The sequence below is a fragment of the Arachis hypogaea genome, chromosome 5 (genome assembly GCF_003086295.3).
Source record: "Arachis hypogaea cultivar Tifrunner chromosome 5, arahy.Tifrunner.gnm2.J5K5, whole genome shotgun sequence".
NCBI classification, from domain to species: domain Eukaryota; kingdom Viridiplantae; phylum Streptophyta; class Magnoliopsida; order Fabales; family Fabaceae; genus Arachis; species Arachis hypogaea.
In genome coordinates, this window is record NC_092040.1 from 30231974 (window position 1) to 30304062 (window position 72089).

The 72089-nt window shown below is 36.5% G+C and overlaps 3 protein-coding genes and 2 long non-coding RNA genes across 8 annotated transcripts; 1 reads left to right on the forward strand and 4 right to left on the reverse strand.

Annotated features, from left to right (window-relative positions):
- Positions 1–1367: 1367 nt before the first annotated feature.
- LOC112801078 (xyloglucan O-acetyltransferase 2) lies at positions 1368–3429 on the reverse strand. The gene is made up of 2 exons (XM_025843613.3): positions 2968–3429; positions 1368–2528 (listed from the first exon to the last, which is right to left on the reverse strand). The coding sequence occupies exons 1-2, from the start codon at positions 3242–3244 to the stop codon at positions 1402–1404; spliced, it is 1404 nt and encodes a 467-aa protein (XP_025699398.1). The 5' UTR covers positions 3245–3429; the 3' UTR covers positions 1368–1401.
- Positions 3430–11229: 7800 nt separating this feature from the next.
- On the forward strand, positions 11230–15708 carry LOC112801080 (uncharacterized). Its single transcript, XR_003201732.3, has 3 exons — positions 11230–11556; positions 13980–14054; positions 15453–15708. It is a non-coding gene; the product is annotated as an uncharacterized lncRNA (long non-coding RNA).
- Positions 15709–29930: 14222 nt separating this feature from the next.
- LOC112803373 (uncharacterized) lies at positions 29931–32209 on the reverse strand. Its single transcript, XM_025846874.1, has 6 exons — positions 32046–32209; positions 31712–31826; positions 31314–31633; positions 30710–30884; positions 30569–30613; positions 29931–30410 (listed from the first exon to the last, which is right to left on the reverse strand). The coding sequence occupies exons 1-6, from the start codon at positions 32207–32209 to the stop codon at positions 29931–29933; spliced, it is 1299 nt and encodes a 432-aa protein (XP_025702659.1).
- Positions 32210–33040: 831 nt separating this feature from the next.
- Positions 33041–34609, reverse strand: LOC112803374 (uncharacterized). Its single transcript, XM_025846876.1, has one exon. It carries the CDS (start codon positions 34607–34609, stop codon positions 33041–33043), a length of 1569 nt encoding a protein of 522 aa, XP_025702661.1.
- A 14412-nt stretch (positions 34610–49021) lies between these two features.
- On the reverse strand, positions 49022–55175 carry LOC112799638 (uncharacterized). 4 transcript variants are annotated; one of them, XR_011881965.1, is made up of 3 exons: positions 54426–55170; positions 51808–54339; positions 49022–49665 (listed from the first exon to the last, which is right to left on the reverse strand). It is a non-coding gene; the product is annotated as an uncharacterized lncRNA (long non-coding RNA). The 4 variants fall into 4 exon arrangements; XR_011881964.1 differs by lacking the exon at positions 49022–49665 and adding an exon at positions 50256–50329 and having other exon boundaries at positions 54426–55169; XR_011881966.1 differs by lacking the exon at positions 49022–49665 and having other exon boundaries at positions 51531–52778; positions 54106–54339; positions 54426–55166.
- Positions 55176–72089: the final 16914 nt, after the last annotated feature.

Here is a 72089-nt window from a genome sequence, read left to right on the forward strand (position 1 = left end):
CATGCACATGCTCGCGCAGGATGTTCATTTTATTATGTATGCAGATTGTTCTTTTCACTAAGATGTAGATGTTTATTTGGATCATACCATTTGGATAAACGAAACAAAGCGGCACGCGATGGAAGTGGCGAAGACACGACGCAGCAGCGTGGAAGCAAGGGCAGAGGTGCAGGGAGCGCGATGTAGGGAAGAAGAAGGTGCAGCGGCAGCGTCGATTGCAGGAAGTACAGGGACAACGTGATGCATGGGAGAAGAAGGTGCAGCAGCGGTGCGGCGTGTTGCTTCTTCAGACGATGGCGGCGCCAATGAGGTGCGTTGGTAACGGGGTGACAGAAAATGGAGAGTGAAGCAATTGCGATAAAAAGAGAGAAAGGTGGATGGTAAGAGGTTAGGGTTGTAATGAATAAATGGGATGTAATATTTTTTGTTTTAGTGGATCTGAAGTGCAGCCCATTGTTCACATTGTTCGTACCCCGAATAAAGTTAAAAAAAACTTTTGGTTAAAAACCCAGTTGCACCGGTAACTAAAATGATCTTTTCCTTGAAATACTCCTCAACACTATTACTTGTGAACTCTGCCATAGCTAATTGAAATAACAAATAGCTGTAGTAACTAACAAATAGCTGTAGTAACTAACGGTATATGAAAATGTGTACTAAATCTTATATAGTTGTTTGGCTCTGTTAATAAATGCCACAAAATGTTCTTCACGGCAGCATTTGCACAAGCTGCAGAGAAATAGCGGCGCGCAGTCAGGATGCAGCGGTATCGGCATAGGGGTGTGGCAACGTCAGCACGGGCTGTGGGGGAACAGCGGTGTTTCGACCACATCTGCATTAGCAGTGAGACTGCGGCGTCGGAATGGCTGTCTCAATGATGGGTTTTGGACGTGGACCGGAGATTGACAACAACAAGTTTTGGACGTGAAAAGAAGGACTGTCGAGATGAACGATGATGTCAGTGGAGGAGGAGAGAAAGGTTGACATAGAATAAAAACGTAATGTCACGATATATTAAAAGGAGGTTATGTTATCTAATTTTAATAATTTAAATTCAAAAATTAATTATTCTAATAAATTAAAAATTTGATTTTAATAATTAAATTTAACTTTCTTTTTATAAACCGATATCCACGTTATTCAATATTTTACATTGTTTATCTATACTTTTTCAATTGTTATCATCAATAATTCAATATACAGCATTAATAAATATTTTCCCTCACACAACCACAGAAATTAACAAGTACAATGCTAGATTAATGCACAGATTCGCTTTATAACCACAAAAACAATGTATAAACAAAAAAATCACCTCCCTAATGCAATAGTCACCACCACCTATATATGTTTAAATAGTACATTAATTACATCAATAATATTTCATTATTCCCTTGGTTGTTATTTCCACTTCTTGATCATTTCAAGAAAAATTTCATTCCATGTATCTATAGGCCCTGGCAAACACCAATGAACACAATCATTTTGAACATGTTCTGGAACCCCTTCAGAAAATGGAAAAGGATACATATAAGGACCAGGATGACCATCAGGTCTTAAGAGTGCTAATTTTGTTACATCCAATGCCTCAAATCTAATAAACCCTAATAATCCACTTTCATTATTGCCTTTTTCCTTCGCGATTGTAACTTCTTCCATCTCAATCTTCCTAATCTCAGGATCCATTCCTTCAAGCTTTTTCTCTTCTTCCTTATAAGGCCTAGTCATTGAACATGTACCTGCCTTATCCCAATCACCTTCAAAATGAGCAGGTGAAAATGTCTTCACAATTACATCAACACCATTATTATTGGAATTTCCATTTCTACCCCCTGTTAGTTTCCTCTCAATTATGCTATTAAGGGTAGTCCTTAATGCCTTCCTTAATGGATCATAAAAATCAATTTGAGTGTGATTAAATTCAGCAACATTCAAGCTTCCCAAAATTTTCCCACCCTCATAGTAAATTGAAGGAAGCAAAAACCAATGGCCAAATGAAATTACAATCATATCCCAATTACCAATATCCCTAGCCCACCTCTCATTAACATGATCCAAATACATAGTATTATAATATTGCCCATTATTTGATCTCTCTACACCTTGAACAAGAAATGGGGACCAATACAATGAGAAACTTGAATTATGAGAAGGGAAGTGCCACCTACGGAATTTATTGTCCTCACCATTTCTATACACAAGATTTGGTGTTGAAATTGTGGACAACATGCATAGTAGTGACTCTAATTGATTCCTAGCAAGAGAGTCACCAAGAAAAGCAATGTGCTTGTTCCTAACAAGTTGGAGAAAAATGTTGGGGTCAAACCTTGGAAGATTGCATTGACTTGGCTTCCATCTCCAATATAGGTACCCTGAGTCAGGTCTTCCATTTGGGGTGCATTTCTCAGTCTCTTTGACCGTTCCACATGTGGTTGCATTGTACAAAGGGCTTATGTTGTCACTCACCCATTCTCCATTGGAGTAGTCACATTGGTTCTCTTCATCGTCATAATAAGCCTTTTCCTTTTCTGCCACACCGAGAAAAATTAATGATAAATTACAATGCATTTATGTGAAGCATTCTAGTAATAAACCAACAAACTTAATAAAGCCCCATGTCACATGTTGTTATATTATGTGTGATTTGTGAAAATAAAAATTTTGGAAAATGGGTTTTTTTTTTCAAATTAACCAAATACAAAAAAAAAATAAGTAAAAGAGAGCTTATTGTGGAATTTAAGACCAACAAATAAGTAATAATCAATCACTTTCTCTGCTTCAAAATAATTGTGAATCTAGATAATAAAGTGGTGCATGGAAAATGTATTTGAATAATTCAGACACGTTGAGTTTCCAATGCACTATTTTGTTTAAACTCACAGTTATGTTTTGAAACAGATGTAGTATATATTTTTAAGCAAGATAGAAGAAAGTACACCATGCATAAACATTGCACAATGCATATACCTGTAGAAGAAGAATTTGTTGTTGATGACCGCGACGAAGAAGGAGAAGAAGAAGAAGAAGAAAGAGAAGAGTGGTAGGTGATGGTGATGGAGTTTGAATGAGGAAGATGATGAGTTTGTGGAGAAGAAGAAGGAGGAAAGGAAAGAGGGTAAAAGTGTAAGCAAAGCAAAGCAGTGGGAAGGAGAGCAATAGGAAGCAAAGCATAGAGTGTTAATGGAAGAATTCTCTTAATGAGACATAATGATTGATCCTTGAATGGGTTTGTAGCAATTCCCATCTTCTCTGCTTTTGTGTTTGTTTATGTTAATGTGGAAGTTGAAGAGGTAGATAGAGATGTTTGCTAAGCACAATATTGGATCTTCCACAATCTCTGAAATACAATGATTGTATTCATTCCGGATTTGTTGCAGAGCGAGAAAAGACACCAATGATTAGATATACCTTATCAATTATGCACAGTAACTAGAGCAATTTACTCCTCTTCCTTTCTTGACTTGTCATACCTTAATTAATAATTAGATATAGGTATCTTGTTCTTGTCTCGTAAGGGCATATTTTGAGAGGATAACAATACAAAATTTTAAAATTCTTAATGAATTCAATATATTAGAAATATAAAAAATGTTTATCTTTTCAATAATTTTTGATAAAATATTTCTTCTTTTAGTATCTTATATTTTTAGGACATAGATTAGCAAAACTCTTAATAATAATTATAAGTAAATAAATACAAAGAGTAAAGGAAAAACGATAAGTTTTATTATTGTGCAATTTATCGTTTATATATAGTTATTGCTGTGTGCTCTCCTCTTTAATCTTGTTCCCTACCCTCCAGTTTCTGGTTCATCCGTTCTGTTTTGCTCTTTTAGTAGGAGCAGATTTTTGTTTTCATATTAGAATTAGTATTTCTGCTATTATCTTGTACATTAAAAATGGATATTAAATATCAAGAATAGACACCACATTAAGCGGGGGACAAGCATTTAATAATTAATAGTGGTAAAATATAAATAAAAATATAAAAAAATGATCATTTCACTCTAGATGCGATTTTTTTATGTTGTATATTCAGGGACAGAGCTAGAGTTTTTTAATGGAGGGGGTCAACATGTAATATATAACTTGACAAGAGAGAAGAAATAAAAATAAGAAGGTTAAATTGTAAAATAATCAATTTTTTATATAAAAATGATCAAGTTTGGGGGGACCATTGCCCCCGTTTCTTAATACCAAATTCCATCCCTTTGTATATTATATGAAATATGAATATGAATTTATAAAAAAATATCATTATCAAACTAAAATTGACAATATTCATTTCTAAATATAAAACCACAGTTTTGTAGGTTTTTTTCCCCTTTAAAATCGCATTAGTACTCTTACCCTTAGTTTGGTTATAAGCTATAACTTAATTTCTTTCCATTTCAACTTCATTGATTCCCGAACTCCCAATCACTCCAATAATAAATTAAGTCGTTCTCTAATTTCTAATGTTGGTCAGTACTTTACAATTATTTTCTGGTTCTTTTGGGAAAATGTCTTCTTATAGAGGCAAAGTCGAAAGACCAAAATACCCCGTTAATAATCTTTCAATTTAGAATGTTTTTAGTTGCAAGCTGAACACAGGTGCTACATTTGCAAGGACATAATTGTCTTAATACTTTACACTTTACAGTAGCCATAGCCCATAAGAGCCATGGAGGCATGGACATGGTTCCCCATTCATCGGTACCCTTTTCAACGACAAATTCAAAAATCAAAAGTGAGTTTTGGCCTTCAAAGGTCTTTTTTTTTCCTTTTAATTTGCTTTTTGAATTGCGATTTTCCCGTACGAAATAAGTTTTTATTGATATATTCTTTAATAATAAAAAAAATTGATATCTTCTTATTGCATAATACATTTTATAACCTCGATATAATGAATTATGTAATAATGACTTTATATGTATTTTTTATTTAATTAGTTTAGTAATTAACAAATTATAGTATTAAAATATCTCTTAATGATACAGGTGAGAAGTGTCGGTGACTTTCAAATGGTAGAATTTAGAAAATAAAGGGAGAAAGAGAGATGAGAAGTGTTGCATTAAAAATAAATAAATGAATTGAATGAATAATATGTATACATGAGTTTAGTTTTTTTATATTTTATTTTAACTAATAATTGTTATATATGTTGTATTATTATAATTTTATTATTTAAAAAAAATATGTTTAATATTAGGATTAAGTATGATTTTGGTCTTTAAGGTATAGACCGAAAAAATTTTTTGTATCCAATCTTTTTTTGCATACAAAATCGTCTCTAAAGTTTAACTTAATTTTAAAACCATCATTCGGACCAAAATACCCTTCTCCTTTTTCACCAAAATATCTAGTTTCTATTCTTCTTTTTCTTCTTCTGCATCACAACATCATCTCTTCTTCCTTTTCTTCTTCTTCATCACAGTGCTAACAACAACAACAATAAAATCAGAAGTACAACTAATTAATAAATATAAAAAATAGAATTAGAAATACAAAGTTGAGGAAATTGATTTTATTTTCTCAAATATACAAAGCTCAGAAAAATGTGGTACTGTGCATTGCAGCTTGTTTTCTCTATTGGTAAAGCACCAGAAGATAAAAAAATTAGAACACAAGAATCAGAAGAACAAAACACAAAGAGATCAAAGATCAAATCAGAAGTAGAAAAAATTAGAAGCAGAAGAAATAATGAACAATAAAATCAGAATCAAAAGCAGAAAAAATTAGAAGCAGAAGCAAAATGAATCAGAAATAGAATCGGAACCCTAGGGAGGACCAGCGGCAAGGACCAACGGCGAGTACGCGAAGCGGCGGCAAGGAACAAAAGCATCGGCGGCAGTGGTGGAGCGTGACATTGACGAGGCACCCCTCTTCCTCTCCCTGGCCGTGCGTTCATTCTCTCTCTCTCTCTCTCTCTCTCTCTCTCTCTCTCTCTCTCTCTCTCTCTCTCTCTCTCTCTCTCTTTATCTATCTATCTTCACGAGCTCTTCGATGGCGACAAGGCGTGGCGGCAAGGCTCGCGTCTCCTCTCTCCTTCGCGAGATGAGGAGCAGCAGCGAGCGGCAATGAGTAGTGGCAATAGGAGAGAGGAGGATGAGCAGAACGACAACGCAGCGAATTCCCTTCTCCCCTCGCGTGATTCCCTTCTCCCCACCTTCCCTTCCCCCTTCTTCCCTCTCCCTCCTAGCGTGATTCCCTTTCCCTTCCCCTTCTCATCAGTTTTCTTTGTTTATTTTATAATCTTTTTAGTTAAGGTAATTTTGTAATAAAACTTAAAAATTTGGTAAAAAGAACGATTTTAAACCTAAGTTAAACCTTAGAGACGATTCTATATGCAAAAAAAAGTTGGGGACGAAAAAAATTTTTGGCCTATACCTTAGGGACAAAAACATTTTGCGCATATTTGCGGTGTTTATCCGAATTCAATCCAAAAATTACGAATATGGATCCAATTCGCACACTAATAGGATCGGATTGCGGATTTTAAGTAGGTATCCGCGGATCCATAAAAATAATAAATAAAGAAGTAAATATTCTTTTTATGCTTTATTTCAACTAATAATTATCATATATGTTGTAGTATTATAATTTTATTATTTGAGAATAGTATGTTTAATATTATTTTAAGATTAAACATGTTTAAAAGAGTAGAAAAAAGGATTTTATTGATATTTTTAATAAAAATAAGCTTTTCAAAATATTTTTTTAGTTTTGCGGATATATCCGATCCGATCTTCAAATGTGTTTATCGGATTGGATCAGATCCAAGCTTAAAAACTGTAGATATTGGATCTGATATGATGATTTTAGTGCGGATCGGATTGAGATTTCGGTCATATTCGATCCGCGTTCACCCCTACTATACTCAGCCTCGAAGTTGGACTTCAAAACACATTGTTGCTTTTTTGCCCTATATAAATGCAATACCCTGTTATAAACTTCCTATCCTCTATGATCGAAGCCCAATCAGAATTAGAATAACCTGTGACAGCTAAAGATGAGCACTTTTGCATGTGTAGTCTAACTATTCTTATTCCTTGTAACTATATTAGGATTCTCTTCACTTCCTTCTACTGAGGAGACCCTGGAGCTTGCATGAATTGACTCACTCTGTTCACCAAAAATGCTATCTCTAGCCTTGTAATAGTAGAATACCTACAACAGACGGATACAAACTTGGATTATTGAACACCTCACCATCTGTGAAAGTCAGTTTTAGATTTCATGTCATTGGAGTTGGAGCAACTTTGTAGTCTTGCATTGATGCCTTTTGAAGAACATCCTTGATATACTTGGTCTATGATAGCACCATGCCTCCATCACATGTCTTTGTTACTCCTATACCAAGAAAGTAGTGAAGGGAGCCCATGTCTTTAAGTGCAAAAGTCTTGTTTAGCTGCTGAATAATACTAATAATTGCGTTTGATGAGGAACCTATGATGACAATGTCATCCACGTACACAAGCATAAAAGTGATTGAATCTTTTGTTTTTCTCACGAAAAGACTAACATTAGACCTTGTTTGGGTGAAGTCTAAGCCTTTTAATGCTGTTGAGAGCTTGGTAAATCAGGTGCGTGGGACTTGTTAAGACCATATAGAGAGTGGGTTAACTTGTAAACCACTTGTGAACCACCGATTCAAAACCTCTTAGTTGAGTCAAGTAAATTTTTTCATGAAAATCTCCGTGTAAAAAATCATTATTAACATCTATTTGTCTTATGTCCCAGCCTCTAGAGAGAGAATTAAAATAATTCTTACACTTGTTGGTTTGATGACTGGGCTGAAAGTCTCTTTAAAATCAATGTGTGCCCTTTGATTGAACCATTAAGCTATCAACCTTGCCTTGTACTTGCTCCTTGTGCCATGAGGATTTCGTTTTACTCTAAACACCTATTTGCTTCCGACTGAAGATCTACCTTTTGGTAATTCTATTAGCACCCCTGTTTGATTTTGCATAAATGTTGCATATTCCTCATTCATTGATTGCCTTCGATGAGGAATGGTGTAAGCTTGATTGTTGAATCTGTTGACTCACATCTGATTGTTAATTCACTTCATCTTGAAAAACTCTAAGTTTACTAATGCACTCTTGGATCATGTTATCATAGCATGTTTGTTTGCTGTTTACGAGGGAGGTTGTGACTGAATATCAGAAGTTTGATGTTGATCTGTAGTTGACATGGCCTGTTCTTGAGTATCATGAGATTCGAAACTAGAAACTCTTGCCAATTCTGGTGTATGAGGCATGTGAGGTAGTTGGTTTGTGTGGTTTTTGACACTGAAGGAGTGGATTGATTATCCAAACTTGGTTGGGGCTGAGATATCCGAAGAATTAACTGGTGTAAGTGCATTAAGTGGTGCAGCTACTAACTTTAGCATTGAAATATAAGGTATTGACAAGGAAGGAACACTGGCTAGTGGAGTTGAACTAGAAATAAAACCAAAACTACCTTCTTTGTAGAAAAACACATCTTCTTGAAAATGCACATATCTAGTAACGATGATCTTACCTCTACTTGTGAGACACCTAAAACCTTTATACTCTCGAGCTGGTCCAAGATATACACATAGTTATGACCGGAACAGAAACTTATGCTTGTTGTATGGCGTTGTATGAGGGTAACACAAACAACCAAATATTCTTAGTATATCAAAAGGTGGAGATTGTTGCATTAGCTTCTCATAGGGTGATTGATAATTCAATACTGGAGTAGGTAACAGATTGATGAGTTGGGTTGTAGTAGTAAATGTTTTCCCCCAAAATTTCATAGGCAAATGAGCTTCAGCTAATAGAGTTAACCCTAGAGTTGTAATATTCTTATATTTCTGTTCTATGGCACCGTATTGTTAGTGCACATGCGGACAAGCTAAGAAAAGCAAGGGATAATTTCTTCTATTCTAAAAAAATTAGCTAAAGTAGTATATTCTTTTGCATTGTCAGATTGAATATACTTAATCTTTGTATTAAATTGCAGTTCTACCATTTTCTTAAATTAAACAAAGATTGAATGCAGATGAGACCGATTATGTAACAAGAAAATTCAAGTATATATATTTTGAGAAAGCATAAATAAAATGTAGATATATAGTATCTTGATTCATTTATTGAAGGAATGGGTGCAGGGCCCAGATCTCAGTGTACAACAACTCTAAAGGTGAACTTATTACAGTGTGATAAAATGTGAAAATAAGAGTTGTCTAGAATTTCCTAAACAACAAGAATTACATAGAGAGTTTGAAATAGTAAAAAAAATTTCTATCTTTAAGGACCTTTAACAATATATTAGAGGACGGATGTCCAAGTCTCAGATGCTATAGTCTAAAAATAAAATTATTGTCCAATTGAATAGAATATGCAACAACATCTACATTACTGATTGATTCCTTTAAGCAAGCTGGACCAAATGAATATAAATCATTTCTAACCATTATTCCTTGGAGAAGAATCTCCTTAAAATCCTGCCATTTAACCAAACATTTGTTAGGATGAAATTCAATCCATGTATTATTACCACAAACAAATTTATGAACACTACGTAAATTCTTTCTAATTTCAGGTATAAGCAGTAGTCTTTGCAATTTAAAAATATGTTGAGAAAAAAATTATTTTAATAGTGAATAGCCAACTTTTAAAATACGTAAAGAATTTTCATTATCTATAACTACTTATTTTTTACCATTGTAATTATTATATTCTATCATGTTTGAACCTTCTGAAGTCATGTGATGAGTAGCGCCCAAAACTAAATACTAATTTGGGTCATAAATGGTTGAAGATGTGACAGCTAAATTAGTCATAGTTATAATTATTTGAGGTCTATTTTGACAGCTCCCAAATATTTGATCGAAACTATACCAGCTGTTCTTGCCTACTTAATCCGAGGTATAGCTCATCCTCCGACCAAGATCAGCAAACTTCTCGGCTGGATCACGATATACGTCGGCAATGGATGAACAATAGGGTTGGGAACCTGCAAAGGCACTCCAATGCTCAAGTTAGTGTAAAGTAGATAATGGATCCTATCTTAGAAGAAAATGACATACCTTTCCTAGCTTTGTTGTCCGCCTTATATTTTAGTGGAAAGGTCGGCTGTTATCCTTGGGTTGTAACGTTCAGGGAGAGGATTAATTGTGTATCTGACGTTATTGGTTTAAGGTTGTTTATAGCTCATTATGAAATGATCGGTTACGATTATGAATTAGGCGTTACCGAGCTATAACTTATAACCAATGATTACTGGTCATATCACTGCCCCCAAGCTTGACCTGACTTTAAGGAGATAGGTTGAGCTTTATAATAGTCGAGTTATAGCTCGGTATACTGTGCCCTCAGGTCAGCGTATCTCACTTAAGGTTACTTAGAGGTAACTGAAAAGGCTTGACACTGCAATTATAGTGTTTCCCCTCGTTTGAGACGTGTACAGCTTTATTTATTATTATTTTTCCTAGATGGGTACAACTTCCAAGACTTTCTTATAACCGTTCAAAGTGGGCTTCATTTAATGGCATTGATTTTCATCATGGATTCAAAGAGTTAAGTAAATGAATGGTTTGGGGTCTAGCTCTTTGTTTCCTGCAATAAACTTCAAGTGGTTATCCAGAAGCTTCTAAACACAATGAGTACCAGAGGTTAGTCTCATTCTTCCCCCTACTCTATTTTGTTTTCGTTGCCATTTTCCTGGGTTTATCTAAAACAATAAGTGAGAAGAAAGGAAAATTTTTACCCAAGATTGAAGACGACGAGTCTTATGATTGGGTCGATGATGATGTCAAAATAAGGGCTTCCCTATTTTCTGATAAGGATAGTGTAAATGAAGTTAAGTTAGCTAGCATAGTTAAACCTGGATTCCATTTGGAATTACTGCCATGCAACCGTTCTGATCGGGTTTTTCATAGAAAAAGGGACTTCGAAAGCTTTTTTATGTACAATTGCGTATTGGAGGAACTACGTGTTCGACTCCCGTTTACTCAATTCGAATGTGATATTCTGAAACAGATGAACTGCGCTCCGTCACAAGTTCATCCTAACGGCTGGGCATTTATAAAGTGTTTCCAAGTGTTGATGCAATTTCTGAAAATTGAACCGGAATTGGAGCTTTTCTTTTCACTGTTCCAAGCCAAAGGGGTGTGGACACTACAAAAAAAAGAGTTTAAAATGGCATTGACATTACGGCAGTTTTAAAGAACCGCCGTAATACCCGGTTATAATGGCATCTTTGGTTGCCGCCATAATTAACTTTGTGTTTTCTGGCGGTTCTGGTGATTATGGCGGTTTCGAACCGCTGTTTTCACACATATATAAAACAAAAGAATTGCAACCCTAGCCTCATTAAATGAAACACAGTAACGGCGCTCTCGATCTCGCTTCTCTCTCCTTCGGCTCCTCCATGCTCCGACAGCGCCGTTCTTCCCTCTCGGCTTCTCCTCTCTCCATCAGTTACGATTTCTCTAGGTACTTCTCCCTTTCCGCCAGTTTTGAACGAACGCAGGGAAGAAGAAGAAGAGAGTGACTCTTTCGTGCATCACGGAGAAGAACCGTAATTGAAGCATTTTCATCTCAGGTAGCCTCTTTTACAAGTCTTCCAATCTCTTCATCTTTGTTTCGTTATGTGTTTGTGCGTTGAAGTTTGAACCGCCGCTGTCCTTCCCAATTCTCGGTCTACTTGAATTTAGGGTTTTCCAGCCATAGTTTGTACTTTTTGGACCATGATACACTCGAATCTACATCTCTTGCATTGTTGTTTGAATAATAATGTTGCCACTTGAGCTTCAAGATTTATGTAATTAAAGAGAATCGAAGGTTTTTTTTAGCATCGCACAAATCGGTTGCTAAATGTGTAGGTAATGTTATATGCAAAGTCCTCCTTGAAGCAATTGTGATGATAAATGTTTCAGACTTTCTGCATTGATAGGTCTTCGTTGGGTGCTATGTTATTATTTCCGTAATTTGAACAATTTGTCATTGACAATCTTTTCCTAGCATTTATGTAACCGGATCATTCCCTTGTTTTTCATGGTTAAATTTTGTTTCTCTGTAGAGCATGGTAGTGTTCTCCATAATTCGGACAAGTTCTCATTGACAATCGTTGATGCTGCTGATTTTCTGATGATTTCAACTTACATAGCAAAACTAGAATTTGCTTAGTATTTTTAGGAAATTAATATCAAGAAATGCTGTTGTCTTTTGTTTTTTCTTGTTTGCTGGTTCAATTTTTAAGGCGCAGTTTCTGGATTAAAATAGTTCTCAAAGCACTCCATTTTTAAATGTTCTCAATGACCAGTCAGATTTTTAGTATATTCTATTCCTTATTCACATGTTAGGCCTCCTTTTAATTCACATAGCTTGTTTTTGCTGACCCCTTTTTATATTTTAACTTTCAGTTTCAATTTTACATGTCTTCAGATACCCTATATTGACTATTAAACTCACTTGTCTTACTTGTGTTTGAGACTTTCAACTGGTTTTTAATCAATTATTCAAATAGGCACCACCAGATTTTGCATTTAACCAAGAAATGAAGAAATAAGAATTAATTGAAAACAGATAGTGTGTCTTTGTGTTTTTATGTAAACCAGTTTTTTGATTATTTAGATAACTAACTAACTTGCTTTAACTAACATGAATTTGTTGGTGATAATTTTTCATGTGAAACAGGTTTTTTGCTGTATCTGATTTTTGCTGCTGTTCTCTAGCAACTGTCGTTAGTTTGCTTCTTCAAGTGTTTGAATTGAATGTTTACTTCAGTGTTGCAACAATCTATTCTTTATTTTTAGTATTTATCTTGCATTTAGCTTGATTTTGGAAATTAAGATAGTAATCTTGTTTCCTTAAGTGCTCTTACAAATACTAGAAATGAGATCTTTTCATGAAAGTTTTTTACCTTGTTGCGTTGGTTTGTTTCTCTTTCAGTTTATGTATCATGGTCTATTCCATTACATGAGCTTGTCAAATGTTCTTTATTTTTGTAGTAAGGGAAGTTTTGTCAACATGGATTTTGTGATTTGATCATGTCACTTGATTATTATTCAAGAGCGTACTATCCAATTGTGTTAACTATGTGCTACACAAGTCATATTTTAGACACCCATCACAATGATAAAGATAGTGCTTTCAGTTATCGTGGCAGTCATTTAATGTGGCACCAAGCACCCACATGGCACATGGATGAATCTCTCTCAGCTGACCTGTGCTACCTAAAGTTAGGCTAAGAATACTGAATTATCTGCGGATTTCAGTGTCAAATACATGAGATGCATTCATGATGGCTGAATTTATCTTTGTTGCAGTTTTTGAGCTTATTAACTAGTTAAAATTTGACATTGATTATTGTTGTTGCTGTTGCACTAAATTAGTGAAGTATTTGAAATTCGATAGTGAGAAAAGAGTTTAAGTGTACTCCAATGCTTGCTAAGTATAAACGATGAAATGAAAAGGCTTAGAAAGGAAGTTTAAATTTCTTAAGTAAATAAAATCACACGTTGTTATTGCCACTAGCTAATGCACAAAGTTGATGGTCCTCACTGCTGCTTGTGGTTGGTTAATCATATATATATTTTGCTCTGATAAGTAATCTTGGTAATTAATTTTAATTTGTAGTCTTTTATTTTCAACTATACCTTCCTTTCTTTAATTTTTTTTAACTAACTATATCTCTTTTTGGCTTCGGTGTATAAGATAACTCCAAGTCAGTATCAGATATTTGCTAGACTTGGTTCTGGAAATTTTAGTGTTTTCTTTGTGTGTCTTGCTCATTAATCATTAAGTTTTAGTGTTTTCTTTGTGTTTTCTAGATTTGTTTCCTGCTTTAAATTTGACCCCCCTCTAAATCTTACGCTTAATTTAGCAGTGACTATATGTACCTCCTCACAATCCTTTATCATTCGATGCTTTGTGTATTTGTTTGATGTTAATTCTGTCATTCTTAAATTAGGTCTTATATTTGTTTCTCCTTTGTTCTAGCTGATTGGATTTGTTATTGATCAGGGCCTAGCTGCCTTAATTGGATTTGTGTTCTTGTGGTTTAATTGGCAACCTATAAAGTGAAAGATTCTTAATAAGGTAATAGCTTCGTGTTCTTTCTTATCAAGTTACTAACCATTTTAATTTGTTATTGCCTTAATTAGCATTAGCTGGTTCCCTTTTTCCAGTACAAAATATTTAGTTCAGAAACCGTGACCAATTTAATGGAGTCTTCATGGATTAGTTGCATAAGGTTTACTAGTCCAATCCCTTTTGTTAACCGATATTACATCAATCTTATTTTCTTAGAAATATTAATTATGTTAGTAGCTAGATTGGCATATCGTACATAATTTGGTGGCCTGGTGGGGGAAGAGATTTGGGAGGGAAAATAACTAAATCAAATTGAACATATATTTAGAGGCTTAAATACATTAGTAGATATTTGTTATCTATTTCTTCATCTTACCAAATACAACATTAATGTAATAATGTTGTTCCCTTCAAGTCTTCAACTAAGCCATAGCAATGAATGATACCTTTCTAGAATTAAAAGTACATGAATGTAGGGAGGGGGAAAAAATTAGAAAGAAAGAAAAGAAAAGAAGCAAATTTTCATATATTTTTGTGTAAACACACAACATCATTTCCAATTTTTAGTAGCTTGTTTTCATTAGTTTCCTTCTTAATTACCTTTAACTGTTCCATTACTTGAGGCAGGGGCATTGACTTTATACATAGCTTAATAATTAAGAACATCTCAGATTGTACATAGAAATTCTATGAATACAGATTCATGTCTTAGATAATGTACATATTTATATCTATATTTAGATCAAAATCATCTTCATCAGCAGTCATCATTATTAGCTGCCTCAGAGGGAAAATTCGCATTCGAAAAGATCACTGAAAGTTCCTGGATAGTTTAATAAGTTTATTTTCATGCTAAGTTATATAAGTTACTTTGCAGTTTGCACATCTCTCTTTATATTATTAATTTTATCATCATGGACAATATGGTCACTTTGTTTTTAATTTGATCACTTCTGATTAATTTTAAAATATATGATGTCAGTTAGGCTAATATGTTATATACATGAACATGCTTGCGTGAACCACCTAGCTAGCTTCTTTGAAATTTCGTGTACATTAATTAGTTATATATTTAATTTAATTTATTAGGTATATTTATTTATTATACTAAATTATTAGGTATATTTATTTATTATACTAAATAAAAAGTTAGGACTCTATATATAATGAATTATATTTTATAAATGTTGTATTAATTAATTTTTATTGTTCAAATCCGTTAATAATATAATTTGATATTAATCCTAAATTAGTGTGAGTTTCCTTTTCCTAATTCCCAGAAAACAGAGGATTTATTGTGCAAAAGTGCAGTTTTCTTTTTTGATTGAATAAATTTATATTAATAGTTTCAGATTCAATTTTATATCTTTTTTTATTGTACTCATAATTATATTTTTGTTGTAGGGATTGGATCAAGAGAGTGAGATTCCATCACCAAGAGAGTTAGGAAGTAGGTCTTCTGGAGCGAGCAACAAAGAAGCATGATCTTGTATGATAAAGATTTTATGTATTAAGTATTATAGATATATGTTAAGACAAATTATTGAAAAATGTTATCTTTGATACTTTGTTTTTGGATTATGATTTTTTATTTTCGGAGATTGTATATGAATGAAAAATCTTGTTATGATGTTTGATTTAAGGTTATGCTTTTTGGTTATTATGAGATTTTAAAGTTTGAGTTCTAAAAATGTCACTTTAAATATATAGTTTCAATCTCATTTTAAAAAGTATAAAATTGTAATTAGGTAAAAACGACAGCTAAAAATGCCATTTTAAACAAAAATGGTGCCATTATATCCTGGTAAAAACGGCAGTTAAAAAATGCCATTTTAATCGAAAAGGATGCCATTATATCCTGGTAAAAACGACAGTTAAAAAATGCCATTTTAATCGAAAAGGATGCCATTAAACCCTGGTAAAAACGGCGGTTATAAACGCCATTTTAAACGAAAAGGATGCCATTAAATACAGGTAAAAACGGCGGTTATAAATGCCATTTTAAACGAGGAGAATGCCATTAAACCCAGGTGAAACGGCGGTTATAAACGCCATTTTAAACGAGGAAGATGCCATTAAACCCAGGTAAAAACGGCGGTTACAAACCGCCATTTTAAACAACAACAAAACCGCCGTTTTATCTGGTTAAAATGGCGGTTAAAAACCGCCATTTTAACCGCCAAAAAATCGCCGTATTATCCACTGGTTATTATGGCGATTTTCAAAAAATCGCCGTAATAACCAGAATGGCGCCCAGAATTCCGGCATTTCTTGGAAGCGCCGTTTTCGGTAATAATGGCGGTTGTAACCGCCGTAATTACCTTAAAAAACCGCCATTTTAACCCTTTTTTTGTAGTGGGAAGGGAGTGTGGGTTAATTTAAACAGCACACCTGGCTTTTCTGTATTCAAACTATATAGATCCTCCTTCAAGGATTTCAAGGAAATGTTCTTGAAGGTGAAGTCAGTGGACGAGGATTTTCCTTTTTACCTAGATGAGCACTTGGGGGAAAAATTCCCCCTATATTGGTGTTGCCAACCGCAACACATACTAGGTCCTGAACTGATAACTAGTCGAAATGAGTGTATAATTCAGAGATGGCAAGGTATTACGACCTCTAAAATAAAAATTTAGTACGTATAGTAGTATGTATGATTGATTATAACTAGGAGCCTCTATAGAAAAAGGGGTAAACAAAAATCGCAACTCGAAAGCGCAACACTCCGATCGATAACGTAACGAACAAGGATAACCAACGCAAGATTATATATATACAAATGAGTGTCAAAAACAGGAATACCAAGACTCAAAATCCGGCTACGAAGATAACCGGTCCGAGCGTAGCAATAGATACATATGATAAAATAAGGAAACCCCAAAGGAAACCCAAAGGGACACAAATACATAAAACCTATTCTCCAAAATTCTCCCATAAGAGGAGTCATCACAGTTTGTATCATTTAATGGAGATAAAAGTATCTAAGCAAAACATATAAACCAAAACATAGCCCCGAGAACAAAGGATCTTCGCAAATCTAGAAGTCTCCAGCATGCCTCAGCGGGAAACCTCACGTCCTACATCTGAAAACCACAAAATCCACATGGGTGAGAACCAGAGGTCCCCATCATGGTAACAGCTTCCACATATATAATACATAATAATAGAGGAAAGCCGAAGGCAATCCTAGAACTTCCACCAGATAATTCAAAGCTTATAAACAAGCTAAACCATATAAGGGCATCTGACTAAAGATTCTTCAGTCTAACTAATACTTCCCTTTCCAAGTCCTTCAAACCTCCCAACCACCAGCAGGACTATAATGTAGCAAACACAGTTATATCAAACAAGGAATATACAAATAGGAACAATTAAGGCATTTAGACAATTAGCAAGTAATATGCAGTCAAATAGGCAATCTCAAACAATTCATATAGTATGCATATGATGAATGCCTGTCCCTAGTGGCTGATGATATCATCTGTCGGTTATAGAGCCAACCCGACAAGTCCTGGCAGTTAACCATTGGACTGTCCCTCTGTCGTGTCTCCCCAACTCGAGTTATACTCAATATAAACTTGATCATAATCATGATCCATATCCATCACCCTCACTGGTGAATATTTATGGGGGGTGAGCTCATCCGGGGCTTTCACAGTGCCCGGCCACCCTGACGACATAGAGTCAAAAGAGCTTCAAGTCTCAACCTGGAGCACGTGGTGGCTAGTCACTGCTTTATCCCAGGGAAACTCTCATCTCCGATAATGGAAGTGCAACATTCACAATTCATTCAACAGCATATATGCATTTATACTAGCCATAATCATGGCTCCACCATAACACAGCAATAATCTAGCCATCCGGCTCATGGTTAAATCCATAACCAACCCGACTCACGGTTAAATCCATAACCAGCCGTTTCATTAACAATTACGACCTTTCGGCCCATGGCATAACAAGCACTTCCACCACCATCCTCCGCCTCTCACGTAATCATCTTTGATCATCATTGATCATTCATTTTTCCTTGCTTCACTCGCAAGTTACCACATCCCCTAGCTCCTTTTCTAATAGCTAGGCATATCAACATGATTTAAGACATAAGTGGTGAGATCGGAGGCTTAGAAGTATGAGATTTGTCTTTTAAAACTCAAAAATCAACTTTGGGATGAAAACAGGGCCACGCGTACGCGCACTCCACGCGCACGCGCGGATGGCCACAATAACTCATCGGCGCGTAGGGCGCCCTTCATGCGAAGGCGCACATTCAAAAATTAGTCAACGGCGCACACGCGTCAACCACGCGTACGCGTGGGTACTCTTGTGCCCCAGGCACAAAACTGGCACAACTCTGGCACAACTCTCTGGAAAATAGCTGGGCATTGGGTGCAGCCCATTAGCGCGCCCGCGCACATCACGTACACGCGTGGATGGCGCTTTCTGGAAGAACGGCGCGTACGCGCCATGTGCGCCTACGCGCGGGGGGTTACTCTGCTAAAATTTTTCTAAGTTAAAAACTGCAGAATTTACAGATTCAACCCCCAATCTTCCGACGGACATAACTTCCTCATTTTAAATCGTTTTTCACCCGTTCTTCGAACGGCATGGACATCCCAGATCCAATTTCATTTCTAAATAGATTTGACACAAAACAGAGATCCGTAGTCCAAGTTATGTCCCACCAAAGTATGCCCAAAAACCATGTTTTTCATAAAAACCACAAAGTGCCATTTTCAAAACAAGCCATTTCTAACTCTTTTCAAAATCAATCAAAACATGCCATTTTCATCCCTTTTCTTTGAAATCAATCAAAATATATCAATTTCAACATCAAGTCTCCTCAACTCACACATTGACACTTTACGACAAATTATCAAAATCACTATCTCATCATTTTAACCCACTTTACCCAAGTGGCTCAAACTCAAATATATTGACATATCATATACTCTTCTTCATGCCAATTCTCAACAACATCAATTCCACTAAATCATCATTGTACACAATCAATATCATACTCACCATCAACATAGTTCAACCCACAATTCAACCATAACCAATCATCAAGCATATATCACAACATGCATATTTCTCATACATCATACCATCAAGGCATCATTAATCATCATCACATATATGACCACATCATATATATCAACAATTCAACAACATCAACAATTCAATGCCTATCTTAGGGCCTCTAGCCTAAGTATTTCCTACCACATTACATATTAGATATGGGAAACTGAAACCATACCTTAGCCGATTTTCCAAGCTCAATCGGAGCACTTCCAAATCACTTATCCACAAGCTCTCAAGGCCTCAACACCTCCAAGAACAGATTTTTCACCACCAAATCCCTTCTTCAAGCTTTTCAAAATCACCACTCAAGCTCCAACATTCACATATACACAACCTAAGCCACAATCATCATACCCATACACAACATCTCAATACCCAAACATCATAGAACAACAAATTATACTAGGGTTGAGAATCTTACCATACCCAAGGTCCAAGGAGACAAGATTAACCTTCTCCTTCAAGAGAGTTGGGTCCTATAACATCAAAGAGCCCAAAATCTCAACATTTTTGCTCATAAAACTCGAAAACAAGGCTGGAATTTCGAAGAGTAAAACGTGGCTTACCTCAAGATTAATTGTATGGGTTTTGTAGAGCTCTCCGCAGTGAACGCGTGGCCGTAAACGGAGCGGCAATCGGAGCTCTAGATCAAAAGTTATGGTGGTTTGAAGATCAAGTGAGAGAAAGAACTTGAGAGAGTGTTCTTCCCTCCATGGCCTCCATTTTCAGCATGTGAGTGTGTTTAGTGAGGAGAGAGAATGCTGAAAACTAGGGTTTTGGTTTAGTTATGTTGGGCCAAGGGCCCACTTTGGGTCTGGTTGATCCGGTTTGGCCCGTTCAGTCCAATCTTGGCCCGAATTCTATAAAATTGGTACCGAAATTCTCGTCTCAATCTCCTCTATCATATTTAGCCACAAAAATTACATTTTGGGCTTTCTAGAATAAATTCTCATTTATGGGTTAATTAGCCGTTAAACCGGGTTTTATATTCTATCCACCTAATTGGGAATTTTTCCCACAAATTCAAATGCAATTACCTGAGAATAAATGCGGATAATCTATTCGCATCTCTAACTCAAGTTCCTAAGTGTGTTTCTCAACACCGTCTCGACTCCAAGCCACTTTGACTAATGAAACCTCTTTTCCACGCAACCGTTTAATACCAGTGTCATCAATTCTGACCGGAGCCACTGGAAGCGTCAAATCTTCTCTTAACTGAACCGATTCAGGTTCCAACACATGGCTAGCATCAGGAGTGTACTTCCGAAGCTGCGACACGTGAAACACGTCGTGCAGGTTCGAAAGATGAGGTGGTAGAGCCATTCGATACGCCACCGGTCCAACCCTCTCCAGGATCTGAAATGGACCAATGTAACGAGGATTCAACTTCTTTGCTTTAATTGCCCTACCTACTCCCGTGTTTGGAGTAACCTTAAGGAAAACATGGTCTCCTTCCTCAAATTCTAAGGGCTTTCGCCTCTGATCGGCGTAACTCTTTTGACGACTCTGCGCCGTAAGCATCCTATCACGGATTTTCTTGACTTGTTCAGTAGTCTCAGCTATCATTTTCGGCCCTAACAAGCTTTTCTCTCCAACTTCATACCAACATAGCGGAGATTGACATTTCCTCCCATACAAGGCCTCATACGGAGCCATTCCAATACTCGCATGATAACTATTATTGTATGCAAACTCCACTAATGGCATATACCGATCCCAACTCACCGGTTGGTCCAAAACACAAGCTCTCAACATATCTTCTAGTGTTTGGATCGTCCTCTCAGATTGACCATCTGTTTGAGGATGGTAAGCCGTGCTCAAGCTTAATCGGGTTCCAAAAGCTTTCTGAAATGCACCCCAAAACCTTGAAGTGAAACGAGAATCTCTATCAGAGATTATAGTAGCAGGTACACTATGAAGTCTCACAATCTCCTTTATGTATAACCGTGCTAGCTCCTCAAGGGTGTAAGTCATACGAATGGGTAAAAAGTGGGCTAACTTCGTCAGTCGGTCCACAATCACCCAGATATCATCAAAACCAGCCCTAGTCCTTGGCAATCCCGACACAAAGTCCATTGCAATACTTTCCCACTTCCATTGTGGAATCTCTAAAGGTTGCAACATCCCGGAAGGTCTTTGATGTTCAATCTTTACCTTTTGACAAGTTAAGCACTTTGAAACATATTCCGCCACATCATTCTTCATACCCGGCCACCAAAACATCGCCTTTAAATCATGGTACATCTTAGTACTTTCCGGGTGAATGGAGAATCCGCTTTTGTGTGCCTCCTTTAAGATATCTTGCCTCAAAGTGCCAACATCCGGCACAATGATCCTACCCTTGAATCTCCATAACCCATCTTTTTCTTCCGACACTCTCCACTGTTTTCCTTGCTCAATAGCCGGTAACACCTTCCATAACGCTTCATCATTTTGATGAGCCTTTAGGAGTTCGGACTTAAAGTCACTTGAGATTTCTAATCGGCTCAAACACAAAGTTCCGGATACTCCTCGAGCACCAATTTTCAGACTCTCGAATCCCTTGAGCAACTTCTCCTCTTGAAGCATCATCCAAGCCTCATATAACGACTTTCAACTTAACGCATCCGCCACTACGTTTGCCTTTCCCGGATGGTAATGCAATTCAAAGTCGTAGTCCTTCAACAATTCCATCCACCTTCTCTGCCTCATATTAAGCTCTTTCTGATCAAAGAGGTACTTCAAGCTCTTATGATCAGAGAAAACTTAGAACTTAACCCCATAGAGGTAATGCCTCCACACCTTCAAGGCAAACACAACCGCAGCGAGTTCCAAATCGTGCGTAGGGTAACTAACTTTATGAGGTCTCAACTGTCGTGAGGCATACGCCACCACATTATGATGCTGCATCAGCATGCACCCTAGACCCTTCAATGAGGCATCACAATACACCTCAAATGGCTCATTCGGCTCGGGTAACACTAACACAGGTGCAGTGGTCAACTTTTTCTTCAATGTCTGAAAGCTCTCCTCGCACTCAGGAGTCCAAACAAACGGAGTGTCTTTGCGGGTTAACTTTGTCATTGGCAAAGCTATCTGTGAAAAGCCCTTGATAAACCTTCGGTAATAGCCAGCTAAACCCAGAAAACTCCTTATCTCTGTTACGGTGGTTGGTTGCTTCCAATCCATCACAGCCTTTACCTTAGTTGGATCTACAACTATTCCCTTCTTACTCACCACATGGCCCAAAAATTTCACCTCACTCTTCCAAAACTCACACTTAGACAGTTTTGCATAGAGTTTCTTCTCCTTTAGAATCTGCAACACGGTCCTCAAGTGTTCCGCATGCTCTTCTTCAGTCTTGGAATAAATCAGTATGTCATCAATGAAGATAACAATGAATTTATCCAGAAACGGACGAAAAACTCTATTCATGTAATCCATGAATACCGCAGGAGCGTTCGTCAACCCAAAAGACATTACAGTGTACTCGTAATGACCATAACGAGTCCTGAAAGCGGTCTTAGGGATATCCTCACCCCTCACCCTTATCTGGTGATAACCGGATCGCAAATCGATCTTGGAGAAAACTCCAGCTCCTTGTAACTGATCCATGAGATCATCAATTCTCGGCAATGGGTACTTATTCTTTATTGTAACCTTGTTCAGCTACCTGTAATCCACACAGAGCCGCATACTCCCATCCTTCTTCTTCACCAGTAACACTGGAGCACCCCACGGAAAGACACTTGGTCGTATAAAATTATTTCCCAACAAATCCTCTAACTGAGACTTTAGCTCGTTCATCTCTAACGGTGACATCCTATAAGGAGCACTTGAGATTGGTCCCGCCCCGGGCACCAATTCAATAGCAAACTCAACCTCTCGGTTAGGTGGAAACTCATCAATATCATCGGGAAACACTTCCGGAAACTCACACACAACCGGAATATGTTCCAACCTTTGATCATCACCCGAAACGCCCACGGTTAACAACATGAAACCCTGACATTCGGTTCCGGAACAGTTCACCATCATCGAATTCAAGTAATAATTATTCACCACGACCGGCTCTTCAGTATCTTCCGGCATAAAGTACACCGACTTTGTAGAACAATCTAGCAGAACATGGTTCTTAGATAACCAGTCCAATCCCAAGATAAGATCAAGACCGATCATCGGCAAGCAGACTAAATTATGAATAAAATCACGCTGCTTGAACCTAAAGGAAACTTCCGGGCATCCTAGCCTAGTTACCGTGGCATCATGGGTAGCATTGTACACTCTTAGATCATAACCTAAAGTTACAATCTTCAGTCCTAACTCATGGGCTTTCTCAAATGCAATGAATGAATGTGATGCTCCCGAATCAAATAAAGCATTTAAAGTTTGACCCGCCATTTCACAGTTACCTCGAATAAGTGTCTCGGATCCCTCGGCACCTATAGCTGAGGTGGTGAACACCCGACCAGTCTGTTGTGCCTTTCCAGCACCTTGTTTCTGCTTCTCCGAACAATTTGCAGCTTTATGCCCCGCCTTTCCACAATTGTAGCACAAACCCCATCCGGCCTTGCATGGTGCTCCCAGATGGTGACTTCCACACCTAGTAAAAGCTTGATCATTCTGAGGCTGCTTCCCAAACTTCTTTCCTTGGGAGTTGTTGTTGTTGGGCCTCCTGAAAGAGCTTCCTCTCTTGAAAGGCGGACCTCTAGGCGTAAAGCTCTTCCCTCGGTTCTGTAGGAATGATCCTTTGTGACTCCCTTTCTCAGCGGTTGCCCTTTTCACACACTCATCAGCAACCCTGCACTTGTTTACCAACTCGGAGAAGGTCCTAATCTCCATTGGTCCCACTGAACTGAAAATATCGCTCCGGAGTCCTCCTTCATATTTAACACACTTCCATTCCGAATATTCCACCGGAGTCCCTTGGCACATACGAGAGAACCTGAACAGCTCCTCAAACTTGTCAGTATACTCTGATATGGACATAGTACCCTGTTTCAGCTGTAGTAACTCAAGTTCCTTAGCCGTCCTGGCAGAAGTCGGAAAGTACTTCTTATAGAACTCTTCTTGGAAAACATTCCAGGTGATATAGTCATCACCCTGCTACAGAAGACGTCAGATACCTTGCCACCAATGCGACGCTTCACCTGTGAGCATATAGGTAGCAAACTCGACACGCTGTCCTTCAGGTACCACTTGTGCTTGCAGTGCTCGCTCTATAGCCTGAAACCATGTATCAGCCTCAGTCGGACTAGTAGTTCCCTTGAACTTAGGCGGATTAACCTTCAAAAAGTTTGCTAGTGTCATCGGGCCCTGAACTCCACCTCCATCATTACCATGGTTGTTCATCTGTTGACCAAGAGCCTCAGCAGTGACTTGCATAGCAGCAGCCATGTTCTCCAACGCAGTCATAAAGTTCACCGGGTCATTAGGGTTATTCTCCGGTGTACGAGCATTCGTATGACCTCTCGCACTACCTCTACCGCGTCCACGAGGAGCCATCGGGTTCTTATACATACCAAACAATTGATATTAAGTTGATCAGTCTCAATATCGGAAGTCTAGTACTTCAAAGTCCCAAATGCATGCTCATGAACGTTTATGCCAATTATATCAAGCAGATATACTAATAGCACATAACACACACACAGAGAATGCACAGAAGCATAGTCAGTCCATCCCTCAGGCTCTACAGGAACGAACTGCTCTGATACCATAATGTAACACCCTACCATATAGAGTCTTATGCTTAAGTCATAATTCAGATATGGCAAGGTATTCCGACCTCTAAAATAAAAATTTAGTACGTATAGTAGTATGTATGATTGATTATAACTAGGAGCCTCTATAGAAAAAGGGGTAAACAAAAATCGCAACTCGAAAGCGCAACACTCCGATCAATAACGTAACGAACAAGGATAACCAACGCGAGATTATATATATACAAAGGAGTGTCAAAAACAGGAATACCAAGACTCAAAATCCGGCTGCGAAGATAACCGGTCCGAGCGTAGCAATAGATACATATGATAAAATAAGGAAACCCCAAAGGAAACCCAAAGGGACACAAATACATAAAACCTATTCTCCAAAATTCTCCCATAAGATGAGCCATCACAGTTTGTATCATTTAATGGAGATAAAAGTATCTAAGCAAAATATATAAACCAAAACATAGCCCCGAGAACAAAGGATCTTCGCAAATCTAGAAGTCTCCAGCATGCCTCAGCGGGAAACCTCACGTCCTGCATCTGAAAACCACAAAATCCGCATGGGTGAGAACCAGAGGTCCCCAGCATGGTAACAGCTTCCACATATATAATACATAATAATAGAGGAAAGCCGAAGGCAATCCTAGAACTTTCACCAGATAATTCAAAGCTTATAAACAAGCTAAACCATATAAGGGCATCTGACTAAAGATTCTTCAGTCTAACTAATACTTCCCTTTCCAAGTCCTTCAAACCTCCCAACCACCAGCAGGACTATAATGTAGCAAACACAGTTATATCAAACAAGGAATATACAAATAGGAACAATTAACGCATTTAGACAATTAGCAAGTAATATGCAGTCAAATAGGCAATCTCAAACAATTCATATAGTATGCATATGATGAATGCCTATCCCTAGTGGCTGATGATATCATCTGTCGGTTATAGAGCCAACCCGACAAGTCCTGGCAGTTAACCATTGGACTGTCCCTCTGTCGTGTCTCCCCAACTCGAGTTATACTCAATATAAACTTGATCATAATCATGATCCATATCCATCACCCTCACTGGTGAATATTTATGGGGGTGAGCTCATCCGGGGCTTTCACAGTGCCCGGCCACCCTGACGACATAGGGTCAAAAGAGCTTCAAGTCTCAACTTGGAGCACATGGTGGCTAGTCACTGCTTTATCCCAGGGAAACTCTGATCTCCGATAATGGAAGTGCAACATTCACAATTCATTCAACAGCATATATGCATTTATACTAGCCATAGTCATGGCTCCACCATAACACAGCAATAATCTAGCCATCCGGCTCACGGTTAAATCCATAACCAGCCACCCGACTCACGGTTAAATCCATAACCAACCGTTTCATTAACAATTACGACCTTTCGGCCCATGGCATAACAAGCACTTCCACCACCATCCTCCGCCTCTCACGTAATCATCTTTGATCCTCATTGATCATTCATTTTTCCTTGCTTCACTCGCAAGTTACCACATCCCCTAGCTCCTTTTCTAATAGCTAGGCATATCAACATGATTTAAGACATAAGTGGTGAGATCGGAGGCTTAGAAGTATGAGATTTGGCTTTTAAAACTCAAAAATCAACTTTGGGATGAAAACAGGGCCACGCGTACGCGCACTCCACGCGCACGCGCGGATGGCCACAATAACTCATCGGCGCGTAGGCGCCCTTCACGCGGACGCACACATTCAAAAATTAGTCAACGGCGCGCACGCGTCAACCACGCGTACGCGTGGGTACTCTTGTGCCCCAGGCACAAAACTGGCACAACTCTGGCACAACTCTCTGGAAAATAGCTGGGCATTCGGTGCAACCCATCGGCGCGCCCGCGCACATCACGCACACGCGTGGATGGCGCTTTCTGGAAGAACGGCGCGTACGCGCCATGTGCGCCTACGCGCGGGGGGTTACTCTGCTAAAATTTTTCTAAGTTAAAAACTGCAGAATTTACAAATTCAACCCCCAATCTTCCGACGGACATAACTTCGTCATTTTAAATCGTTTTTCACCCGTTCTTCGAACGGCATGGACATCCCGGATCCAATTTCATTTCTAAATAGATTTGGCACAAAACAGAGATCTGTAGTCCAAGTTATGTCCCACCAAAGTATGCCCAAAAACCATGTTTTTCATAAAAACCACAAAGTGCCATTTTCAAAACAAGCCATTTCCAACTCTTTTCAAAATCAATCAAAACATGCCATTTTCATCCCTTTTCTTTGAAATCAATCAAAATATATCAATTTCAACATCAAGTCTCCTCAACTCACACATTGACACTTTACCACAAATTATCAAAATCACTATCTCATCATTTTAACCCACTTTACCCAAGTGGCTCAAACTCAAATATATTGACATATTATATACTCTTCTTCATGCCAATTCTCAACAACATCAATTCCACTAAATCATCATTGTACACAATCAATATCATACTCACCATCAACATGGTTCAACCCACAATTCAACCATAACCAATCATCAAGCATATATCACAACATGCATATTTCTCATACATCATACCATCAAGGCATCATTAATCATCATCACATATATGACCACATCATATATATCAATAATTCAACAACATCAACAATTCAATGCCTATCTTAGGGCCTCTAGCCTAAGTATTTCCTACCACATTACATATTAGATACGGAAAACCGAAACCATACCTTAGCCGGTTTCCCAAGCTCAACCGGAGCACTTCCAAATCACTTATCCACAAGCTCTCAAGGCCTCAACACCTCCAAGAACAGATTTTTCACCACCAAATCCCTTCTTCAAGCTTTTCAAAATCACCACTCAAGCTCCAACATTCACATATACACAACCTAAGCCACAATCATCATACCCATACACAACATCTCAATACTCAAACATCATAGAACAACAAATTACACTAGGGTTGAGAATCTTACCATACCCAAGGTCCAAGGAGACAAGATTAACCTTCTCCTTCAAGAGAGTTGGGTCCTATAACATCAAAGAGCCCAAAATCTCAACATTTTTGCTCATAAAACTCGAAAACAAGGCTGGAATTTCGAAGAGCAAAACGTGGCTTACCTCAAGATTAATTGTATGGGTTTTTTAGAGCTCTCCACGGTGAGTGCGTGGCCGCAAATGGAGTGGCAATCGGAGCTCTAGATCAAAAGTTATGGTGGTTTGAAGATCAAGTGAGAGAAAGAACTTGAGAGAGTGTTCTTCCCTCCATGGCCTCCATTTTCAGCATGTGAGTGTGTTTAGTGAGGAGAGAGAATGTTGAAAACTAGGGTTTTGGTTTAGTTATGTTGGGCCAAGGGCCCACTTTGGGTTCGGTTGGTCCGTTTTGGCCCGTTCGGTCCAATCTTGGCCCGAATTCTATAAAATTGGTACCGAAATTCTCGTCTCAATCTCCTCTATCATATTTAGCCACAAAAATTATATTTTGGGCTTTCTAGAATAAATTCTCATTTATGGGTTAATTAGCCGTTAATTAACCGGGTTTTACATTTTGTAATGGAATGTCTGTTTTTCTGACATAACGTGTTTTTTCGTTACAGCTGGAAAGTTCCCTGGAGTATCAGCCTCTACACTAAGAGCCCGGTTTAAATCAAAGAATTTTGAAGGCTCAACTTCAAACCCAGAAAAGATGGACGTCGGGGGTGAGGTTAACCAGCCCCCACCCAAGAAAAAGGGAATTGTTTTTAAGAAAATGAAATCGGACATGGTTGTTACTAATGTGGAACAGGGGAAAGGTGGGGTTGTTCAGCTCGAAGATTTATCGAGTTTTACCGTAAAACAGGAGAAGCTTCATGTTTTTGAAAATGATGGGGATGTGTCATCGGTTTGGGATCGGGGGTTTCCTTTTAACGTCATTGCAGACAAGGTTGTTCAAAGTTTTTCAGACATAGCTCGGGTGGAAAAAGCTGGGGATGTGGGGGTTGATCAGTTTCTTCAGGTCAGATTTGGTCTAATTATGTGTGATTTTTTTATAAAGATTATAGCGATTCTAATGGTTAATCTTACAATTACAGGTGCTGGGATTTCGTTTGGCCTGTATTGGCCGCAGTCAAGAGAAGAAGCTTAAGAAAATTGCAATTGAGACTGAAGAGGGCGCTGTTTTAAAGGAACAACTTAGTTCTAAGCAGCTAGCCCTAACCGATTTAAAGAAAAAGTTTTCTGACTTGGAAAAGGAACTGAAAGTGGAGAAAGAAAATGGTGAGAAGGTGGCGGAGTTATTAAAAAAGAAAGATACTGACCTTGAGGACATGAATAAGCGAGTTATCGAGCTAACTGTCCAAATAAAGGAATTCGAAACTAGTAAGGAGGGCGATATTCTTGATGCCTTTGTTGAAGGCTTTGAACGAGCTGTGACTCAGGCGAAGTTTCTTGTGCCTGACGGGGACTTTTCGCCAATGGACTCGAGTAAGGTACTCCGGGATGGTCAGCTTGTGGATGATGAAGAGGTTATTGAAGAGGGTGGTGATAATTTAGTTGACTGATTGCACTTTGTATGACTTTTGGTTGTTTTTGCTTTTTAGATTGGCTTTGGTTTAAGAACCATAGATTATGAATGTTTCATTTTGTATGTGTAATTAGGTTTTGTTTGATCCTAATTACTTTGTCAGATACCAGTGAAAGGGATTTGTTAACTGCGTGTTGTCTGAACATTGCTCAGTACATTGTCTGTTGTTCTGTTTAAAATGCGTAAGTTATGATGCGATGGCAAATTTCCTTTTAGTATTGGTTAATAAACCGAGATAAGAAGAATATGACATTAGCAAAAAAAATTTTATCAATAGAGATAAAAATTATTCGAAGCAGTACCTTTACAATTTTTTTTAGGTAGGCTAGCCTCATTAAAACCTCCTTGAGCAAAACCCTTTTGGGAAAAATCTCAAGTCAGGAAAAAGAGTACTAGCATGCTGCCTCTTCTTAACTATAATATTGCTTTAAGGAATTGACATTCCATGTATTGGGGATTCTGGTGCCATCCAATTGTTCTAATTTGTAAGCTCCTCTTCCAAGGACTTCTAACACGCGGTAGGGACCATCCCAGGTTGCTGCAAGTTTTCCGTGGGATGTAGGTCAGCGAGTTTCTTCAGTTTTTCTCAGCACCAAATTGCCAGTGTTAAATGACCTTGGTTGGACCCTTTTATCATGACGTCGGCCGATCTGTTGTTGTAGGGCTTGGTGGCGAATTGCTGCTATATTCCTAACCTCTTCTATTAAATCAAGCTCTGCTCGGCGAGCCTGATCATGGTGTTCGACTTGCGCTCGTAAGGAGTGCTGTGAAATCTCCAACGGGATCATTGCCTCGGACCCATATACCAAGCGAAATGGGGTTTCTTTGGTGGATGTATGTATTGTAGTATTGTATGAACATAATACTTCTGGGACAAGCTCGGCCCAAAGTCCATTGGCATTGTCGAGCTTTTTCCTTAAGGCATGTAAGAGGACCTTATTAGCAACCTCGGCTAGCCTATTAGACTGTGGATGTTCCACAGATGAGAAGTGTTGGTTTATCTTTAGATTCTGCAAAAAATTCTTGAAATTATGGTCGATAAACTGCGACCATTGTCAGTGACAATATGGCGAGGAATACCAAATCGGCATATGATATTTTTCCAAACAAATGATATCATTTGGGAGGATGTAATCCTTGCTAAAGGTTGTGCTTCAATCCACTTGGAGAAATAATCGATAGCAACTACCAAATATTTTACCTGTCTCGATGCAGTGGGGAATGGGCCGAGGATATCAATTCCCCACTGGTTAAATGGCCAACTTACCATTGAATGGTGAAGTTGTTCGACTGGTATGTTAATGATCGGGGCATGCTTTTGACACTAGTCGCAAGTTCTGACCTTTTGTCTGCTGTCCTCCCACAACGTCGGCCAATAAAAACCAGCGCGGGGGATTTTCTGTGCTAGGCTTCTTGCCCCGGAGTGTATCCCACAGATTCCTTCATGAGCTTCGGCTAAGACAAGATCTACTTCAGACCTGTCCAAACATTTCAAAAGTGGTCGGGAATATCCCCGCCTATACAGGACATTATTCATTAGTGTAAAGAAAGAGGCATGTCTTCTAAATTTTTTCTGATCTGAGACCCTTTCTGGAATGGAACCATCTCGGAGGTATTGCATATAAGGTAACTGCCAACTGTTGCCACTTGAAATTCTTAGGATATTAACTATATGAATGCTCGGCTTATCTAAAGTTGATTGTAAAAGTGTTGCCGTGTGTGTCTGTTTGGTGGCTAATTTTGACAAAATATCTGCCCTGCTATTTTGATCTCTAGGGATATGACAAATTTCAATTTTTGAAAAACTATTTATCAACTATTGAACAATATCTAGATATTGTAGCAGAATTTGGTCTTTTGTTTGAAAACTTTGATTTACTTGCTGAACAACTAACAATGAATCACAGTAGACCTTTAATCTAATAATGTGTAAATCAATGGCTAACCTTAGCCCATCAATGAGGGCTTCGTACTCGACCTGGTTATTACTGGCTTTAAAAGAGAACCGCAGAGAATGTTCCATGATTATGCCCTCCGGACTTTCTAACAATATCCCTACTCCAGACCCTTGAAGGTTTGAAGCTCCGTCAACGAACAAGGTCCATTCCAGGCTTTCTGCGTCCAGATATGGTTCTGTGAGTTCGGCGACAAAATCAACCAAGTACTGCGACTTGACAGATCCTCTTGGTTGGTATTGAATATCAAATTCTGAAAGCTCGATGGACCATTTGATGAGTCGTCCTGCTAGTTTAGGTTTAGAAAGAATCTGTCGAAGAGGTTGTCCAGTTCTAACGATGATTGTGTGACTCTGGAAATATGGTCAGAGCTGCCTCGATGAGAAGACCAGTGCGAGGGAGAGCTTTTCTAACTTCGGGTAACGAAGCTCGGCACTTTGTAATGACTTACTCACAAAATAAACCGGATGTTGGACCTTCTCAGCTTCTGTTATAAGGACAGAACTAATTGCGACATCAGTAATAGACAAGTATATATATAACGGCTGACCGAGCTTTGGTTTTTGTAAAACAGGTGGTTTTGAAAGAAATTATTTCAAATTCATGAATGCAGCTTCACAGTTTTTGTTCCATTCAAAATGCTTTGCATTCTTTTTTAAACACTGAAAAAAGGTATAGGATTTAAGTGCCAAACATGGTAAAAATCTCGATAAAGCGACTAGCCTTCCTGTTAGTCTTTGAACGTCCTTTATTGTTGTTGGACTCTGCATATCAAGTATTGCTTGACATTTTTCTGGATTTGCTTCAATGCCTCGACTAGTGAGGATAAATCCGAGGAATTTTCCTCCGGTAACACCGAAGGCGCACTTTTCAGGATTTAATCTCATGTTATAACGTCAGATCTGTCCAAAAATCTTGGCTGGGTCGCGGATATGGGAATTGCCGACCATAGTCTTGGCGACCATATCGTCAACGTAGACTTCGATATTCCGACCTATTTGGTTCTCAAAGACCTTGTTCATTAGCCTTTGGTACGTTGCACCTGCATTCTTTAATCCAAAAGGCATAACATTATAGCAGTAATTACCATACTCGGTTATGAAAGCTGTTTTTTCTTGGTCTGATGGGTGCATGAAAATCTGGTTATAACCAGAGTACGCGTCCATGAAACTCAAGGAACCATAACCACAAGAGTTATCGACTAAAGTGTCAATGCAAGGTAAAGGATAAGCATCTTTAAGACATGCCTTATTTAAGTCGGTAAAATCGACGCACATGCACCACTTACCATTATTCTTTTTTACCATAACAACATTGGCGAGCCATGTTGTGAACCTGATCTCTCGGATGAAATGAGCATCAATGAGCTTTTTAACCTCCGCCAAGGATGCAAGCTTCTTCTCAGTACCGAGATTTTTCTTCTTTTGTGAGATCGGCCGAGCTGCTGGATTAATTGCCAACTTGTGCGTAATAATAGATAGATCTATCCCAGGCATGTCACCGGAGGTCCAAGCAAACAAGTCGGCGTTCTCCCGTATGAATCTTACAAGTTGCTCTCTTTCTTCTGTACTGATCGATGTTCCCACAAAAGTGAACTTCATGGGATCTTTAGTCAGTGCGACCTTTGTTAATTCCTCATTTGGCATATGCCAATCTTCAAAGTCGGCTCTTGGATCAAGCTCGGTCAACCTTATTTGTTCGGATTGTATGGAATTGACCTACGCCGTGTTATTCTTTTTGATGGGCTTCAAGCTTGTGTTATACCATTGTCGAGCTTCGTGGAGGTCGCCATGGATGGTTGCTACTAAATTATCCCGCACAGGGAACTTAACACAAAGGTGAACCGTGGATACAATTGCAGCAAATCTATTTAAGAATGGTCTGCCTAATATGAGATTATAAGGGCTAAAGCAATCGACCACAAGATATTGAATGTCTTGCGTCTTAAATAATGGTTGCTCACCGAGTGTGGTTTGTAACCACACAGAACCCAAAACAGGGACTCGCTCTCCTGAAAATCCTACCAAGTCTCCATGGTATGGTTGTAGAATGTTGCTGCTTAGCTTCAGTTTTTTGAACATGGTAAAAAATAACACGTTGGCACTGCTTCCAAGATCGAGTAGTACTTTGTGGACTACCAAGTCCCCCAATTGAACAGAAATTATCACTGGATCGTCATAATTGGTATCAGTATGACTAAAGTCGGTTGAACGGAAAGTCATCTCTGGGAAGTCCTGAACCGGCTGAGGACCTTTAAAGGCATCTGTGGCTTTCAACATGGCCCTGTAAGTGCGTTTTCGGGCTAAGCTTGTGTGTCCGCCTCCAGCATATCCTCCCGAAATACAGTTGATAATCCCTCTGGGTTGGGCTGGTGTTTTATCCTTTTCTTTTGATGAAGGCCCTGCTGCGGAGGGGTCAGAGGTGGAGGTTACTTTCTTCTGCATGTGCCCTGCAATAAATTTATCAAGGTGGCCTTGTCTTGCAAGACGTTCGAGTAGATCTTTGGCGATCACACAATCATCGGTTGTGTGCCCGTGCTTCTGATGGAAGGTGCAATATTTAGATTTATCAATGCCTTTGGATTCCGGGTAGTTGCTAGCTTTGCGGGGAGGCTTAATTAACTTTGAATTGAGTATCTCTTTGATAATGTCATCTCGCTTTATGTTGAACTGGGTGTATGACTCATAACGGGAAACTGGTTTAAAGGCTTTCTTACTATCCCGGGGTTTATCATCATCCTTACTGTTGACCGATCTTTCTGCTTTTCGGGCTTGTCGAAGCTCTTCGACATCTATCTGTCCCTTGGCTTTCTCGTGAAATTCGGCTAAGGTTTTTGGTTTAGCGACGGCAATTGTCTCTTGAAACTTGCCCGGACGAAGGCCGCTTTTAATGGCATGGAAATGGACTTCGGGATGGAGATCCGGGATTCTCATGGTGACCTTTGTAAAACGTGTAATATAATCCTTTAAGCTCTCTTGTGGGCCTTGCTTGATGGTCGTCAAGTAGTCAGAATCATGCAGATATATTGCCAATGCTACGAAGTGGTCTTCGAACTGTTTGGCTAATTCCTGGAAGCGCGATATTGAATCTGCAGGCAAAGAGCAAAACCAGTCAAGTACAGGACCATCTAAAAAGGATGGAAAATAACGGCATAAAATAGGGTCGGATGCACCGTTAACGATCATAATAGATCGGAATTTTTTGATATGCTGCTTTAGATCTCCGAGCCCGTCATACGGGGTTAAAATCATCGGCAGGGTGAACTGTCTGGGAAGTTGAAAATTCATTATGTCGGCTGTAAACGGGCCGGCAGAGTTGTCGCGCTCCTCTTCGTCCGCGTCTGCTTAGGTTTCTTCAGTTCTACGAGCCCCATCTTCCTCGTGCTGAGGTGTTTCAGAAACATGAGTCGGCGCTGATTGACGCTCATGGTTTTCTTCTCGGTCATGGTGATCATTGTTATGCTCTATTCGAGCGTTGACTAATTGCGCGATTTGATTCTGCATTCTCTAATTTTCTTCCGCCATTCGTTGGTTTGCTTGTTAAAGCTCTGTCACCATTCGTAGGAGCTCGGATGAGGTGGGGGGAGGAACATCAGCCATGAGTGTATTTTAAGGGTGTTTTGGGACCTTTTGCGAATGATATTCCAAGCTTTTTCGGCCCCACGGTGGGCGCCAAGTGTTCTTGCCTGCTTAATCCGAGGTATAGCTCGTCCTCCGACCAAGATTAGCAAACTTTTCGGCTGGATCACGATATACGTCGGCAATGGATGAACAATGGGGTTGGGAACCTGCAAAGGCACTCCAACGCTCATATTTTAGTGGAAAGGTCGGCCGTTATCCTTGGATTGTAACGTCCAGGGAGAGAATTAATTGTGTATCTGACGTTATTGGTTTAAGGTTGTTTATAGCTCGTTATGAAATGATCGGTTACGTCGTTACAATTATGAATTAGACGTTACCGAGCTATAACTTATAACCGATGATTACTGGTCATATCACCAGCAATTTACAACAGTGTGTCTAAATTTTTTACACAATTGACAACTGAACCGTAAAAAATTTCGATTTCATCCTTTACCAAAATGCTGTACAATATTGAACTTGTGTCTGCTTCTAACATTAAAACTACCTCTTGAGTTGTAGCCTCGGCCAGAACCTGACTTGACTTGATGATTGTTATGTAAGGAAAAAAAAAAAAAAACTCATGTTCATATTATTACTATTATTATTGCACGAGTGGATTGCTTACTTTTTTATTGACTAAGAAAACAAATCGTGAGGGAAAAAATATATCGGAAATGCAACCCACGTTTACTTGCCGTTATAAGTTATAGAACTGTATTATACTGTTAATTAATTATTTATTTATTTATAAACTTGGAATAATCAAAGAGGAATATATAGAAAATTCGAAATGCAGCCGACGTTTTATTTTAATCAACATGTTTTTTTGTGACTTTATTTTAATCAACAATGCAAGCTGTATATTTCAATCCTAAATAAAATACTAACTGCTGATAATAAAAAAGTTGGATTATTGTAAGAGAAAATGCCAACCTTTTACGATTAAAAGATTTGGAACGTGAATCACCGTAAATAGAAAAATAGAAATGTTTAGGGCAATAATTAGCGACATGCTTTGCTTTAATTATCTTTAGTTAGTGATTAGCTTTATTATCGTTCTCTATTCCCTTCATCGTTTTTGTGTCCCAAGCTAACTAGACCCTAAATTGAATGAACCGTTGGCGTGTTTGTTGTTTCCCTCTCTAGTATGCATGTCTCCAATCAATGTAAAGCAGCACATGTTTTTTCCTTAAAAATTTTCAAACCTCACCGAGTTTCTCAAACACGTGCGTGATTATTACTAAGGTTTAGTTATCGTGTGGGTGATTATTATTACCATGTGTTTTTAAAGCATTAAAAAGTTTTTATAAAAATATAAAAAATTATTTTTAATACATTTGTTATGTATTATCAAAAATGTTAAAACTTTTATTAATAATAATTTTAAAGATATATATCAATTAAATTATTATTATTATTATTATTATTATTATTATTATTATTATTATTATTATTATTATTATTAGAATAAACTCCACAAATTATTCGTCTAGAATCGTTCATTCACATAAATAACTTAATAATAATAAGACATATCTTTAGTTTTTGTTAACTTACTTTTAATAGAAAAAAAATAAAGACTTTTAATCTAAACTCATATTAATAACTTATAAACTTTACTTAAGAACTATATCATAATGCAAACCTCTATTTTAGCCAATGAGTTATAACTTAAATGACAATAATTTTTTTATATATACTCATCTAAGAGATTGCAGGTTTGAGTCTCCCTATTTTTTGTAAAAAAAAAAAAGTACCTAATATATTGATCATAGTTATTAGAACTGAACCGTCAGTCGACCCAGTTAAGTTACTGAGTCACTGGGTTAATGTTCAACCGGTAGGTCACTGGTCGAACCGTTTGACCCGATAATAATTAAATAAATATATACAATTATAATCAAATTAAAATTTTGATGCATTATATTTAGTTATGTCTGCAACTTTACGTCAGTAAAAATAATTATTTTTTATATTAACCGTAGAATGATTATTCAAAAGAATAGAGATGATTGTTAATTATGTAAAATATTTTATATTGTTAGTATATTAAAATTAAACTATAAAATAAATAAATACAATTTTTTAATGGAAGAATAAAACTAATATTTTATATTATTTAAATTGTATTGCTTTAATTTAAATATAATTGCTTTTAGTATAATATATATAGTTATTAGTCTTTAGTATGATAATAAGTGTATTGGCGTTGCTTTCATAATATATATAATTATTTACCCTAATAGTATTAAAGGACATGTTAACCTAGTGAAAGATTGATACTTGTCTATCTCAAAAATCCCAAGTTCGAGCCATACTTATATTAATTTTTGAATTGATTGATCGGACCAGTTTAAAATTTGGTTCACCAATTTTTTAGTCGAACTAATATCCTTAATTTTTAAGAATAAAATTAGTGGTAAACAACTTGCATTTAGTTTACTACTTAACTTGTTTTCTAATTCTTATTCAAGTTTGCTTTTAAATCCTTTAATATTCCATATTCTTCAATGTTTGGTCAAAACTTTCAATTCATATTTGACTTTAATTTAAGTTTTTTTTGTACTTGATTCTTCTTGCTTCTAATGTTTGATGCATAAGCTCATGATATTAGCAACTTGCACTAGTAAGCAATTAGAGATATTTTAATTTGTCAAACATATCAACTTCTATAATCTTCTTAATTATTCTTCCTAATATTGATGAATTTAGTTTGCATTTCTCTTGGACAGTTGAATATGAGTTATCATATTAGAGATTTTATAACTTTTTAAAACTTGATTAATGATGAATGACAAATTTAAAAAATAAAATTTTTCAATTTTTTTAAATTTTATTATAAAATAGAATATTTTACTGTATATTTTTTAAATAAGACTAAGAAAAAATATGTGAGAACAAGGATGAATTTAAAAAAGACAAGTAGTAACTTTGGCTCCTCTAGAAAATTATAAACTCCTATATGCTATTCTAATGAATGCATTACATAAAATGAAGCTTAATAGTGTAGTGATAGTAAAAGAGTTGACCATATATCTTATGTACTTAAAATTCAAACCTCTTCTCATATATTTACATTATTTGTAATTTTTTATTTGGTATAGAGTTTCTCATTTTTACATTACTTTTTCTTTAAATTTAAATGTTACACTTATTATTATATAATATTTTAATATTATTTATAATAACATTATTTTTAATTTTATTTAATTGTTTCTTGTCTTTTTTACTATTTCTTCTTAATTTTTATACATATTATCATTATATAAAAATACTTTAATATATTTTAAATTTATATAACAAAATTATTAATGAGCAATTGATTTATATTATTTTATGTCATATTTTTTAATGATATAAAACATAAAATATAACTCACTGTCACGTGAATTGACAAAATAAATTAATTAACAAAAAAAATTCAAAAATAGATATTTTATATTTTATTATATTTAAAATAAAATATTATAAGAATTGAGATAATTTTTTTATTTCACAAATACTTATTAATATTTTTTAAATTAAAATAAGACACTACTCATCATTATATATATTACCAAATTTATAAAATTATATTTGATTATACAATATTTTAATTTTCAGCTTTTTTTATTATATTCTTGGATCTCTCCTGTGTAAAAATTACATTTTATAACAAAATTAAAAGAAAAAAATTGAAAAAATTAATTTCTTCAAGCTTATTTACATATTTAATATTGTTTTTCTCAAACTAAGTTTGTAGAATTAAGTATTCTAAACATCTTTTCTAATTTTATTATAAATTATTGACATGTTTAGTTTAATTATCAACATAGAGAAATGATCAAATTGAAAGTTTCAATAAAAAAACAAGAGACCTGGGCTGAAACACTTGACAAGGAAGATTGGAGAGAATAATAAAAATATTGTAAGAGCAAAAAAAAGTAGGAGAAGATGTAGGAATGGTAGAAAAGTGAGATGCTGAGTAGTAAAATTGAAGCTGTTAATGAAAGAGAGGAGAGTGTCTACCCAAATCAGGCACCCACATTGATATGAAGATAATGATGTGAAATATTGTCAGAGTTTGAAAAAATTATCAACAATTCACAACATTCAAGGGATCCAAATATTTCTCCGAGATGATGTTTTTATGTGAGACAAAACATCAATCCTCGTTTGTGGATATGCAAATAGAAAAGTGTGAATACAAAAAGAGTTACTATTGATCCGAATGAAATGGCGGGAGGGTTGATTGTTGCATGAAAGGATGAGGTAAAATTAGAGATCCAGATGACAAGGAATTTTTTTATATGGATTTCAGTAGATAACCAAGAAAGACAGATCACTTGGCAAGTCTTGGGAGTCCACCTAAGCAGTATAGATCAGATATGGAAAAGTCAATATGTGAACTGCTCAACATACTCAATCAAACAGGAGATATATTTGTAGTTATGAAAATTTCAGTGCAATATTGACAAACCACAAAAAGAGAGCAGTAGAAGGAAATATCCACAATCTATTCAGAGTTTTCAGAGATTTATTAATAGGAGTGGTTTGATTGATATGAATTTCACAACTAAAAAGTTCACTTGGTAGAATCGCAACTATCAGGAAAGGGCCATCAAGAAACGATTATACCATACTTTAATTTCTAAAAAACTAAGAGAATAATATCAGATGACCATTGTTACTCATTTGGAAGACTTGGGATCAGATCATAGGCCCTTCATGCTAATCACATTCAAAAATAGTAAAAAATAAGAGGAGGTTCAAATTTCAAAAAAGGTAGTATGAAGAAGAGAAAATTGATAAAATAATTAAAGATACTTATCTAACTCATATAGAAGGATCTCCTTTGTACTAACTGTTTCAAAAACTGAAGTTATGCAGACAAGAACTGGTTAAGTGGCAATCTTTAGATATAAATAATAATAAGAAATAGATGATGAGATTGGAGGACAAGCTCACGATTTTGAAGGAGCATCTTGAGTTAGTTGAGAAGTATGAAATTTAATAAATTGAGGATGAGTTATCTGAAGTCTATCTTAAAGAAGAGAGGTTCTGGAAGAAAAAATCTAGAGTGAAGTGGTTGCAATGTGGGGATCAGAACACTAGATTTTTTCATTCTAAGAATCAGGCCAAATGTAACACCCTACTACACTAAGCTTTACGCTTAAGCCGTAAAACAGAGGTGGTGTGGTATTACGACCTCTGGTGGACAAAATTGTGATCAACAATAATGGCTCTTTGGCATGTGCATAAAAACATTAACTCAGCACTTTCTTTTCACAATCTCGTTCAACTAACCAGCAAGTGTACTGGGTCGTCCAAGTAATAAACCTTACATGAGTAAGGGTCGATCCCACAGAGATTGTTGGTATGAAGCAAGCTATGGTCACCTTGTAAATCTCAGTCAGGCAGATTAAATGGTTTATGATAAGTTTGAAAATAAATAATAAACAGAAAATAAAATAGGATAGAAATACTTATGTAAATCAATAGTGGGAATTTCAGATAGGCGTATGGAGATGCTGTGCTCCTCTTGAATTTCTACTTTCTTATTACATTCATCCAATCTTTCTTACTCCTTTCCATGGCAAGCTGTATGTAGGGCATCACTGTCGTCAATGGCTACTTTTCATCCTCTCGGGAAAATGGTCCTATGCGCTGTCACTGCATGGCTAATCGTCTGGAGGCATTACCCTTGACAATGGCTACATCCCATCCTCTCAGTGAAAATGGTCCAAATGCTCTGTCACAGCACGGCTAATCATCTGTCGATTCTCAATCAGGTTGGAATAGAATCCCTTGATTCTTTTGCGTCTGTCACTGACGCCCAGCCTTCAGGAGTTTGAAGCTCATCACAGTCATTCAATACCGGAATCTTACTCGGAATACCACAGACAAGGTTAGACTTTCCAGATTCCCGGAATCCTACTCGGAATACCACAGACAAGGTTAGACTTTCCGGATTCCCATGAATGCCGCCATCTATCTAGCTTATACCACGAAGATTCTGTTGGAGAATCTAAGAGATATGCGTCCGGCCTAGAGTAGAACGGAAGTGGTTGTCAGTCACGCGCGTTCATAGGTGAGAATGATGATGAGTGTCACGGATCATCACATTCATCAAGTTGAAGTGCAACGTATATCTTGGAATAAGAATAAAAGAGAATTGAATAGAAAATAATAGTAATTGTATTGAAACTTGAGGTACAGCAGAACTCCACATCCTTAATCTATGGTGTGTCGAAACTCCACCGTTGAAAATACATAAGTGAAAGGTTCAGGCATGACCGAATGGCCAGCCCCCTAAAACGTGATCAATAGCCTCTTAAGATGAAGAATAAAACAAAACTGAGACCAAAGATGAAACGTGGTCAAAAGACGACTAATACACTAGTAAAAAGTCTTATTTATACTAAACTAGCTACTAGGGTTTACATGAGTAAGTAATTGATGCATAAATCCACTTCCGGGGCCCACTTGGTGTATGTTTGGGCTGAGCTTGATCTATCCACGAGCTGAGGCTTTTCTTGGAGTTGAACTCCAAGTTATAGCGTATTTTGGGCGTTCAACTCCGGATCATGACGTGTTTCTGGCGTTTAACTCCAGACAGCAGCATGTACTTGGCGTTCAACGCCAATTTACGTCATCAATTTCCGAATAAAGTATGGACTATTATATATATCTGGAAAGCTCTGGATGTCTACTTTCCAACGCCGTTGAGAGCGCACCAATTGGAGTTCTGTAGCTCCAGAAAATTCATTTCGAGTGCAGGGAGGTCAGATTCCAACAGCATCAGCAGTCCTTTTGTCAGCCTTTTTCAGAATTTTGCTCAAGTCCCTCAATTTCAGCCAGAAATTACCTGAAATCACAGAAAAACACACAAACTCATAGTAAAGTCCAGAAATGTGAATTTAACATAAAAACTAATGAAAACATCCCTAAAAGTAGCTTGAAGTTACTAAAAACTACCTAAAAACAATGCCAAAAAGCGTATAAATTATCCGCTCATCACAATACCAAACTTAAATTGTTGCTTGTCCCCAAGCAACTGAAAATCAAATAGGATAAAAAGAAGAGAATATACTATAAATTCCAAAATATCAATGAATATTAATTCTAATTAGATGAGCGGGAGTTGTAGCTTTTTGCTTCTGAACAGTTTTGGCATCTCACTTTTTCCTTTGAAATTTAGAATGATTGGCTTCTCTAGGAACTTAGAATTTTGGATAGTGTTATTGACTTTCCTAGTTAAGCATGTTGATTCTTGAACACAGCTACTTATGAGTTTTGGCCGTGGCCCTAAGCACTTTGTTGTCCAGTATTACCACCGGATACATAAATGCCACAGACACATGACTGGGTGAACCTTTTCAGATTGTGACTCAGCTTTGCTAGAGTCCCCAGTTAGAGGTGTCCAGAGCTCTTAAACACACTCTTTTGCTTTGGATCACGACTTTAACCACTCAGTCTCAAGCTTTACACTTGGACCTTCATGACACAAGCACATGGTTAGGGACAGCTTGATTTAGCCGCTTAGGCCTGGATTTGGGCCCTCCTATCCATTGATGCTCAAAGCCTTAGATCCTTTTTACCCTTGCCTTTTGGTTTTAAGGGCTATTGGCTTTTTCTGCTTGTTTTTTTTCTTTTTCTTTCTATATATTTTTTTCGCCATTATTTTTTTTTCACAAGCTTTTGCTTTTTCACTGCTTTTTCTTGCTTCAAGAATCAATTTCATGATTTTTCAGATCATCAATAACATTTTTCTTTGTTCATCATTCTTTCAGGAGCCAACAGTTTTAACATTCATAAACAACAATATCAAAAGACATATGCACTGTTCAATCATTCATTCAGAAAACAAAAAGTATTGTCACCACATCAATATAATTAAATTAAATTCAAGGACAATTTTCGAAATTCATGTATTTCTTGTTCTTTTGAATTAAAAATAATTTTCATTTAGGAAAGGTGAAGGATTAATGGATTTTATTCATAGCTTTAAGACATGGTTACTACATACTAATGATCATGAAGTAAAGACACAAAACATAAATGAACACAACATAAAAACCGAAAAGTAGAAAGAAATAAGAAAAAGGAATGAATCCACCTTAGTGAGGATGGCGCCTTCTTGAAGGTCCAATGGTGCTTTTTGAGCTCCTTTATGTCTCTTCCTTGCTTCTATTGCATGATTCCTAGTAATTTTGGTGTTCCTATCCTTAGTTGCTCCCAATAATTGTGTGGAGGACAATTTATCCCCTGAGGTATCTCAGAGATCTCTTGATTTGCAGTCAAATGTTCTACCACTGAGCTATAAACCCTTTACATGAGTCTTTCCATCTCCCATGACTCAGAGGTGGAAGCTTTTGTCTTCCTTTTTTTCTCTTCTTCTTTTTTTTTTGAGGTTTCTCTGGTCTTAGGTGCCATCAATGGTTATGGAAAAACAAAAAGCTATGCTTTTACCACACCAAACTTAGAAAATTGCTCGCCCTCGAGCAAGAAAAGAAAGAAAAGATGAAAAATAAGAAGAAGATATGGAAAAGATGGAGGGATATGTGTATTCGGCTATATGGGTGGGATTGGGTGGGAAAGAGATTTTGAATGTTGAAGGTAGGTGGGGTGTTTGGGGAAGAGTGGATGGATGTGAGTGGTGAATGGAAAACAGAAGGGATGACCATGAATGGAGAGAGAGAGGGCGAGGTAGGTGGGGATCCTGTGAGGTCCACAGATCCTGAGGTGTCAAGGAATTCCATCCCTGCACGAAATAGGCATGTAAAATGCCTTTGCACACCATTTTGGCGTTGAAACGCCGAGTGGTGTACATTCTGGGCGTTCAACGCCCATATGTAACATGTTTCTGGCGTTGAACGCCAGTTTCATGCTTGTCACTGGCGTTCAGCACCAGCTTTTCCTCTAGGCACATTCTTGGCGTTCAAACGCCAGAATGTTGCTTGTTTATGGCGTTCAGCGCCAGATTCATGCTCTGTTTTGGTGTTGAACACCAGCCAGATGCTCCTTACTGGCGTTGAACGCCAGTCTGTGCTTCCTCCAGGGTGTGATTTTTTTCTTCTGCTGTTTTTGATTCTATTTTTAATTTTATTATTTTTTCGTGACTCCTCATGATCATGTACCTAATAAAACACAAAATAACAATAAAATAAAATTAAATAAAAATTAGATAAATAAAATTGGGTTGCCTCCCAACAAGCGCTTCTTTAATGTCAATAGCTTGACAGTGGGCTCTCATGGAGCCACAAAGGTGATCAGGTCAATGTTGTATAGTCCCAACACCAAACTTAGAGTTTGGATATGGGGTCTTAACACCAAAATTAGAGTTTGATTGTGGCCTCCCAACACCAAACTTAGAGTTTGACTGTGGGGGCTCTTCTTGACTCTGAACTGAGAGAAGCTCTTCATGCTTACTCTCTTTTGTCACAGAGGGATGGCCATGTGCCTTAAACACAAGGTAGTCCCCATTCAATTGAAGGACTAATTCACCTCTGTTGACATCTATCACAGCTTCTGCTGTGGCTAGGAAAGGTCTTCCAAGGATGATGCATTCATCCTCTTCCTTCCTAGTGTCTAAGATTATGAAATCAGCAGGGATGTAAAGGCCTTCAATCTTTACTAACACGTCCTCCACTATTCCATAAGCTTGTCTCAATGACTTGTCTGCCAATTGTAATGAGAACAAGGCAGGTTGTACCTCAATGATCCCCAGCTTCTCCATTACAGAGAGTGGCATAAGATTTATCCCTGACCCTAGATCACATAGAGCTTTTTCAAAGGTCATGGGGCCTATGGTACAAGGTATTATAAACTTGCCAGGATCTTGTTTCTTTTGAGGTAGAGTTTGCTGAATCCAGATATCTAGCTCATTAATGAGCAAGGGAGGTTCACTTTCCCAAGTCTCATTACCAAACAACTTGGCATTCAGCTTCATGATAGCTCCTAAATATTGAGCAACTTGCTCTCCAGTCACATCTTCATCCTCTTCAGAGGAAGAATAGTCTTCAGAGCTCATGAATGGCAGAAGGAGATTTAATGGAATCTCTATGGTCTCTATAGGAGCCTCAGATTCCTTTGGATCCTTAATAGGAAATTCCTTCTTGCTTGAGGGACGTCCCAGGAGGTCTTCCTCACTAGGATTTTCGTCCTCCTCCTCTCTTGTGCATTCGGCCATATTGATCACATCAATGGCCTTGCACTCTCCTTTTGGATTTTCTTCTGTATTGCTTGGGAGAATACTGGGAGGAGTTTCAATGGCTTTCTTACTCAGCTGGCCCACTTGTGCCTCCAGATTTCTGATGGAGGATCTTGTTTCACTCATGAAACTGAAAGTGGCTTTTGACAGATCAGAGACTAGATTGGCTAAATTAGAAGCGTTTTGTTCAGAATTCTCTGTCTGTTGCTGAGAAGATGATGGAAAAGGCTTGCTATTGCTTAGCCTGTTGCGTCCACCATTGTTAAAGCCTTGTTGAGGCTTTTGGTGATCCTTCCATGAGAAATTTGGATGATTTCTCCATGATGAGTTATAGGTATTTCCATAAGGTTCACTCATGTAATTAACCTCTGCCATGGCAGGGTTCTCAGGATCATAAGCTTCTTCAGAAGCTGCCTCTTTAGTACTGTTGGATGCATTTTGCCATCCATTCAGACTTTGAGAGATCATGTTGACTTGCTGAGTCAACACTTTGTTCTGAGCCAATATGGCATTCAGAGCATCAATTTCAAGAACTCCCTTCCTCTGAGGTGTCCCATTATTCACGGAATTCCTCTCAGAAGTGTACATGAATTGGTTATTTGAAACCATGTCAATTAGTTCTTGAGCTTCTGCAGGCGTTTTCTTTAGGTGAATGGATCCACCTGCAGAATGGTCCAATGACATTTTTGAAAATTCAGATAGACCATAATAGAATATATCTAATATGGTCCATTCTGAAAACATGTCAGATGGACACCTTTTGGTCAGCTGCTTGTATCTTTCCCAAGCTTCATAGAGGGATTCACCATCTTTTTGTTTGAAGGTTTGAACATCCACTCTCAGCTTGCTCAGCTTTTGAGGAGGAAAGAATTTATCCAAGAAGGCAGTGACTAGCTTATCCCAGGAGTCCAGGCTATCCTTGGGTTATGAATCCAACCATATTCTAGCTCTGTCTGTTACAGCAAAAGGGAAAAGCATGAGTCTGTAGACTTCAGGATCAACTCCATTCGTCTTTACAGTCTCACAGATCTGCAAGAACTCAGTTAAAAACTGATAAGGATCTTCAGATGGAAGTCCATAAAACTTGCAGTTTTGTTGCATTAAGGTAACTAGCTGAGGTTTCAGCTCAAAATTATTGGCTCCAATGGCAGGAATGGAGATGCTTCTTCCATCAAATTTGGACGTTGGCTTTGTGAAGTCACCAAGCATTCTCCTTGCATTATTATTATTTTCGGTTGCCATCTCCTTCTCTTGTTCTAATGTTTCTGAAAGGTTACCTTTAGATTGTTGTAACTTAGCTTCTCTTAATTTTCTCTTCAGAGTCCTTTCAGGTTCTGGATCAATTTCAACAAGAGTGCCTTTTTCCTTGTTCCTGCTCATATGAAAGAGAAGAAAACAAGAAAAGAAGAGGAATCCTCTATGTCACAGTATAGAGATTCCTTTATGTTAGTAGAAAAAGAAAGGGGAGAAGAATGAAGAAGAGTGGGTTCGGATATTTAGGTGAAGAGAGGTGAAGAGAAGTGTTAGTAATTAAATAATTAAATAGAATAAGAGAGAAGAGATAGAAAATTCGAAAATAATTTTAAAAAAAGGGTTAGTAATTTTCGAAAATTAAGGATGGATTAAAATTAAAATTAAAATTTGAAACAATTAGTTAATTAAAAAGAATTTTTGAAAAAGGGGTGAGATATTTTCGAAAATTAGAGAGGAAAGAGTAGTTAGGTGATTTTGAAAAAGATAAGAAACAAACAAAAAGTCAAATAGTTAGTTGAAAAAGATATTAAAATCAAATTTGAAAAGATAAGAAGATAAGAGGTTAAATAAGATATTTTGAAATCAAATTTTGAAAAAGATGAAAATTTTAAAAAAGATAAGATAAAAGATGAAAATATTTAATTTTCAAATTTAAAATTACTTACTTCACTAACAAGAAACTTCAAGATAAGATTCTAGAACTTAAAGATTGAACCTTTCTTAACAAGAAAGTAACAAACTTCAAATTTTTTGAATCAATCACATTAATTGTTAGTGTAATTTTGAAAATATGATATAAAGATAAGAAAAAGATTTTGAAAATAATTTAAAAAAGATTTTTGAAAATTTTCGAAAAAAAAAAGATAAAATTGAAAAGATATGATTTTTGAAAAAGATTTTAAAAAGATAAGATTTTTTAAAATTGAAAATTTGACTTGACTTGTGAGAAACAACTAATTTTAAAAATTTTTGACCAAGTCAACCCAAAATTTCGAAAATTTGGAGGGAAATAAGGAAAAGATATTTTTTTTTATTTTTGAAATTTTAAAGATGAGAGAGAAAAACATAAAAATGAACCAAAATATGAAAATTTTGGATCAAACACTTAATGCATGCAAGAACACTATGAATGTCAAGATGAACACCAAGAACACTTTGAAGATCATGATGAACATCAAGAACATAATTTTGAAAAATTTTTGATGCAAAGAAAACATGCAAGACACCAAACTTAGAGATCTTTAATGCATGGACTCTAACAAACAAAAAATGCATATGAAAAACAAGAAAATAAACCAAACAAGAAAACATCAAGATCAAACAAGAGGACTTACCAAGAACAACTTGAAGATCATGAAGAACACTATGAATGCATGAATTTTTCGAAAAAAATGCAAGAAAAATTTTTAAAGCATGCAATTGACACCAAACTTAAAAATTGACTCAAGACTCAAATAAGAACACAAAATATTTTTTGTTTTTATGATTTTATGAATTTTTTTTGGATTTTTATTAATTTTTTCGAAAATAAAGTTTGAAAAAAAACGAAAAATAAAAGAAAAATTTTGAAAAAAAGATTTTTGAAAAGAAAATTACCTAATCTGAGCAACAAGATGAACCGTCAGTTGTCCATACTCGAACAATCCCCGGCAACGGCGCCAAAAACTTGGTGGACGAAATTGTGATCAACAATAATGGCTCTTTGGCATGTGCATAAAAATATTAACTCAGCACTTTTTTTTCACAATCTCATTCAACTAACCAGCAAGTGTACTGGGTCGTCCAAGTAATAAATCTTACGTGAGTAAGGGTCGATCCCACAGAGATTGTTGGTATGAAGCAAGCTATGGTCACCTTGTAAATCTCAATCAGGCAGATTAAATGGTTTATGATAAGTTCGAAAATAAATAATAAACAGAAAATAAAATAGGATAGAAATACTTATGTAAATCAATAGTGGGAATTTCAGATAGGTGTATGGAGATGCTGTGCTCCTCTTGAATTTCTACTTTCTTATTACATTCATCTAATCTTTCTTACTCCTTTCCATGGCAAGCTGTATGTAGGGCATCACCATCGTCAATGGCTACTTTTCATCCTCTCGGGAAAATGGTCCTATGCGCTGTCACTACATGGCTAATCGTCTGGAGGCATCACCCTTGACAATGGCTACATCCCATCCTCTCAGTGAAAATGGTCCAAATGCTCTGTCACAGCACAGCTAATCATCTGTCGGTTCTCAATCAGGATGGAATAGAATCCCTTGATTCTTTTGCGTCTGTCACTGACGCCCAGCCTTCAGGAGTTTGAAGCTCGTCACAGTCATTCAATACCGGAATCTTACTCGGAATACCACAGACAAGGTTAGACTTTCCGGATTCCCATGAATGCCGCCATCTATCTAGCTTATACCACGAAGATTCTGTTGGGGAATCTAAGAGATATGCGCCCGGCCTAGAGTAGAACGGAAGTGGTTGTCAGTCACGCGCGTTCATAGGTGAGAATGATGATGAGTGTCACGGATCATCACATTCATCAAGTTGAAGTGCAAAGTATATCTTGGAATAAGAATAAAAGAGAATTGAATAGAAAATAATAGTAATTGTATTGAAACTTGAGGTACAGTAGAACTCCACACCCTTAATCTATGGTGTGTAGAAACTCCACCGTTGAAAATACATAAGTGAAAGGTTCAGGCATGGCCGAATGGCCAGCCCCCTAAAACGTGATCAATAGCCTCTTAAGATGAAGAATAAAACAAAACTGAGACCAAAGATGAAACGTGGTCAAAAGACGACTAATACACTAGTAAAAAGTCTTATTTATACTAAACTAGCTACTAGGGTTTACATGAGTAAGTAATTGATGCATAAATCCACTTCCGGGGCCCACTTGGTGTATGTTTGGGCTGAGCTTGATCTATCCACGAGCTGAGGCTTTTCTTGGAGTTGAACTCCAAGTTATAGCGTGTTTTGGGCGTTCAACTCCGGATCATGACGTGTTTCTGGCGTTTAACTCCAGACAGCAGCATGTACTCGGTGTTTAACGCCAATTTACGTCATCAATTTCCGAATAAAGTATGAACTATTATATATTGCTGGAAAGCTCTGGATGTCTACTTTCCAACGCCGTTGAGAGCGCGCCAATTGAATTTCTGTAGCTCCAGAAAATCCATTTCGAGTGTAGGGAGGTCAGATTCCAACAACATCAGCAGTCCTTTTGTCAGCCTTTTTCAGAATTTTGCTCAAGTCCCTCAATTTCAGCCAGAAATTACCTGAAATCACAGAAAAACACACAAACTCATAGTAAAGTCCAGAAATGTGAATTTAACATAAAAACTAATGAAAACATCCCTAAAAGTAGCTTGAACTTACTAAAAACTACCTAAAAACAATGCCAAAAAGCGTATAAATTATCCGCTCATCAACCTCTAAAATAAAATGAGTACATATAATAGCAGAAGAATTATAATATGCTAGGACCCTTGAAGAAAAGTGGAAACAAAATCACAAAATAAAAGTGCAACGCTCAAGGAACGGGTTAACCTGCGTGCTAAGGAAACCATAACTATTAAACATAAGATAACAGAAGTAGGAATAGAGTGCCAAAGATACAAAATAACAAGCTCCTAACTCAGCCTGCGAAGTCAAGACTGGCCGGAGAATATTTACATATATATACATACATATCCAAAACCCAAAAGTACATATACACAATACTGTCTCTCCATAAACCTCTAGGAGGATCAAAAGAACAAGTTATGTGGAGAGAAAACTAAGTACATACATACATATATATATATATATATATATATATATATATATATATATATATATATATATATATATATATATATACATCATAGCATAACAAAATAACCCTGTAACCACTCCTCTTCAAGAGTCCAGACGCCTAACGAGATGCCTCTCGACCTGCATCTGAAAAACAACAACATAGTATGGAATGAGAACCGGAGGTTCTCAGTATGGTAAAGGTGCCACACACATAATATATAAGGTCCTGGGAATGCCAGAGGTACTCTTAGAACGCCGACACTCAGATTGTAGAGCTTAAAGTATTAAACAGAAGCCATAAAAGGTGGTTTACTAAGGATATTTAAACCTAACTTAACTTAACCTTAAATCTAAATCCCATTCTGCCATTCCTCCTTACCTCCAACTCCATCATGCATTTTCACAGACAAGTAAACAAACAAAGGCAAGCACAAGAAGGTTACAAGTACTGCAGATAATAACTATACATTTAACATGGCAAGTACATTTAGGCACACCCAGTTAATACACAAGTAAGTAATTCAAGTAATATGCATATGATGCATGCCTGTCCTATGGCTGATGAGGCTCATCTGTCGGTTATCCAGCCAACCCGACAAGTCTGAATTGTACTTAGACTGTCCCCCGACGTGCATCCCCAAAAGTTTATGCATAGTTTTTTCTCAAATAATCAATAATACTCAATGGGGGTAACATTCCCGGGAATTTATATAGTGCCCGGTCACACACTTACGTCGTAGGGTCAACAGAGTATCGAGTTTTCAACCTGGTACACGTGGTGGCAAGCCACGACACTTAATCCAGGGAATCTCGTATCTCAGATTATTCAAATTCATAAGCCATATAAATAATTCAATTATAATTCATCAACATCAACATCATTCTCAATCGCATTTCATTCATCATCATACATCAATCATATTCAATCCTTATCCTTCATTATCACACCTCCCATTCCGTCCATCAATAGTTCCAATTCAAAACATAACTCATTCTTTTCTAAATGAATCAAACTTAAAACATGCTCATTTTCTTAATAACTCTAAATCAAACCATATAACCTTTGAATCTAAATCTTTTTAAATAATCATATAAACAAAATCTCTAATCTCTAATTTTTATAAAATTTCGGCAGCATCTCCTCTAAAACTCGGACTTTGCCACCCTATTCGGGTCCAAACCTGCATTCTTTTCAATTCAACATTCCCTTCCTCATTATCATAACAATCTCCACAAAAAATCTACCTCAGATCAACAATTAAACTCATACAATATTCAAATCTAACAACCAAAATTCAACTAAGAGTCATAGTTCACAAATCCTAGGCTTTTAACACAAAATACCTCAAATCAATAATTCACCGAATCATTAATTAATCAACAAGCACCAAACCAACCATGTTCATCAACAATAACATTCAACTATAATTCTCTCCAAATTAACATAACAACATTCACCATCCAAAATTAATAACTAATTATCCAATAAACTTCAACCAATTATATTCATCGACAAATTACTAAATATTAAACATACACCTGCATTCCAACTTATCCTATGGTCATCTAGCCTAAGTTTTCACAGAACATTATATATTAAATACAAGAAATCTAAACCATACCTTAGCCGATTCCCAAGTGTTATTCCAAGAAAATTTTCCTAAAAGAACACAGCCCTCAAAACCTCAACTAATCCGCTTCCTCCAAGTTCCAGTATTCACAATTTCAAGCTCCAATTATTTATTTTCAACCTAATACACATTCATAACACATATATACCCAATTTAATACTCAAAGCTCAAATTTAATGAAATTAAAATAAAATTATCGTATCCTCACCTTACCCAAGCTTCACATAAGCATGAGTGAACGTTTTTCTCAAGCTAATTGAATCCTAAAATATCAAAAATCAAAGAAACTCAACCTTCCCATTCAAAAATCCGAAAATTGGGGAAAAAAAAGGCTGAGAGTGATTAAACAAGTTATCAGTGAAATTGTTCCGGTAGAAATGTAGAGCTCGATGCAGTGGACGCGTGGCCGCAAACAGTGCGACAATCGGAACTCGGACGGAGAAGTTACGGGAGTTGGAAAGTTACCGTAAGGGTTTGGGAGTATTTTCTTCTCCCCGTGGCTTTTCACGCTGCAGCTGGTGAAATGAAGAAGAAGGGGCTTTCGGGCTCATTTAAAGTGTGGGTCCGGTTGGACCGACAACCCGGTTCAGGCCTGGTTCAACCAATTTGGCCTGTTCGGTCTAATTTTGGACCTTTTTTCGAAATTGGTGTCAAAATTCTCGTTTCGATGAGCTCTATCCTAATTTAATATAATATTCACATTTCTAATCCTCATTAAAAACAAATTTATTAACTAATTATCTACTAATTTAACCGGGGTTTACACCAAAAATAGAAAAAAAAAGATATAGAGGCTAGAAGACGAGAAGAACTATGGTGTACTACACCAGAATCTATAGAAACGAGGGATCAGAGGTACTTTCAGGAGTTGTTTTTAGTAGGAGATCTTCAAGACCCCTTCGATGTGCTGGGTGGTTTAAGGAGAAAAGTGCCAGCTGAGACTAACTGCAATATGACCAAACCTGTAACAGATGAAAAGATTAAAAACATTATTTTCTCTATTAATCTAGACGTTGTCCCGAGAGATAATGGCTTTATAGCCACATTTTTTTAATTCTATTAGGTTGTTATCAAGTCAAAAGTGTGCAAAATGGTGAAAAGCTTCTTTAGAAGTAACAAAATTCTCAAAAGCTTCAATCATACTCAAATTTGTCTCATTTCTAATATTTTAAATGTTGTGTCTATGAATCATATTATACCATTAGCTTGAGTGCAATTTTCTATAAAATTATCTCTAAAATCTTAGTACACAGACTCCAGTCTCTCATGAATAGAGTCATTAGTGACAATCAGAGTGCTTAGATTTATTAGTGATAACATTATAGTAGCTCATAAGTGTATGCACTTTCTTAAATCTAAAATCTATTGTGATTATGATTTAGCTTTAAAGATTGACATGAGTAAAGCCTATGATATAGTGGAATAAAATTTTGTGTGGTTTGTTATAAAAAAGTTAGGTTTTTCTAATAAATGGATTAATTGGATAAAAAAATACGTGTCTACTATTTCTTACTCTGTTATTGTGGATGGTACTCCTGCTAATTTTTTTAAACTATATAGAGGACTTCATTAAAGAGATCTCCTCTCTCCTTATCTATTTCTACTATGTGTAGAAAGTCTTTCTTTTCTGCTCCACAAAAGAAAACAGAATAATCTATCTCAGGAACTTTGGTTGAAGAGTAGATGCTCCTCTATCAATCATTTACTATTTGCAGATGACTTACTTCTTTTATGGTGATCTCAGTAGACAGAGGATAAACTTTAATAAATTTTGTAGTATTTTTCAGTAAAAATACTCTTTAGCAGAGTAAACAAGACCTAACCAATGTATTAGATATCTCTAATGTGAGTACACAAAACAAATATCTAGGATTACTTTCTACAGTCATGAGATCAAAGACAGAGACCATTGCTTATGTTAAAGACAAAGTTGTAAAAAAGTTAAACCACTGCAAACGTTTTTTTTTTGTCGGCTAGTGGGAAAAAAATACTGATAAAAGCTGTAGGGACAGTCATTCTAATCTATACACTAAGTTGCTTTAAGTTTTTGGAATTTCTAATTGATGAATTGCAAAAAAATGATGAAAAACTTCTAGTGGGGTCAAAGACAAAATCAATTGAAAGTTGCATTGAATTGGTTGAGATATTTTGAGCAGACCAAAAAATAAAGGAGACACGAGTTTTAAAGATCTAAAGGTCTTCAACCTAGCAATGTTAGCTAAATAAAACTACTAACCAACCATATTCGCTCTTCTCTAAGATATACAAAAATAAATACTTCAGGCTTACCTCATTCTCAAATGCTCAAGTAGAAAATAGATTATCTTGGGCCTAGAGAAGCCTCTTAGAAAGAAGGAAGGTGCTAAAAAAAATGTTAAATGGCGAGTGTCAAAACAGGAATCTGTGAAACTCAGAGATGACCCATGGTTAGGTTTGAGCCTCCCTTTCAGACTCCCGAATAAAGCTAGAAACCTTGATCTCCTCTGAATGAAACAACTTCTAGATGCATCTGGAAACTGGAACCTGCAATTGATTCAAGAATATTTTAGCTCAGAAATTACAATTCAAATCAATCAAACTCCAATAGATGAAATAGAAGACTCCCTCACCTGGACTATAAATAATTCGAAAAAATACGTTGTCAAATCATGATACTCCATAGCATATTAGTTCTTCTAACCCTCTAATTGACCTTCTTCCAGAAAGATTCAAGAAAAAAAAAATTTGAAAATCTATTTGAAGTTTAAAGTGCCAATTTAAAATTCGTGTTTTTGTTTGAAAACTACTTCATAATTGGCTAGCAATTAAAGAGAAACTCTATGAACGTCTTCTTCATGCGGATGAACAGTACTCCCGTTCTATTATTGCTCCGAAATCAGTCCTTCATGCAACAGTTTTTTTCTCTTAAATAATATGTGTTTGGGACGACTCACCTTTGAGCAGTTTGATCCTCAAAAACCTACAGCTTTACAGATGAAATGATTTTTATTTCACATGAAATGAATTATATTATAAAATATGAAACCCTATATATCTTCCATAATTTACATAAAAATGGGATTAGCCAACAAGAATGACCGAAGCAAGAAATAAAAATAATAAATAAATAAACAAAAACAAGAAACGCATTTAAAAAAGTTGGCACACATATATTCTGAACAATGATTGGCAAATGCAACAACCCACTGTGGAAGAAATTAGAACTGTGTGAAAATGTGATGAGTTCATCATCATTCATCAGTTAAATGTTCATCCAATCATGCATAGCCGCTGTATATATATTATATTACAAAAATATTTTGCGATCAAACTAATTTTATAATAAAGTATTTTCAATTTTTTTTCCTTCACACATGCACTTTTACATTTTCTCCCTTTTTTTCTCCAATTTTTTCTTCTGCATTTTTTCCTTTCGTTCTTTCTTTCTTTCATTTTATATTTTATGGTGTTTTATGAAAAAAGAAAAAACAGAAAAAAAAAGTGAAAAAGTGAAAAAAAAAAAATATAAAGACAAAAATACAAAATTCTTTGCGCACAAATTTTTAAAAAGAAACACAATAATAAAATACATACATTTGGGCTTTTACAAATTCCTGTGTTTGACTTTACAAACTTTTGTGTTTTATATTGTTGAAATTTCTGTGTTTTTAAATTTCAATTTAGCTTATCTTTATGTGAGTCAATAATAAATACTTTTTTATGTATATGTATGTATATATTAGGTTTTGGTTTTATTTACAAACCCTAGACCTGGATCATAATCTATCATCAATATAATTAAGACATATATATATATATATATATATATATATATATATATATATATATATATATATATATATATATATATATAAAAGCAAATCATGAGTTAGATGGTGTAATTTGAAAAACAAACAATAGCAAAATCCTAATAGTATTTATATCTGTTTAACTAACATATATCAAACACGTATTAAAGTTATTAATTAACTTTTTTATAAAATTCATACAAAATTTAAATTTTAAACATGTTTATAATGAATTTACTAAAATAAAAAATTTGAAAACTTTTATTAACAATAATTTTAAAACCTGACCTAGCTAAATTCATTCAGTATTCATGTCATTTAATTTGGAGTGTCGGTTGCCCTTTCTTATATAAAGCATGTCATACTTTCTTGCCTTAAAGTTTACGGCATGGGTTATGCTGTCACCGAAAATTTGCTCCCCCTTATTGGCACAATAATGTCCTACAACTCTTAAATAGTGGACCAAATATATATGATGCGACCAAGATTGCTATTTTTAACCTTTTTGGGAGCCCACGTTATCAAGCAAAAATAAAAATTGTTCCTCTACAGACGAGCCTTCACGGATCGGATTGATTCAGATTTAAAGAGAAACGATGACGAAGAGCTAGTTCAGGTGGCGTTTTATTCCTCTCCACCACTAAGGTCTAGAGTTTAAATTTTAGAAGATACATTTAAGGGGAAAAATGTGATAAATGTGTGAGAAGTATGTGGGTGTGTTGTGTACTTAGGATTGGGAGTTGTCCAATTCACTGATCACAAAAAAAAAAAGAAATGATAATGAAACCAATTAAATTGTTTTTGGTTTGGATGCGATATTGGTTTTAATTTTTTTTATACGTATTCGAATTAAATCAAACCGATTAAAAATAGATAGGAATGTTAACACCACCCGAATATGCGGATATCTACTATGCCTCTATCTGTTCGGAGCGAATTTTTATCAAGGTGAATTTTTCGACGGGACGAGAGTGAGATCGGGTTTAGGTAATACCTACCTCGATATATAAATAATATATATAATTCTAATATATAATATATGTAATATATGTAAAATAATTAGTAAAATGATTAATAATATTGTATTATATTTAAATTTTTACTTTAATTTATGTTATGTATGTGATTATGGTTATATAAATTTTGAAATTTAATTTTATTTATTGAATTTTAATAATTATAGGGACGGGGTGGGTACCCGCAGAGGCGAGTTAGAGTTCAACATTTTACCATCCGCGGGTAAGAGTACACTACTACAAAAACGGAATATAGCGACAGACAATTAGCAGCTGTTTTGACAATGGTCGCTATTTGATGGTTTTCCAGCAATTTCAGTAGTGATCGCGAGAAGAGCCGCTATTTGATTTGGTTTTGCTACAAATTTTAAAAAAACGCTACTAACCTAATTTTTTTTGCGATATTTTAATTTCCCTTTCCCAAAAACACAACACTCAGCAGCTGCAACAAATAAAAAAAGAAAGAAAGAAATGTTAAGAGAAGAGAGGGAGAAACGGAGAAGGAGAGGAAAGGGAGGAAGGAGTCGGGCCGGCGCTGCTGAGTTCGCCGCCGTCGTCGCGTTGCCGTGCTGTCGAAAAGCCAGAATCGCAAGAGTAAGAACTGCGAAGAGAGAGGGAGGCCGCATCAGCTCACCGCGAAGCCAGCGCCGTCGTCATCCTCATCGTGTGTCTGCACCGTCGCGTCTTGCCACCGCCGCCACCACTAAGCTTGCCGTTCATCACCATTGAAGCGGAAGAGAGAGAGAGTGTTCGCGAAGAGAGGGAGAGCACACACTCACGAAGGAGAAGAACGACGAAGAGTGAAGGAGAAGCAGAAGACGATGAACCCAGGGGAGAAGGAGGAGGTCCTTTCTTGCACCGTGTTGCTCTGCCGCTGCGGCTGCCGTCGATTGGGGTCAAGGCCGTCACCGTGGCACCCTGTTCCAGTCGCCATTAGGGTTTTTTGCTAATGCCATTGATAGCGCTGCCGCTGGGAGGAGCCGAACGGGGAGAGGAGATCGCCGTGAAACACACCGCCACCAGTTACAACCGTCGACGAAATTGGGACAAATTCACCGATAACTCTGCTTCTTCCTTTCTTGAATCTGTTCTGCTTCTATTTTGTTCCAATATTCTCCTAACTTTCTTTCTATGCACTTTGAAATTGGTTTTGCTAATTTTTTTTGTACCTAGTAATTGCTTTACTTCATCGATGGTATGTCTTGTTTGCTTTTCAAATTTAATTTTGTTGCCTGACTGACAATGACATGGGTATTGTACATTTTATTGATTTGTTATTTCTTTGGATATGTTATACTGGCACTTGATAAACTTGTTCTCCACCACGAGGGTGTTGAGATATTATACTCATTAAAACAAAGGTAGATTTCATTGCTTGCTTCCTCTAATTTGATGGTGTTTACCTATGTGGAGGTGTATCGTGTTTGCTTTTCAAATTTAATTTTGCCCGAGCTCCAAGTTGTAACAGTAATGAACATTATTGGTATGCTAGAGGTCTAAGGTATTTTATTAAATTTTTCATGACTGTGCTTGTAAGAGGATAATTTGATTTCAAACTGCAGTCAAGTAAGTGCAATCATGTAATTAGAATTAATGTGTCTTAGGATAACTTAGTTATTTTTATGATGGATATGAGAATATTAAGTAATGATTAGCCTTTGCATCTGATGTGAATGGTCCCAATTGAACCTTCTTTACAAGTCTCGTTCTTTCTAATTGATAAATGTTGTTTTCCTCTTGGGAAGTTCATTATGACGAGTATTTAGAGTCAATGTGATCTCAAACTCTGTTTGTTAATGTTGGTTAAGCTTCTATTTTGTAATCTTAGTTGCTCTATTCTTGAAAAATCTGCACTGAGCATGTACAATGGATGATTTGCAGGAGAGATTGAAGAAAGAGAAGGAGAAGAAAGAACACAAAAAGAAAGAAATCCCATCTTTACACTATTATAAAGGTTCTTTGTTAACTTATTGTTTGTCCTTATTCTTTGAAGAAAAAATTATTGTGGTCCAGGATTTTGGAGGAGGTAAGAAAACTAGTGTACTTACTGATTCTTGTGTTTTATTATTTGACATATGTTGAGCATTTTCACTTATTTATTGAATTGCAAGTTATGATTGTCTGACCTATTCAGATTATTCTTGCTAAGATTTAATATTTCAAATAGAAATGTATACATGGGTTAGTAGAAGTCTAATAAAATCAACATGTGTTACATTAATAAGGATGATTAGTTTCTTTTTCCTTGTCTCTCTAAGGAAAGGAGCTGAATTAGATCTTGAAGGGACAAGTACCAAACCACTTTGCTTCATTCTCTGAGTGCGTTCATTGGTATGCTTTAATTATTTCTTCTTATTTTGTGTGTGTGATGTGCTTGGCGTTAAATGATATTTGGGCTAAAGGATCAAATAACCGTTTTTTCCCAGTTATATCAGTGCTGAGAAAATATTTTGTGGTGATGAGGTTCTCATCATTGATAATGATAGTTTTTCTTGGATTTGTGAACTGTTGTTTTAATATAACCTAGTATTATAGCTATATTGAAAGGTGGAGGGCTATGGCAGTCAGTTGTCTGTATTAGCAGTACAGATGTATTAGACAGCTAGCTATAAAATGTGATGAATTCCTGCAAGTTAAGTTTAATCGAAAATTACTTATTGGAAGTTTTCACAGGTATTGAAATTGCTTATAGTTAATTTCGTGCTGAGCATACTTAATTATATTGTATTGTATTGCATTACATTTTATTTTAATTGTGCTGATTGAAGTCTATGTTTGTTCTTTCCATGTTCCAATTTGGATGAAATGAATTGGGTAACTCTTTTTAAACAATTTTCTTTTTAGTTTCATTTTGAGATAGTGAATGTACTTCACTACAGATAGAAATTAAGCTTAATTTTATTGTTGAGGTTTTCGAATTGAGAGATCTTTGGATACTATATATCTGCTACATGGTTCTAAAACCATGGTTGCATTGCTGGTACTCATGGATGTAGTGTAATTTGGCTAAATTTTATGAGGTCTGGATTCTAGTATTCTTGCTATGGCCCATTTATAACTGAGATTGGTTTACTCAGTTAATGTGTATGTTCATTCAATAGGTCACAGCCAATCCATGGGATTTTTCTAGGGTGCCAGGAAGATCATTAGGAGGATCGGCAGCTGTAATTTCTGCCAGGCAGTGTGTGGTATCACTGGGAAGTGATACTGGTGAAAGCGTGAGACAACCAGCATCTTTTTATGGTGTTGTAGGTTTGAAGCCAACTTATGGCGTATGCGTCTTCACTTGATACTATTGGTTGCTTTAGTTCATCAGTCGCTGATGCTGGGATTCTCCTTCATGCAATTGCTGGTCATGATAGATTTGATGCTACCTCAAGAAATCAAGTAAGAGTTCTTTTATATTTGGTATAATTGTTATATCCCATCTAATCTGCTGTTGTTAGCTGAAGTTGTCAAAGGTATTGGCATAATTTGTCTATAAGATGAATCATTGCAAGTGTTTATTTATGTATATCTTGTTATTAAATCGTTTAACGGTCACTTTTTTATTCTTGTGTTGATATATGCCTTTAAATTTACCATTGCTGATATATTTTCTGTAATCTATGAAATGCAGGAACTTAACTCTAGTAAACAGAGGGTGAGTCTTGAAAATCATTGATACACATAACAGCTACTGTTTTTATTTTCTCTGTTACGATTTATTGATTGAGAGTTGAATTTATTTTCATCTAGCTAAGGGAACTTCAGCTTGAACAAGGAGGCAAAAATGGCATTCTAAAAGCTATGAAATTAGAATTGACGGTTAGTTTAGCTCATAGTCATTGTCCTAGTTGATGAATTGGCAAGTGAGAAAGTACAAAATGTTTAATTATATTTTTTACTGTCAAATATTTCTATGCTAGGCAAAAGAGAAAACATAAAAGTTGCATGAAAGTATTGAAAATGAGGTAAAGTAAAAAAATCTCTCGTTGGCTTCTTCTATTGATTTATCTGTTCTTTTAGCTCACTATGACTTTTTCCCTTTTCATAACTACTTTTAGGTTGCAACAGCTCAGAGTAAAACATTTAATTTGGCTATGTTCTCATTTGATTTAATCAATTACTTATTTATATTGTTTCATGCAGCTTTAGGACCAACTAACTCTGAACAAGTTAATGCCAAAAAAAATATCGAAAAGAAAAGGTATATACTACTTTATAAAGTTAGATCACCTTGCTTTTGACCAGAAATTTATCTTTAACTTATTATGATATTACTGAATCCAGAGGATCAGAGTTTTTGAGTGTTCAGATGGTCTTTTATGTAAACTTATATTTCAAGTAATTAGTATTAGTCTTGTCTAACTCTGCTGTGATGTATGGTAGTACTTGAAATATGTTCATTGCTTATATATAGTTTAAATGTAGCCATCATCAATTAATCATCATAGTATTATCTATATAATTTGGATTTGCTAGTGCCTACTCTTTTTTCAATTAGTGTTACACTTCGTGTATTGTATTATCAAGAATCCTTTGATCTCTTCTGATAATTGTAATAAAAATCAGTTGAACCTGCCTCTAATTTCCTCTGCCAATTGTTTGATAGATCCCTGATGGTTGCTCGTTCATGGAATAGAAACTGGCTTGAGGACATCTTAAAAGAACTTCCATCAAAGAACTTAGAAGTTTTTCCTTTACCATATCTCTCTCTTCCACTTAAGAGCATTGTAAAAATGATTAGGTATATGTTCATAGAACTATCCTAACTAAACTTGGGAGATTTAACCAATACATACATTTTTATTTTACATGTACATTTCTCAGAGCAAACATTAGTCTTGAGAATACTGCAGAAGTTTACCATTGAAATTTATCCACTTGATTGTGTTAAGCTACTTATCTATGCCTCAAACTTTGTATATTCTATGGTTTACCAATACTAATATACCTTTCTTTGGTGTTTATGCATAATAAAGAATGTGGATGGAAGACAAATGAATTAGCACCATGTCTAGATCCATGTGCGGTTTGTCTAGAAAAGAAACGTATGGTTGCTGTAGAAGGTATTCTCCTCTTATATTGAATGACAAATAAAACGTTATTCTGTAAACAAAATAGATTATAGTAAAGAAGAATGGTCTAAATTATTGTAAATAGTCAGTTTTTTTTATAAGCCTATGTATGAAATTGTGGCGGTTCAAAACCGTCGCATTTTTTAAAAAATCCTACATAGATTTGCAGCGGTTTTAAAACCGCCGCAATTTTTTTTTAAAATCCACTGACCAAATAGCGTCGGTTTTGAAACCGCCGCAAAATCAATTATCTAACTTGCAGCGGTTCTGCCAGCGGTTCGTTGGAACCGCCGCAAAATCAAATCTCCACCCCTAATAGGCGACGCTTGTGGAACCGCTGAAATTTTGTTTCGCTGCGGTTTAAAACCGCCGCAAATCCCTAAATAAATCGCCGCTACTCAGCGTGTCTCTTGTAGTGGTAAGACGGGTTCTATGCAGGTTATTGTAGGGTGGGGCGGGGTCGAGTAGAGCAAAAACCCGCCTCATTGCCACCCCTAAAATCAAATTAGTTTGACTCGAGTAATTGGGTATCCGATGAAATAAGAATTCAGGAAAAAAAATTAAAAAAATGAGAATTTTATTTTAAAATTTCTATAAATATAATTAAACATATAAAATCAATAAAATAGTTAATAATATTCTAACAATAGCAAAATACCATTAAAATTCACAATTATAGCTAAATACTTCTCATTATCATAATCGAAAGTCTAAACAAATTAAAATTCAAATTAGGGGTATCCAAAAAGAAAACACAATAAAATCCGAACATATTAATACCAAACACGTCAAATTTCAAATACGTTAAAAACTAAAAACAAAAGTACAATAAAAATAATTCTTTAAAGTCTTCACTCCTTAATCCTTCATTCCATCAACCAAACATGTTTAAGAGAGGAGTTGTAACATTAAAAAATCAGCATCTAATTAGCCAATATCAATAAAAGAAATTAATTAATTGAAAGTAATTTAGTAAACAAATAATTAGTAAAAAAATGTTAACCTTCAATTGTTGTAAACAATATTAACTCCAACGATTTTATTAGATATTGATGAAGCTGAAAACTCTACAATAACAATAATTAAATTATGGTTAGAGACTCAACAATAACAACAATTATATAATGATTTAAAAAATATAAATTAAAAATAGTTACCTAATTCAAGTTTTTTTTGTCTTCAAATTTTTTCTTTAAATCATGCATCTTCTCTTGAGTCCCCAATTAATTTTGTGTGCAAATTAGAGACTCAACAGTAGAAAGATTCAAAGAGTTTCTAAATAGGTCAAGCACACGATCACTAGTATTAAATGCTGACTCAGAAGACACGGTAATGATAGGAATAGCCAATAAATCTATAGCCATGTGAAAAAGAGCATAATACTTCATTGATTTTAACTTTCAGTAACGCAAAATTTCAGGATCGGGAATGTTTGTAATACCCGGTCTAACCGAAATTAATTAAATAATGAGTTAAGTAGGAGAAAATATGGTTGGAATATTTGGCAATTGGAATTTGATGATTTAAACATGATTTTTGGATTCAGTGAATTTTTCCGAGTCGGAAGACATAGTTTTCTGCGTAAAAGCGCGCAGTGGAATTTTGACCGGCAGTACCGGCTGAGACCTGTCTGGTACTGCAGCTGAGAAAATTGATTATGAGTAAATAAGATTAAGAAATGAGGGATTATAATTAGGGGAGGTAGAAATATTTGAAGTGCGATTTAGAGCGCTAATCTTAAAGGTTTTGGTCCAAAATTGGGCCAACGGACAAAAATAAGTGAACTGGGCCTAAGTGGGCCCAAGATCCAACATATATAAACATTAGTTATGAGCATTTCAGCTCATTTTGCCCTAAAGAAGGGGTGTTGGGCGCTGAAATTGGGAGAGATAAGAGAAGAGAGAAAACCTAACTCTCTTTGATCTTCAAACCACCATAACTTGAGCTACGGAGCTCCGATTGACGAGCCGTTTGCGGCCACGCGTCGCTCTTCTCATCCTCTACAATTCTATCTAAGTTTTGTGGTGAGTATTCCATTCATTTCTGCCCAGTTTTCGAAATTCCCCACTGTTACACGTTTTTGGGAAGTTAGTGTTGAAATCTTGTGATTTTGGGTGTTTAGGGATACTCCAACATGGATTCTAAGTGGGTTCTATCCCTACTTCATATGGGCTGAGGTAAGAAGTGCTCAAACCCTTGTGATTTATCATCTTTATGAGCCCTAGGTTGATGTATGTATGTGATATTGGTTATGTTAGTGTATTTGGTGATTTTGATGCACAATTGGGAGGTTGGTATTGCTTGTGGAGCTTTGGTGAGGCTTGGAGCTAAGGGTTGGTGGAGACTTCTAAAGAAGAGACTCAATTGATTTGGCTACAAGAGGTACGGTTTAAGTTTCATTTAAGTACCGTGTGGTGTGATGAGAATTCCTAGGCTAGATGCCCCTAGGATTAAGTTTGGATTGTGTAAATGGTTGGTGCTAATATGCATAGTTGGTATGTAATGTGAATTAATGATTGGGTTGAGAATTGTGTGGCCTTGTATGTTTGGTGTATTGAGAATTGAATGTATGGGGTAATGAGTATTGATTTGTGGTTTATGCTTTTAAATTGTGAAATTGGGCCAGAGGCCGTGAATTTTGGGCCGGAGGCCGAGAAGAGGTAAGGAAGGTAAGTTGATGTGTGCATTGTATGATGACACAAGTGATTGTATGGATTTTAGATAATGAATATATGAATGATTGGGTTGGTTATTGAATAATGAGGTTTGAGGAGTTGAAGTATGGAAATTGGTAATTTTGGGTGAAATTGTATAGATGAGGTATGTTTGGTTTTGGTTGAGGTATGTTATGTGGTCATATATGTGATCATGATTATTGATGCCTTGATGGTATGATGATGCATAAGAGATATGTATGTTGTGGTATATACTTGAGAAATGATTAAGGTTGATTTGTGGGTGAAATCATGTGACAGTGAGTATAATATTGATTATGTGTAATGATGATTGATTGAAAATAGTATTGTTGGAAATTGGGATGAGGAAAGATGTATGACATGTTAATGTGTTTGTAATTTAGCCATTTGTTTGAGATGGGTAAAAATGGTTATATGGCGGTTTTGTGCATCGTGGTAAAGTGTTAATGTATGAGTTGAGGAGGCTTGATGTTGATTTTGGTATATTTTGATTGATTTCAAAAAGGGTTGAAACTAGCATGTTTTGGTTGATTTTGAAAAGGGTTGAAAATGGCTTGTTTTGAAAAGGGCACTTTGTGGTTTTGTATGAAAAATATGGTTTTTGGGCATACTTTGACGGGACTTAACTTGGACTACAGATCTCTATTTTGTGCCAAATCTGTTTAGAAATGAAATTGGATCCGAGATGTCCATGTCGTTCGAAGAACGGGTGAAAAACGATTTAAAATGAGAGAGTTATGTCCGTCGGAAGATTGGGGGTTGAATCTGTAAATTCTGCAGCTTTTAACTTAGAAATTTTTTGGCAGAATGACCCTCCACGCGTAGGCGCACTTGGCGCGTACGCGTCGTTCTTCGAGAAGGCACCGTCCACGCATGCGCGTGGTGTGCGCGTGCGCGTCGATGCGCTGCACCCATTGCCCAGCCATTTTCCCGAGAGTTGTGCCAAAGTTGTGCCAGTCTTGTGCCTGGGGCGCAAGTGTACCCACGCGTACGCGTGGCTGACGCGTACGCGTCGTCTGGCTATGTTTCAATCCGCGCATCCGCGTGTATGACGCATACGCGTCGATGAGTTTTGTGGCCATCCACGCGTGCGCGTGGAGTACGCGTGCGCGTGGCCCTGCTTTCATGCTAAAGTTAATTTTTGAGTTTTAAAAGCCAAATCTCATACTTCTAAGCCTCCGATCCCACCCCTTATGTATTAAATCATTATGATATGCCTATCAATGAGAAAGGAGCTAGGGGATGTGGTAACTTGCGAGTGAAGCAAGGGGAAAAGTTATGATCAATGATGATCAACGATGATTATATGAGATATGGAGGATGACGGTGGGAGTACCGTGTATGCCATGAGCCGAAGGGCTATATTTATTGATAAATGGCTGGTTCTTGATTGGACCATGAGCCGGATGGCTGAGTTATTGCCAGGTCACGGCAAAGCCATTAATGATTATGGCTGAGAATAATTGCATATATGATTAATGAATGAATGTGTTAAATGGATAATAATGGAAGATGTTGAAATGTGATGTGTAACCCCGGGTAGTAGGCAGTGGCGTTGTCCACTTGCTCCGGGTGTGAGATGGAAAAGGATGTTTATGATAAATGAGTTTAATTATGGAGTTTTGAATGAATGTATTTGTGATACCTAGGTAGTAGTAAGGGTTGTGGTTCATCCCACTTGCTCCAGGTTAATGTTTGAGATTTGATAACAATGAGGATTGATAATATGAATTGAGATTGAATGAATATATGTTTGAGATACCTGGGTAGTAGCAAGGTTTGTGGTTCGTCCCACTTGCTCCGGGTTAATGTTTAAGATACCTGGGCAGTAGCAAGGTTTGTGGTTCGTCCCGCTTGCTCCGGGTTAATGTTTAAGATACCTGGGCAGTAGCAAGGGTTGTGGTTCGTCCCACTTGCTCCGGGTTAATGCTTAAGATACCTGGGTAGTAGCAAGGGTTGTGGTTCGTCCCACTTGCTCCAGGTCAGAGATTGTGATGCCTGGGTAGTAGCCGCAGTAGTGGTTGTTCCACTGGCTCCAGGTTGAGCTGTTAAACACCCGCCTGGGTAGTAGCCGCAGTAGTGGTTGTTCCACTGGCTCTGGGCTGAGCGGGTAGTAGCAAGGGGGTTGTAGCTCAAACCTACTTGCTCTGCAAGGGGTGTTTCTGTCCATGGTTAGCTACCAGGACGTGTCGGGTTGGCTATATAACCGACAGATGATATCATCAGCCATAGGGCGGGCATACATCATTTGCATATGTTTGAATTGTTTGGGTTTGCCTATTTGTTTTGGATTTCTATATCATACATGCTATGTTACCTGATTACGTGCTACTTGTTCTACTTGTACCTTATTTGTGTATTACTTGTCTGTATTGCTTGTGTTTGTACAACTGAGAGATCCCTCATGTTGGTGTCGGTGGATGTTGGTGGCTGTTCTTGATGAGATGAATTGATAATGCGATTGCATGATGATGATGATTTTTGAATGAGATAATTTGAGTCCCCTGGGTAGACGCAGTGATGTGATTTCACTAGCTCCAGGCGAGGGTATGATGTATTGATATAGAGTTGCTGAGACAGAACAACTGGTGATGGTTTTGCTTATGATTCTGAGTCTGATTCGTGTAAGAATCAGCGAGTTGGAAAATGTGTGTAACATGAACTAGATTTAGTATCCCCTTACGACAGATGCCTATTTATGGATTAGTGAGAATCTAGGCTGGATACTTGGTGAAAAGGAGTTTAGGATGCTTAGTGAGTTTTTATTGCAGTGCATTGTATTTATTTGGAACTTTTACCGTACTGGGAACCCATGGGCCCAGGGTTCTCATTCCGTATATATCTCTTGTTTTTCAGATACAGGTTCAGGTGCTCAGAAGTGAGCTGCGGTTCGTCTGAGAAAACGGCGAAGATATTTATTTTCTCTACTTTGTGTTTTCCGTAGAATCTCTCCACCTTTGTCTTGAAAAGATTATATTATGTTTTGAACTCTTTTGGAACTTGCCTATAGAGGCTCTTATGTTTCCTTTGGGAGAGATTAGGATGTACTGTTGTCAACTACTTTCATACTGTACCCTAGCCGGCCTAAACTTCACGGGTCGCGACTAGTGGCTATTACTTATGTTATATATATCTATCTGTTATCTATCTCTTAATCTCATTTATGCCTTGTCCATATATCGCTTTCGGCTTCACGTTTTATCTTTTCGTTGTCGAATCGTGAGTGATACGTCTTCGCGATTTTATTTCTACTCTTTTCAGGCTTCTCGATTAATACTCCTTTCGGAATTACCTATATTAATATATTAAAAATCCACCTGAGAGTCGTACCACCGTAATATCATTGACTTATGACTCGAGCATAAGGATTTGAATATTAGGGTGTTACAATGTTATCCTCCACAAAATCTTTCATGTATCTTTCCAACTCATTCCTTTTGACCTCACCTTACTTTTTTTAAAATCTAAACTCATTCTCGTAGCCATTTTTCTCTTCATTTGCATTTTTACCATCAAAGGCACGATCATGAGAGGTAATGTTAAAATTGAAACTGCAAGAAGAACTATCATCGAGATATATGATAGAGTAATACACAAACAGCTTATGAATGTTGTTCTTCAACTTTCTTAATATATTTTATACTTGATTCAACTCATATATCCAATTATGACAAAATTCAACATATTCATAATTATAACGAAAATCAAGAAAAATAGCCAAAAAAAGAAAATAATTTATGCCATCACCCTCTCAATATTTGTTTACTTTCACTTTCATTTGTGTATTCATTTTCTACAAACCAACATTATTACTCTTTTTTCAGCTATTTAAAGTTTTTTTAATGTCACAAATTTATTGAAAAAATTATTACATTTAACATTCAAAGAACTAGAAAAAGAACGAATAGCATTATAAAATATTTTTAAAATCTTCACAAACACACGTGCCATTTTTCAATCATTAGCATCAGGAGATCTTCTTTCAGACTCAAGCATCAACAAATAGAAGGAGTCTTAATAACTAAACCGACTAAAAGCTGATTCAAACTTTTCAGCAGCATCTAGCATCAAATAAGTGGAGTTTCACTTAGTAGGCACATCTAACACTACCATAGCCTTACAAGTTATATTTGCCTCTTGAACACACCTCTTAAAAGTTTGCATCTTGACAGGAGATGACCTAACAAACTTCAATGCAGTTCTTATTTTTCTTATTGAACTATCAATTTTCTTTATACCATCACCGACAATTAGATTTAAAATATGAGCACAACATCTCATATGCATGAAATCCCCTCTTAACAATATTGACCCATTTTAATCACTGATGTCTCTAAGTGAATATGCAAGTGCAACACCATTAGCACTAGCATTGTCAACAGTTACACAACATATCTTTCTAATACCCCACTCTTGCAAGCATTGTTCTAAGGCTCTTCTTATGGTCTCACCCTTATGATCATATACATATAGTTTATATTCTGAATTGGGGTCCAAGTATCGGTAGTAAGAAAAATCATTTGGTGATTTTTAGATAACATCTTTCTCAACTTCTCTTTCTCATATCTAAATAAAGTCATACAATCTCTTGCTATTGTGATATGTTAGAGAATCTTAAACCTAGGTTGTGCTTCACCCATAAACTCTCTAAAACCTTGAACCTCAACAAATTTAAAAGAAAGTTCATCAACAATTATCAACTTTGTAAGGGTAAGACAAGTTTGCTCTTGATTAAAATCAATAAGTTTCATATTAACAACATTAGGGTCATTCTCAAATTAGCTCCCAAGTGCAATGGTTTTTTGTCCCTTTACAACTTGCTTATGAGGATTTTTAATGCAAATTCTCAAATATTTATACAAGTTTGTGGTACCATGACTAGAATTATTGCATGCATAATTTTTTTTACAATAGTTACAACTATGTTCATTAGGAAAACTTTTAGAAAAATGATCACAAATACTGCTAGGTGCCATACTGGGTATGTGTTTTACCTCGTTTGGAGGTTCATCAGCAACTCCAGTAGCTTAAGTCTGAGCTTGTGTTTGTGCATTAGATTTTGATGGAGGATTTAAGGCAAGTAGCAATGAGGGAGTTGGACTTTGTTATGTTCTACCAAAAATACTATCGTAAAATGACAAAGGGAGTGACTGCACTTAGAGAAGACATCCTTCGAAAAATAGTATCACTAAAAAAGATAGGTTTTTCCATTTTCAAGCTACAAAAATATAACAGAACATCAACCATTAAGAATTTTTACACAATTTACAATAACTCATAATTCAGAATTTCAACAAAAAAAATTAACAGAGAGTTGAAAGATCAATCTCAAATTCTTACAACAAACAATTTGAACAAAAAATTGAACAGAAAGAAAAATTAATAGAGAATATAAAAAAATTAACAACACTTACCCTAAAAAAATTAGATCCTTGCCTGACCGAAAAAGATTGGAAGAGACAATATTGTTGACGACTGGATGATGTTAATGACTACACGATGCACGCTGGAGACAATGATGTCACTACCTTGAGAGGGTGACACTGTTGCACGCTCGACTAGACGACGCACGCTGCCACGCTAGAGAGGAGCCCGAGAGGATGCTGTTACTATAGTATGCTAGTGTTGTGAGTGAAATAACAATTTTGTTGCAGTCTGCCTTGAGTGAGTCAGTGACCACCTTGAGTGAGGAAGTGAGTTTTCCTTCAACCTTCAGCTACTGCCATAAGGGAGTGACTGCCGATTTGCTTTATTCGCCGTTAGTGGGGGTGAATAAGGATGTGAAGAGGCTTTGAGCTCTGCTAGGATTCTCTTTAATTGTTTTTTTGGAATGGGGAGAGAAAATACGATGAGTGGAGTGAGTGCTTTGATTTTAGGGTTAGGTATTTTGAGTAAAAGTTATATATATATATATATATTGAATTTTTTATTTAATAAAAAAGGCTTCGAGTTCATGGGTTGGTTCGGGTTTTACTCGCCCAGAACTATTATCCAAACCAATTTATGATCAGGTGTCATCGGGTCAGATCCGATTATACCCAATTACCCCTTGGTTTTATAACCAATTTAATCGGTTCGGTTCAAGTTCGGACAGATAATTGGGTTATCTGAACTCGGAAACACCCGTACCCGTACAAGTATGAATATATAATTATGAGACAACCCAACTCAGTGATCCCACTCATCCACCCCTACAAGTATGAATATATAATTACGGGAGAAACAAACTCGGTGATCCCACTCATCCACTTTAGAGTTGGCAGCAACATCCCTATCCACGAGTCGGGTTGAGTTGAGTGTAGAGCTGGTTGATCTGCAGGTTGAGGGTCAACCTACTCAACCCTACCGGACAAACCTGTAACATCCTACCACATAGAGCTTATGCTTAGGATGTAAATCAAAGGTGGCGAGGCACTACAAACTCTAAAAGTAAAAATACTTATATATATGATAAAAGTAATATAGCTAGGATCCTTAAAAGAAATGGTAGGATCAAAATAAAAGCGAAGGTACAACGCTCACGGTAAACGATAAGACGAAAAACAGATACAGAAAACTAAAAGACATATATCTATATATATATATATATATATATATATATATATATATATATATATATATATATATATATATAATTCCAACCGGTAAATATAATCAAGCCCTAGACTCGACCTGCGAAGAAAAGGCCGCAGAGTATATATATATATATATATATATATATATATATATATATATATATATATATATATATATATATATATAACCCAAAAGTTACCAAAAGCTAAAACATAAAACTTGTTTCTCCAAGTCAACCTCTAGGAGGAACAAAATACAAATATAGACAGTATAAATAAAAGTACTAAGCCCAAAGAAGAGTTCTTCGCTTCCAGAAAGTCTCCAGACGATCAGCGAGGTACGCCCTGACCTGCATCTAAAAAATAGCAATATATGTACAAAATGAGAACCGGAAATTTTCAGCATGGTAAAGGTGCCTGCATAGTTAATATAAAAGGTCCTGAAAAAGCCAGAGGCGTTCCTAGAACTTTGACACTCAGATTTAAAGTTAAAGGAATAACTAAACCAAAAATTAGGTAATTGTTTAAGGTTCTCAAGTTCTGAATCAAATTCTAACTCAGCATTTCACTTTTGCCTCCTTCAACCCTCTAAATCACCGATGGAATAACCCTTGTTACACCTCCACCATATGAGGGATCTCTCAGTTGCATAGACATACAATACAGACAAGAAAAGCATAGGTAGAATGCAGTTACAACATATATAACATATAGAAAATAGGCATAGCTAATTAAATAGCCAAACCTAGGTAATGCAAACTCAAACAAAACAGACAAATACTTATGATGTATGCCCTTTCTACTGGGCATTAGCTCACATGTCGGTTATATTGACAGAACCCGACATATCTGATAGCTAACTCGAATATCGTCTCTCTGACATGCATCCACACTCTTAGGATATATTGTCCATCACACTCTTTTGATATAGTACCCACCACACTTATGGGATATAGAACCCGCGACATTTTCTGGGATAAAGTGTTTTCACACTCTTGGGATATAGTGCCCGCCACGCTTTTGGGCTATAGTGTCTGACACATTCATAGAATATAGCGTCCGATACATTTTCCAGTGTAAAATGCTCCCACACTCTTGGGATATAGTACCTGTCACACTCTTGGAATATAGTGTTTTG

Excerpts from the sequence above, each read along its gene's own strand:
- LOC112801078 (XM_025843613.3), bottom strand. The coding sequence starts at position 3,244 with ATGGGAATTGCTACAAACCCATTCAAGGATCAATCATTATGTCTCATT. Across the intron at positions 2,529-2,967 it reads AACAAATTCTTCTTCTACAG|AAAAGGAAAAGGCTTATTAT; the intron begins GTATATGCATTG and ends TCGGTGTGGCAG.
- LOC112803373 (XM_025846874.1), bottom strand. The coding sequence starts at position 32,209 with ATGAGATTAAATCCTGAAAAGTGCGCCTTCGGTGTTACCGGAGGAAAA. Across the intron at positions 31,827-32,045 it reads GTTCAAAGACTAACAGGAAG|TTCTGTCCTTATAACAGAAG; the intron begins GCTAGTCGCTTT and ends TGTCGCAATTAG. Across the intron at positions 30,614-30,709 it reads GGGAGGACAGCAGACAAAAG|TGGGGAATTGATATCCTCGG; the intron begins GTCAGAACTTGC and ends CCATTTAACCAG.
- LOC112803374 (XM_025846876.1), bottom strand. The coding sequence starts at position 34,609 with ATGAATTTTCAACTTCCCAGACAGTTCACCCTGCCGATGATTTTAACC.